The sequence below is a fragment of the Mytilus galloprovincialis genome, chromosome 6, assembly GCF_965363235.1.
Source record: "Mytilus galloprovincialis chromosome 6, xbMytGall1.hap1.1, whole genome shotgun sequence".
Classification (NCBI taxonomy): Eukaryota; Metazoa; Mollusca; class Bivalvia; order Mytilida; family Mytilidae; genus Mytilus; species Mytilus galloprovincialis.
Window position 1 is genome coordinate 77,590,227 of NC_134843.1, and position 72,089 is coordinate 77,662,315.

General features: G+C 32.4%; 4 protein-coding genes and 1 long non-coding RNA gene across 5 annotated transcripts; 2 read left to right on the forward strand and 3 right to left on the reverse strand.

Annotated features, from left to right (window-relative positions):
• Positions 1–12,149: 12,149 nt before the first annotated feature.
• LOC143078332 (uncharacterized) lies at positions 12,150–13,426 on the reverse strand. Its single transcript, XR_012979176.1, has 3 exons — positions 13,145–13,426; positions 12,801–12,905; positions 12,150–12,612 (listed from the first exon to the last, which is right to left on the reverse strand). It is a non-coding gene; the product is annotated as an uncharacterized LOC143078332 (long non-coding RNA).
• A 243-nt stretch (positions 13,427–13,669) lies between these two features.
• Positions 13,670–15,691, forward strand: LOC143078333 (uncharacterized). The gene is made up of 4 exons (XM_076253224.1): positions 13,670–13,845; positions 14,301–14,452; positions 14,690–14,794; positions 14,990–15,691. The coding sequence occupies exons 1-4, from the start codon at positions 13,806–13,808 to the stop codon at positions 15,212–15,214; spliced, it is 522 nt and encodes a 173-aa protein (XP_076109339.1). The 5' UTR covers positions 13,670–13,805; the 3' UTR covers positions 15,215–15,691.
• Positions 15,692–25,092: 9,401 nt separating this feature from the next.
• Positions 25,093–32,533, reverse strand: LOC143080388 (uncharacterized). Its single transcript, XM_076256215.1, has 2 exons — positions 32,404–32,533; positions 25,093–28,152 (listed from the first exon to the last, which is right to left on the reverse strand). The coding sequence occupies exons 1-2, from the start codon at positions 32,492–32,494 to the stop codon at positions 26,888–26,890; spliced, it is 1,356 nt and encodes a 451-aa protein (XP_076112330.1). The 5' UTR covers positions 32,495–32,533; the 3' UTR covers positions 25,093–26,887.
• A 15,457-nt stretch (positions 32,534–47,990) lies between these two features.
• On the reverse strand, positions 47,991–48,915 carry LOC143078335 (serpin I2-like). Its single transcript, XM_076253226.1, has one exon. It carries the CDS (start codon positions 48,796–48,798, stop codon positions 48,112–48,114), a length of 687 nt encoding a protein of 228 aa, XP_076109341.1. The 5' UTR covers positions 48,799–48,915; the 3' UTR covers positions 47,991–48,111.
• A 1,925-nt stretch (positions 48,916–50,840) lies between these two features.
• On the forward strand, positions 50,841–51,986 carry LOC143078334 (neuroserpin-like). The gene has a single exon (XM_076253225.1). It carries the CDS (start codon positions 50,972–50,974, stop codon positions 51,815–51,817), a length of 846 nt encoding a protein of 281 aa, XP_076109340.1. The 5' UTR covers positions 50,841–50,971; the 3' UTR covers positions 51,818–51,986.
• The last annotated feature ends 20,103 nt before the right edge of the window (positions 51,987–72,089 follow it).

Below are 72,089 nucleotides of genomic sequence, written 5' to 3' on the forward strand. Positions count from 1 at the left end.
CAGATTCAACATTGGAAAATATCAAAATAATATTTGACCATTTCAAATATATTGCTGTTGTATTAATGGATCTGTTGAAACGACTTCCGAGCATATCACATGTGTTAACAGTAAATGCGATAGTTACATTTCGAATTAATTGATATTTCTATATTACTGAGAGACCAAATGTCGATGCATTCAATCTTGCTTACTTAAAACTCCATGCACTCCTTCGGGAAATGTTTTGTTAAGCGATTTTTACAATAAAAAGTCTATTTACGATTTTTGAACATCAATATATCACTTTTGTCTCCTTCTCTGTGTTACGTTTTTGAGAAAATTTAACAAAAAAATCATTAAGGGGTGTAATTCTTGGGAGTGTGCTTTTTAACATATTTTGAAATGAATTTTTAATCTATTTAAGACAGCATATTGTACATTTAAGGTGATGTCAACACTCTATCATGATTAATCAGCAGGCCAATTTTGTTGAGAACCAATTATAGATAGACTTGTCATAGATCACAGGATTAACATTTTGACCAAAGACGGTCGTTTCTTCCAAAAAAAGCTCACCAGTGATGCTCAATCCAAAAAAGTAAAAAGGGCCAAATAAAGTACGATATTTTTATTTCAAACACATGAACGCATCACTAAATAAATTGAACTTTTATTCAATTTATAATATCACAGTTTGCATCATGGTATTTCTTCAGTTTAGATATATATTTAACGTTTGATGACTGAATTCATAACTAAAATCAAAAAAATGCATACACTAAAAGTCTAATTAAAACACTTATGATGTACATAAATTTTGTAGGAAAAAATCCCCTAACACTTACAAGTCAGGTAAAATGATATTCAAAATGATTTGCTTTTAGTTTGTACAAAATGTGTTTCTAGAACAACCCTAGGTACGCGCATTACAAAGGATTTGTAAGACCATTTAACTCTAAATAAAACAACCAAAAACGGTTTAAGATGAACTTTGTATGAAGTTATTTTCACAATAACAAAGCATCATGAATTGGGAAATATAGACAAACGATATCGTATAGATCATAAAACACACCAAAACTGGCTACATAGTATACACATCTTACGGTTTTATCGGATTAATTATTACATATTTGCGACCATGCGAGGCCATCGTCAGACATATCCTAGTAGTAAATGATTAGTTTGTTCTGTTTTAAAAACCTCCTAGTATGAATCCACAATATTATGATATCCGGATATTAATTTATGCAATAGGAGGTGATAAACAAATTTAGATCCCTTAGATATCCTAATGTATTTCAATAGTTGTTTATAAATTAACAGTGACTAGTTCCTTTCTATTGTTACTTTGACTCATACATATTTTAATTTTTTTTGGTATGTTCATATTCCTAGTGAACATTTCTTAGCTTCCAAAGACTACTGCTTTTTTTAATTTTAAATTCTTTATTACAATGAAAATAAGTGTTAAACTTATATTATGCGTGTTTCGTGCATGGCCCCGCCCACATTATTTATGTATGTCCCTGTCCCAAGTCGGGAGCCTGTAATTGAGTGGTTGTCGTTTGTTTATGTGTTACATATTTGTTTTACGTTCTTTTTTTTTACATAAATAAGGCCGTTAGTTTTCTCGTTTGAATTGTTTTACATTGTCTTATCGAGACCTATTATTGCTGACTATGCGGTATGGGCTTTGCTCATTGTTGAAGGCCGTACGGTGACCTATAGTTGTTAATGTCTGTGTCATTTTGGTCTTTTGTGGATAGTTGTCTCATTGGCAATCATACCACATCTTCTTTTTTATATGGCAGTCATTTTGTTTTATATGTTCTATTGTATTTATCGCTTAGAAGACTTCTTTTTGATTTCTTACAAGGACTATAAATAAAGCGTATTAAATTGTCAATATACTTTTTTCTTCGTAACACAGATATTTCATAAGGATTCATTTTGAATGACAGATGCAATAACGTAGCGATTAAAATATACCAAATAACCACAGAAGTAACCACAAGGGTAACCACAAAGGTAACTACATTAAAAATCTTAAGCAATGCTTAGAAGTGCATAAAGCAACCATACGAATAACTTGATTTTATTTTTACTTTCCTATTTTTAGCATTACGATTCTTTGGTTTGCGCTTTTTGACACAATTTAAAATTAAAATTTAATATATTTTATTGTCACGAATGTGACCTACCGAATTAGACCGTTTACCGGGTTTGTTATAAGATGAGCAACACGACGGATGCCTCGTGTGTAACAGGATCTGCCTACCCTTCTGGAGTACCTGAGATCACCCCCACTTTTTAATTGGGGTTCGTGTTGCTAAGTCTTTAGATTCTATGTTGTGTCTTGTGAACTGTTATTTGTCTGTTTGTCTTTTCTATTTTGTAGCCATGACGTTGTTAGTTCATTTTTGATCTATGAGTGTGACTATTCCTCTGGTATCTTTCGACCTTCTTTTTTCGTACAAATAAGTTGATGCTAAGACTTTGGCCTGATTTATATGCACGTAAATTTCATTCAGAACAAACAGTAGATCGACTCATTGTAGAGTACCAGGATTTAAATGTTAACTAAAGACGCCAGTTTCGTCTGCAAAAGACTCAACGTTGATGCTCGAACCAAAATATGCAAAGGGCCAAATAAAGTATATTGTGTATCATGCATGGTTTTTAGTCAGCACAAACGACTAAATGAATACTATAAAAAGATGTGCATTTAATTTTCCATGACCTCATGTACTTCATGCAACAATACATTGCCTAAATTTAAAACTGTATTCACTGAAAGTCTAATAAAAAAGACTTATGGTTTCAAAATAAAAAAAATCCCCTATCACTTATAGGACAGGTTGAATGATATCAGAAATTATTTGCCTTTTCGTTCGTACAAAACGTGTTTCTAAACTAATCCTAGATACACGCTTTATAGCAGGTTTGTGGTTTGTGAGACCTTTTACCCCAAAACAGATCAACTAGAACGGTTTACTATAAACTTTGTATGAGGTTATTTTCCACAATAACAAAGCATAATGAATTGCCAAATTTAGACAAAATATATCATATAGATCACGAAAAACATCGCAAACGCTACATTGTATACGCATTTTATGGTTTTGTCTGTTTAATTGATAAATATTGCCGACCATGCGAGTCCATCATGGCCAACACAGGTCGTCGGACATATCCTAGCAGTAAATGATTAGTGCTTTTCTTATAAAAAGCTGCCTAGTATGACCCCATTATATTATAATTTCCGAATATCAACTTATTTATATACTATGAGCTAATAAACACATTTGGATCCCTTAGACATCCTAATGCATTTCAATAGTTGTTTATAAATACACAGTGACTCGTTTCTTTTTATTGTTAGTGTGACGCATGTCAACGTATATTTATTCCACCTAATAGAAGTTCCAACGGAAACTTTGTTATAAAGATTGTCATAATATCTATTCCTGTAGTAACAAATATTCTATACCCTTTATTCCGTTAGGGATATATACTGTAATATTTATTCCTGTGGAAATAGTATTCCAGAAGATTTTTTTTTTCTTTTTGGAACATTGCTTATGCAGGAACTTTTATTCCGTGACACGCATTCATATTTTAATCTGTTTTGGTATGTTCATATTCCTAGTGAACATTTCCTTAGCTTCAAAATATTACTGCTGTTGGTTTTTTGAAGTGTTGAACTTATATTATGCGTGTTTTACTGCATGACTGTCATTTTGTTTTATATGTTCTACTGTATTTATCGCATAGAAGACTAGTATTTGATTTCACACAAGGTATATTAATAAAGCATATTAAATTGTATATTAATTTTTTTCTTCATTACACAGATGTTTCTTAAGGATTCATTTTGATTGACAGATTCAATCACGTAGCGATTATAATGTATCAAATAACCCCAGTAGTAACCACAAAGGTAACCTCAAAGGTTACTACATTAAAAATCTTCAGCAATGCTTAGAAGTGAATCCAAGCAACCATACGAAACACTTGATTTTATTTTTACTTTCCTAGTTTTAGCATTACGGTTCTTTGGTGTGTGCTTTTTGACATAATTTGAAATTAACATTTGATATATTTAAGACAGTATATTGTCACGAATGTGACCTACGGAATTAGACTATTTACCGGATTTTTTAGCAACATAAGCAACACGACGAGTGCCTCATGTGAAGCAGGATCTGCTTAACCTTCCGGAGCACCTGAGATCACCCCTATTTTTGATGTGGTTCGTGTTGCTTAGTCTTTAGATTCTATGTTGTGTCTTGTGTACTATTATTTGTTTGTTTGTCTTTTTATTTTTAGCCATGGCGTTGTCAGTTTATTTTCTATCTATGAGTGTGACTGTCCCTGTGGTATCTTTCGACCCTCTTTTTTGTACAATTACGTTGATGCTTAACCATTAGCCTGATTTATTATACCAGGATTACATTTTAAAATGTTGACTAAATACGCTCTGTTTGCCTGCAAAAGACTCAACGTTGATGCTCGAATCAAAATAAGTTAAAGGGCCAAATAAAGTACATTGTGTATCATTCGTGGTATTTAGTCCGCACAAACGACTAAATTAATACAATAAAAAGATCTATATTTAATTTTCCATGACCTCATGTAGTTCATATAACAATACAATACTTAAATTTAAAACTGCATACACTAAAAGTCTAATGAAAAGACTCATGATTTTCTTAATAAAAAAATCCCCTAACACTTACAGGACAGGTAAAATGATATCTGGAATGATTTGCTAATCGTTCGCACAAAACGTGTTTCCAAATTAATCCTTGATACACGCTTTATAGCAGGTTTGTGGTTTGTGAGACTATTTACCCCAAAACAGATCAACCAAAACGGTTTACAAAACATTTTGTACGAGGTTATTTTCCACAATGACAAAACATCAAGAATTGCCAAATTTAGACAAAACATATCATATAGATCATGAAACACATCAGAACTTACTACATAGTATACACATGTAACGGTTTTATCGGATTATTTGACAAGTATTGCCGACCACGCGAGGCCATAATGGCCAATACAGGTCGTCAGACATATCATAGCAGTAAATTATAAATTCGTTCTTTGTGAAAAAAAAACCTCCTAGTATGACGCAACAAGATTATAATATACGGATATTAATGTAAATATTAAGAGGTGATAAACAAATTTAGATTCTTTAGACATCCTAATGTATTTCAATAGTTTATAAATCAACAGTGACTTGTTCATTTCTATTGTTACTGTGAAGCATATATATTATTATCTGTTTTGATATTTATATTCTAAGTAAATATATCCTTAGCATCCAAAGACTACTGCATTTGGTTTTATGTTCTATTGTATTTATCGCTATGAAGACCTATTTGATTTCATACAAGGACTATCAATAAAGCGTATTAAATTGCATATAATTTTTTCTTCGTAACACAGATGTTTCATAAGGTTTCATTTTGAATGACAGAATCAATCACGAATTTACCAAATAACCACAATGGAAACCACAAGGGTAACTACATTACAAATATTCAGCAATGCTTAGAAGTACGTACAAGCACACATACGAACAACTTGATTTTACTTTTTACCTTCCGAGTTTGAGCATTAAGATTCTTGGGTGCAGTTTTTTGGCATAATTTGAAATTAAAATTTAATATATTTAAGACAGAATATTGTACAGTAAAGTTGGTGCTTAAACTTTTTCCGGATTCATCCGCACGTAAACTTTGTTGATAACAAACAGTAGATCGACTCATCATAGTTATCAGGATTAAAATAGTGACTCAAAACGTTCGTTTTCTTTGCAAAAAGACTTACCGTTGAAACTCGAACCAAAAAAGTTAAAAGGGCCAAATAAAGTACGATACTTTTATTTCAAACACATGAACGCTTCGAAAAAGTGAACTCATCTTAAAAAGAATTGAGCATTAACTAATTTAATCTATTGTATTACAGTTTGCCTCATGGTATTTCTTCATTTCTAATGTATTAATAAACAACTAACGGAATAAATCATAAAAAATATGCATTTAATTTTTTGCATACACTGGACGTCTAATAAAAACACTGATAATGTACATAAATGTTGTAAGAAATAATCCCCTAATACTTACAAGACAGGTAAAATGATACCTGAAATGATTTGCTTTTCTTTCGTTAAAAACGTGTTTCTTAATTAACCCTAGGTACACGCCTTACGGTAGGTTTGTGAGACCATTTAACCCAAAACAGAACAACCAAACACGGTTTGAATTAAACTTTCTATGAAGTTATTTCAACAATAACAAATTTAAAGTATCATGAACTGGCAAATTTAGACAAAACATATCATATAGATCATGAAACACATCAAAACTTACTACATAGTATACACATGCAATGGTTTTATCGGATTAATTGACAAGTATTCCCGACCATGCGAGGCCATCATGGCCAATACAGGTCGTCGGACATATCCTAGCTGTAAATGATAAAGTTCGTTCTGTTTTAAAAACCTCCTAGTATGACTCAACAATATTAAAATATACGGATATTAGTTTTAATAATATGAGGTGATAAATACATTTAGATCACTTAGACATCTTAACGTATTTTAATAGTTTATAAATTAGCAATGACTTGTTTCTTTCTATTGTTACTGTGAAGCATAAATATTTTAATTTGTATTGGTATGTTCTTATTCCTATTGAGCATTTTCTTAGCTTCCAAATACCACTGCTATTTTAATTGTTTATTCTTTATTACATTGACAATAAGTGTTGAACTTATAAAATGCGTGGTTTAATGCATGACAGTCATTTTGTTTTATATGTTGTATTGTATTTATCGCTTAGAAGGATTCTATTCGATTTCATACACGGACTGTAAACAAAGTGTATTAAATTGCATATCATTTTTTTTTCTTTACACAGTTGTTTCATAAGGATTTATTTTGTATGACAGATGCAATCAAATAGTGATTATAATGCACCAAATAACCACAGTAGTAAACACAAGGGTAACCACAAAGGTTAATAAATAAAAAATGTTCAGCAATGCTTGGAATTGCTTAAAAGAAACAATACGAAAAACTTGTTTTTACTTTTTACTTTCCTGGTTTGAGCATTACGTCTCTTAGGTGTGTGTTTTTTTACATAATTTGAAATTTGAATTTAATGTATTTAAGAAAGCATATTGTCACGAATGTGACCTACTGAATTAGACTATTTGCCTGGATTGTTATAATATGAGCAACACGACGGATGCCACATGTTGAGCAGGATCTGCTTACCCTTTCGGAGCTGATAAAATTATCCCCCTTTTATGTTGGGGTTCGTGTTGCTTGTCTTTAATTCACTATGTTGTGTCTTGTGTACTATTATTTTTCTATTTGTCTTTTCATATGGCGTTGTCAGTTTATTTTCATCTATGCTTGTGACTGTCCCTCTGGTATCTTTCGCCACTCTTTTTGTACAATTAAGTTGGTGCTAAAACTATATCCTGATTTTTCCTCACAAAAATTTTGATGAGAACAAACATTAGATCGACTCATCATAGATACAAGGTAAAATGTTGACTCAAGACGCCCGTTTCTGTAAAAGACTCACCGTTAATGCCCGAACCAAAATAATTTTAAGGGCCAAATAAATTACATTGTGTATCATGGTATTTCTTCAGCACAAACGACTGAATAAATAAAATAAAAAGATGTGCATTTAATTTTTGATGACCTCATTACATGTAGTTCATATAACAGTTCGTTACTAGAATTTAAAAAAGCATACACTAAAAGTCTAATAAAAACACTATTGCATGTTATGATGTACATAAATTTTGATAAATAATAATCCCCTAACACTTACAGGACAGGTAAAACTATATCTGAAATGATTTTCTTTTCGTTCGTACAAAACATGTTTCTTAAAATAGGTACACGTAGTACAGTAGGTTTGTGAGACCATTTAACCAAAAACAGAACAACTAAAACGGTTTAAGATCAACTTTGTATGCATGGCAGTTATTTTATTTTAATCATTCTAGTGAATTTATTGCTGAGGAGAATTCTATTTGATTTCATACAAGGACTATAAGCGAATCGTATTAAATTGTACATCATTTTTTTTTTCTTTAGACAGTTGTTTCATAAGGATTTATTTTGAATGACAAATGCAATCACGTAGTGATTATAATGCACCAAATAACCACAGTAGTAAACACAAGGATAACCACAAAGGTTACTGCATTAAAAATGTTCAGCAACGCTCAGGAGTGCGTACAGGCAACCGTACGAAAAAAAAACACTTTTACTTTCCTAGTTTGAACATTTTGATTCTTGGGTGTGTGCCTTTTGACATAGTTTGACTTTAAAATATATTTAAGACAGCATATTGTACAATGAAGTTGGTGCTTTAACTGTATCTTGATTCATCCGCACGTAAACTTTGTTCAGAATAAAAGGTAGATCGACTCATCATAGCTACCAGGATTAAAATGTTGACAAAAGATGCTCGTTTAGTCTGCAAAACACTCACCGATGATGCTAGAACCAAATAAAGTTTAAAGGGTCAAATAAAGTACAGTGTGTATCATGGTATTTATTCAGTACAAACGACTAAATAAATGCAATAAAAAGATGTGCATTTCATTTTTCATGATCTCATGTAGTTCATTAACGATTCATTACTTAAATTTAAAAATGCACACACTGAAAGTCTAATAAAAAGACTTGTGATTGCTTAATAAAAATATGCCCTAACACTGACAGGACAAGTAAAATGATATCTGAAATTATTTGCTTTTCTTTCTTACGAACCGTGTTTCTAATATAACCCTATGTACACGCATTACAGCAGGTTTGTGAGACCATTTAGTCAAAAATAGAACAATTAAAAACGGTTTAAAATCAACTTTGTATGAAATTATTCCACAATATCAAAGCACATAACATATCATGTATAATCATTAAACACACCAGAACCGGCTACAAAGTATACACATCCAACGGTTTTATCGGATTAATTAACAGAAATTGCCGACCACGCAAGGCTATCATGGCCAAATAAGGTCGTCACCCACCCACTAGTTGAAACTGATAAGTGCGTTCATTTATTTAAAACCTAATACTAGTATGACTCCACAAAATTATAATATTCAGATGTTAATTGATATATGAGGTGATAAACAATTTTATATCACTCAGACATCCTAATGTATTTCACTAGTTTATAAATTAACATTGACTCGTTGCATTCTATTGTTACTATAAAGCATATATATTTCGATTTGTTTTGGTTTGTTTATATTTTCTTAGTGAACATTTCCTTACTTCCTAGTATTATTTCATGTTTTTTTTTTATTTTGATAAGATGTAAAATTATTGTTTGGCTTTTATTTTGCATGTAACACTTTTTGTTTCAAATGTTCTGTTGCATTTTTCGCTTATAGCTTTGAAGACTTGTATTTCTATTGTATTTTTTGGCTTTAAGTTTAGAAGACTTGTGTTTGTATTGTATTTTTAGCTTTAAGTTTTGAAGATTTGTGTTTCTATTGTATTTTTGGCTTTGAGTTTTGAAGACTTATGCCCTAATTTAATTTTATACGACTACACACAAAGAGTATTACATAGTATCTCATTTTTTTCGCAACCCAGAGGTTTCATTAGGATTCATTTTGACAGATGCAGTCACGAATGTACCAAATAACCACAGTGGAAACCACAAGGATAACCACAAAGGTTACTACATTAAAATGTTTCAGCAATTCTTAGAAGTACATATAAGCAACTATATGGAAAACCTGATTTGATTGTCACTTTTCTGGTTTAAGCATTATGATATAATAATAAAACGTAAATGCTTCTTTTTGCAGTATTCGTTTCGGGGTGTCCAAAAGCGATAATCATACGCACATATTTATTCAATCAATTTAATGATTTAAAAGATGTGCAAATGAGATAACCATCTACCAAATGCCTTTGATGAAAATAACTACAGATCATCGTACTGCTTCCAAATAGTACTAGAAAGAAAAAACATGGCAATACTATGATTATTTTAAAAATTGCAAAAGTTTTTATTCTTCCATAGAGTTGACAGTGACTTTAACATCACACGTGAAATGACTATCTACACCCTCGTTAACATTGATACCAACTACTTTGCTATATCTGAATAATGTCCTAACAGTCACTCCACTGCTTACAGGTTGCTTGAAAATACAAAATTTCTTAATAAATCAAATATGATCATAAGTGATGAAAACACTATACTTGAACTGCAGGTAATTTTTTCTACACTTTTTCCATCAAAGTCATTATAAATAACATTTGTGTAAGCTTTTATAGATTTATAATGCCAACTTTTCTCTTGAGATTGTTCGGAATACCGTTCTAGTAGATATTACCTGTAGAAATATAGGCAGGTCCCTGATCTTGTTTTGGAGATAATTGAGAATCATATGAGACTAGATGTGTCAAAGCAACACGAATGGCCCCGTCTCAAAAAGTTTAAAATCTGCAATTTCAATAACACATGTGGACACAAACACACATACCAAAACTCAGCCCAATATCTGAAAGCATTTAGAAAAAAGGTTAATATAACTGTGATTTTCAAAAATTGATCAGAACCCAAGTCTGAAATTACAGCAAAAATTAGCCTAGAGGAACAAAACTTAAACTTGATCTGTAACCAATCTTGGTTAACTCACACCCCAAAAACCATCCCAATATCTGAAAGTCCAAAGCCCGTTATTTCGGCAAAAATTAGCGGAGCGGAACGAAACTTAAACTTCATCTGTAACTCATCATGGTTAACTTACATATTAAAAATCAGCCTAATATCTGAAGGCGTTTAGAAAAAAAAACTCCGTATAATGGTTTGTTGCGGAATGACGGAATTACGGCATTATGGACAAGGGTGAAACTATATGGCACCGACAACTTCGTTGCGGGACCATAATAAAATATCTATTCTCAAATAACAGTGTTTGCATGCTTTAGATATCATTTAGTCTCGTATTCAATGTTCATACCAACAGAAACACTGTGAAGTAAACGTCTGTACCATGAGGAAAATATTCACTGATACAGTTTTTTTTAAACCGAGTTATCATATATATGTAAACTTCAGATTTATGTACGACCTCAAATCTGTGTCCGTTTCTCAAATATATGCCCAATCGTGACGTCAATTGCTAATTTATGTCCATGAAAAATTATTCGACCTCAAATCTGTGGCCGAATTTTAATCATGACGTCATTCGCAAATCTATGTCCTTAAAAATATAATTCGACCTCAAATATGTGGCCGATTTTTATTGTGACGTTTTTCTCAAATTTATGTCCGTTATAAAAGAAAAGTCTTTAAAACTGTGTAATGTTTAATTTTTTTTTTAGCCATGCGCAAATTTATGCCCGTCTAATAATTTCGGCCTTATAGTTTTTTTTTTATTATGTCATTTTCCATAGGTCAATATTAATTTGTTGGTATGTGTTTTACATGTGTGTACAAGAGCTCAAGTATCAGTAAATCTTTCGTTCTTATGTTGTACTGCTATACCACTGTCCCAGATTAGGGTGAGGGTTTGAATCCCGCTAACATGTTTAACCCCGTCACATTATTTATGTATGTGCATGTCCCAAGTCAGGAGCCTGTAATTCAGTGGTTGTCATTTGTTCATGTGTTACATTTTTGTTCATTTTTTTTACATAAATGAGGCCGTTAGTTTTCTCGTTTGAATTGTTTTACATTGTCTTATTGGGGGCCTTTTATAGCTGACTATGCTGTATGGGCTTTGCTTATTGTTGAAGGCTGTACGGTTACCTATAGTTGTTAATGTTTGTGTCATTTTGGTCTTTTGTGGATAGTTGTCTCATTGGCAATAATACCACATCTTCTTTTTTATACTAGCTAGATTATTTCGCTTGTATTTAAACAGAGACTAAGAAAGTCCCTGATTTAAAATATTTTTTCTTAAGTACGGTCTTGTATGATTTTTGTTTTATACGGTAATTTCTCCATGTTTGTGGTTAAAATCATGTGTGTGTTATTATTGTATGCCGTCTTGGAGAATTAAACTACACATTTATTTTTACTAAAAAGACAGTAAAGAATTACTATTTGTATGCAACTTATGCGTTCTTCAATTGTCTCTTAATTCTCTCATATTGCTGTTAAATTGACATTCATACCACATTATCTATTATATGTTACTTTAAATATCAATAAAATCATTCTGAATTGATAAAAATAAAAGTTACGTGCTCTATATTTTTAATTACAATATTTGTGAATCACAATAGAGCATATATCAATTGTTTGGTCTTAGCTGATATCTATTTAGTTCAAATGTAAAACTTGTAATTATGTCTTTAATAACAAAAATCTTTCCCCGAGAAGGATCATTTTTTATGTTTTGGCATATTCCTTCTCTCCAGAAACCGGATGTAAACACTGCCGTCCCTTTGTTCATAGCTAGATTTGTTTTGAATTGCAAATACTCCCAAATAGTAGGAGTGAAAATATCCTGATAATTGTCAGAAAACAGTTCAAGAGGATATATCTCTAGTTGACGTTTTTGAAAATAATCCATCAGCCCACTATTCATAACAGATTTTCCTCCAGTCTAAAAAAACAAATCATAAAGCAATTTTAAACCATTTGTATTAATAAATAAAATATTAAAATTACTTCTGTCGTATAAACCACATTGGCACTGATAATGAATAGATACATAAAAAGTAAAAGGATAATATTTTTTTTTATAAATTAACATTTGATATTTTTATTTACATATATGCATGTATGACTTACGGGAATAGCATTTTCTTTATCGTTGACATCATTTACAAAGCGTCTTTTGTAAAGTTCCTTGTAATACGGACTTGCACCTTCCATGGGATCGAGATTCTTTTGCATCTGAAAGAACATAAAGTAAAATATGTCGGAAAAAAATTAATTTAAAAAGAACATCATTAATTTACATGATTTTTTTTCATTTCGATTTGTTTTAATTCATTCAAAGGTGAAAACGTGTAAGACGGATCAACCTATTTTTTTTTAAATTGGCGTATAACTTTTTTTTTCAAAACACACATACACTATGCACACATGTGCAAAGTAGCAGAAATACTCTATCATACTAAAACATTACTTACGACTTCTAAATGTGCAATATCATTTGTTTCCGTAGTGAAGTATGTATCTCCGGTTTCTGTAACTATATGATCATTTTCCAACTGCCTCCCTTTGTTTGTCTCCTGAACTTCTTGGTGTTCTTCATTAGGTTCCGACACAATATCCATGGCTTCTTTAATAAAAATAAGTTTAAACAAATTAAACTGTATAGTCGATGGTTGTGTAACGTCCAGTGGCAAATTTAACGCAAACATATATATTAACATGATAACACAGTAAATTTAAAATATGCATTATTTTTATATAGATAAGACCGTTAAAAAAACACACACAACACAACACAACACAAAGTAACACACACACATACACACATTTTGTGAAACTATATGAAAGTTTTACACTAAATTCATTCTATTTCATTCATAAATTATTCTAAAATATTATAAAATGCCAAAGTGATACATGTACTGTATGTAAATATAACGTATCTATTGTAGCATTGGTGAAAATATTTTGGCAATAAAACCGTTTCTTTTTTTATAGCTTCCATTTGTGCTCCTAACTGAAGATGAAAGAAAGTTCCTAGCACAGGCACACTTAGATGTAGAAAATGAAGAAGAAGAGATTGGTGAAATATTACCTGAACGTAACATAAATGAAGATGAAAATGGAAATTTGGAGATGTTGAGAAACATAAATGACAGAGATGTAACGTTTGAAGGTAAAAATACAAGTCTTTATTTACTCCAATAGTAATCTGAAAGGTTTTACTTTTTAAGGCCCTGATATTAGTTAAACAAAATTATTTTTAAAATACAATTTTATGAGAAAAATAAATGTAAATAGATATAGGAAGATGTGGTGTGAGTGCCAAGGAGACAACTCTCCATTCAAATAACATTTTTTTTTAAAAGTAAACCATTATAGGTCAATGTACGGCCTTCAACACGGAGCCTTGACTCAACAACTAGCTTTAAAGGGCCCCTAAATTACTAGTATAAAACCATTCAAACGGGAAACCCAACCTGCCAACGGTCTTATCTATATAAAAATCATGCATATTTTAAATTTACTGTGTTATCATGTTAATATATATGTTTGCGTTAAATTTGCCACTGGACGTTACACAACCATCGACTATACAGTTTAATTTGTTTAAACTTATTTTTATTAAAGAAGCCATGGATATTGTGTCGGAACCTTATGAAGAACACCAAGAAGTTCAGGAGACAAACAAAGGGAGGCAGTTGGAAAATGATCATATAGTTACAGAAACCGGAGATACATACTTCACTACGGAAACAAATGATATTGCACATTTAGAAGTCGTAAGTAATGTTTTAGTATGATAGAGTATTTCTGCTACTTTGCACATGTGTGCATAGTGTATGTGTGTTTTGAAAAAAAAAATTATACGCTAATTTAAAAAAAAATAGGTTGATCCGTTTTACACGTTTTCACCTTTGAATGAATTAAAACAAATCGAAATGAAAAAATCATGTAAATTAATTATGTTCTTTTTAAATTAAATTTTTTCCGACATATTTTACTTTATGTTCCTTCAGATGCAAAAGAATCTCGATCCCATGGAAGGTGCAAGTCCGTATTACAAGGAACTTTACAAAAGACGCTTTGTAAATGATGTCAACGATAAAGAAAATGCTATTCCCGTAAGTCATACATGCATATATGTAAATAAAAATATTAAATGTTAATTTATAAAAAAAAAAAAAAAATCTTATCCTTTTACTTTTTATGTATCTATTCATTATCAGTGCCAATGTGGTTTATACGACAGAAGTAATTTTAATATTTTATTTATTAATACAAATGGTTTAAAATTGCTTTATGATTTGTTTTTTTAGACTGGAGGAAAATCTGTTATGAATAGTGGGCTGATGGATTATTTTCAAAAACGTCAACTAGAGATATATCCTCTTGAACTGTTTTCTGACAATTATCAGGATATTTTCACTCCTACTATTGGGGAGTATTTGCAATTCAAAACAAATCTAGCTATGAACAAAGGGACGGCAGTGTTTACATCCGGTTTCTGGAGAGAAGGAATATGCCAAAACATAAAAAAATGATCCTTCTCGGGGAAAGATTTTTGTTTTTAAAGACATAATTACAAGTTTTACAATTGAACTAAATAGATATCAGCTAAGACCAAACAATTGATATATGCTCTATTGTGATTCACAAATATTGTAATTAAAAATATAGAGCACGTAACTTTTATTTTTATCAATTCAGAATGATTTTATTGATATTTAAAGTAACATATAATAGATAATGTGGTATGAATGTCAATTTAACAGCAATATGAGAGAATTTAGAGACAATTGAAGAACGCATAAGTTGCATACAAATAGTAATTCTTTACTGTCTTTTTAGTAAAAATAAATGTGTAGTTTAATTCTTCAAGACGGCATACAATAATAACACACACATGATTTTAACCACAAACATGGAGAAATTACTGTATAAAACAAAAATCATACAAGACCGTACTTAAGAAACAATATTTTAAATCAGGGACTTTCTTAGTTTCTGTTTAAATACAAGCGAAATAATCTAGCTAGTATAAAAAAGAAGATGTGGTATTATTGCCAATGAGACAACTATCCACAAAAGACCAAAATGACACAAACATTAACAACTATAGGTAACCGTACAGCCTTCAACAATAAGCAAAGCCCATACAGCATAGTCAGCTATAAAATGCCCCCGATAAGACAATGTAAAACAATTCAAACGAGAAAACTAACGGCCTTATTTATGTAAAAAAAATGAACAAAAATGTAACAAATGAACAAATGACAACCACTGAATTACAGGCTCCTGATTTGGGACATGCACATACATAAATAATGTGGCGGGGTTAAACATGTTAGCGGGATCCAAACCCTCACCCTAATCTGGGACAGTGGTATAGCAGTACAACATAAGAACGAAAGATTTACTGATACTTGAGCTCTTGTACACACATGTAAAACACATACCAACAAATTAATATTGACCTATGGAAAATGACTTAAAAAAAAAACTATAAAGCCGAAATTATTAGACGGGCATAAATTTGCGCATGGCTAAAAAAAAATTAAACATTACACAGTTTTAAAGACTTTTCTTTTATAACGGACATAAATTTGAGAAAAACGTCACAATTAAAATCGGCCACATATTTGAGGTCGAATTATTTTTTTAAGGACATAGATTTGCAAATGACGTTATGATTAAAAATCGGCCACAGATTTGAGGTCGAATAATTTTTTATGGACATAGATTAGCGATTGACGTCACGATTGGGCATATATTTGAGAAACGGACACAGATTTGAGGTCGTACATAAATCTGAGGTTTACATATATGTTAGTTTTTTTCAATAAGATGAAGATAAGAACGTTCCATTTTTACTTGGCCTATTTCTAAAATACAACTTGCCCATTATGAACTGCTTTTATCAATGTCACTTTTCCATATTTCGTTGTTTGAGGGTACGTGTTTCTAACTCGAATGTCAGGTCACTGTCATTATCAGTTAACTGTCTTTTATAGAAGTACGTTTAATTGAATGCAAAAGGTACGTCCTCTGATAAACTTTTGTCTCAGTCATAATAAAAAGTTGTTTTAAACTTAAACCCTTCATTTTCATCTATAATAGGGAAAAAAAACAAATTTTAATAATTAAAGAGATCTAAAGAGCATATCAGAGAAATTCAGCAATGTTTGTTTTTTATGTTTAATATGAATATTTTCTATATAAAATGGTGAGTTTGGCGTCAAAGGAATATGATGTCTATATTTCATCAAAATACACATGTGACATGTATCTTCATTTCAAAAGTGTTAGCCTTCAAACCTTTTCTGTTATGAGTCACGCGCACTGACGATTATTCTGTATGCGAATCATGCGTCTGGCTTACAAAATTTGAACTATAGTATCTATGATGATATTTAATAAGGCAAGTCATGCAGTTATGTCGTTTACATGTACCTTCTGTTACAACAGATCTTTTATTTGTTGAAATGTGGTCATGATAAACTCTTAAACTTTGTTGCTTTCTACTTTCAATTGGAACTTCCCATTGTACTACTTTATTTCTGATGTAAACAATACAGTTAGATTATGTTACATAGCCGTTTCTTATCTGTAAACGATAAATTACAACATATTGATACAAAACTAACATTTTAATTAATTAGACGACCATTGTTTTTTAGCCAAAGCATTTTATCCTTGGACAGTTTGTTAGTAGTTGGTGTGGATATTGTAAATTTGATACAGAAATCCTAAGGGATTGTTGCAATTTACTATCGCATCAGTATGTAATATATTCAGTCAACCGGCTCAAAAGCACCTGCCTGTATGAATCAAAGTCCTAGGTTTTAAGACCACTAATTTAAGATTACCTCAGCTGTATTTGGCAAAACTTTTAGGAATATTTGGTCCTCAATGCTCTTAAACTTTGTACTTTATTTGGCCTTTTATAACATTTTTATTCGAGCATCACTGATGAGTCTTTTGTAGGCGAAACGCGCGTCTGGCGTAATTATTAAGTTTATATCCTGGTATCTATGATGAGTTTATTCGTAGTGTATGTTCTATAGATTGAACCGTTATAATTTTCTTACATCTCATCATATCTATTCAAAACAAAAAGCAACTTATAATTGATATACATTAACTAGTCAAAAGTAATTAAAATGTATTTTTGATGTACGTATATAAACCGTTCAATTCAAAGTCTAGTTAATGATTGATTATGAAAGTGTAAAATCATTCGAAATGTTAATGTTTTTAGCGACATACATATATGGTATTACGGATATTTACTTGTTAGTATTGAAAAACTTCTGGTTGTCTGCTGTAGACAAAATCTTCGCTACTGGTGTACACAACAGTTAAAAAAATTAAGAAGTTTACAAGTCGATGTCATTGTTTGAGGAAGTTTCGTTACTGAGCGTATCAGCCAGTCAAATGGTCAGCTCTTATTAGAGGTTTCTCAACATCTTACGAACGGACGAAACTCTACGAAAGTATCGTTATTGAGCAGTAATTTTGTTATAATAAAATCCATAATAAATGTCTTCCGATACTGCAGTGTATTTAAAAGACAACAGTAAACAACTCAATATCCTTTTTTGCAACCTTGCATTTTATTGTTATCATTAAACATTCGTGTTCCAATTTATTTTCTGTTGTTGACTGATTCGTTTTCTTACGTCGAGTTCCGTTTGTTGACATGTCGTATATATGCGTTCGATTTATCTCCCTTATTTATTCAAAAAGAACATTTTTTTATAACGTCCTTGATTAAAAAAATCAAAACATCTAGTTTGCAATTGGTTGATTTATTGTTTGGTGTTTAACGTTCATTGGCAAATATTCCATTCACTTCATTGCGAATTTAGCGTTTGATAAGTGATTGAGTAACACAACTTTAATATATTTCATATATCCACACGTCCCTGCTATGGGTCCAATTGGTTTGAGTTACTATGAGTTTCATTTTTTCGTGTCGGAGAGTATCTTGGATAGATAGGTCGTAACATAGCTTTTTTATTTCTGATATTTATTGGGAATTAGTTTAAGAAATTTAAAGGTGCACTCTATCTATCGTTAGAAATAAAGTTTTGTGTGTTTTTGTTAAAATTATGAGTGCTACAGACCTAACAAAACTGGTAGTCGCATAGTTATCAAAGTATATATATTTATTTATCATATACCTAGACTAAATAACATATGATTTTTACTGTATGATAATAGCATTAAATTAACGTAAATTCCATATTTTTCGAATTGGTGCTTAGCGGGCTGATATGAAAAGTTTATCACATGCTTCGATTGTTATCACATGCCTATTCGTAACGTTATCACATGGCATTCCGGTGATACTCGGCAAATTCCGGAAAATACACCCAAATGCTACGTTTTCAGTGAAAACCATTACGAAATAGTGTACAAAACAATTATTTACTAAGTCTGATACTGAAAAGCATATTGTGTAAATTAATAACAAAAAAAAATAAAAATAAAAAAACAAACAAATTATTAGATAAATGCATTCTTTATAAGTTTCAAACATAATTTAGATAGAAAGGTTGACTTTTTTCAAACAGTGTTCATTATGTATATTGTTGTTTTTTTTGGTTTGTCGAGTCGTCCATATTAAAAATGTGTTCTGCTCTGCTGAGGCATATGGTAGAAAGATTTGATATCGAATGTACTAAATTTGGGTCCGACGTCCTTGAACTTTTCAATCTTTGAACTTATTTTTGGGAACCACGTAAAAGGATCAATATATGAATCTGTTATTTTTCTCCATTGTTGAAGCATATGATAAAAAGATCATAACATGGCATTTTTCATATCGCATGTATTATCATCCCTCGGTCAATATCAGCCCTCGAGCCATGCGGAAAGGCCATGATAACACAAAAAAAAAAGACACAATATATAAGTTTAAATATGTATTTCAATATTTTCCTTTATTTTTCTTGTTAAGTCTACCAATTTATAACAATATATCAATAAGAAGAGATCTTTTTGATTTTAGTGGTTGGGGCAAAGAAGTTATCCCGGAACTTATTGGGATGTTTTCTTTTCAAATTTAAATCGAAAGGCGTTCACTTCTAGATTTATTTTACCTTATGTCCACGAAAGAAATTTTACCGTTAATCAACTTCTATCTAAGATTCTTCTACCTAGTTCTTAATAGAATGACCCCCAAGGGTGACTGGGGTATAGAAATATGGTCACTTGGTCTTCTCCCGACCGGCAGTAAAACGCTTGCCGAAGTGGGGCGTCCGTTTGGCTTTGCGGGATGTGTCAACTTCGCAGTCACGTCTGGTCAGAAGGGGGACGTTAAATCCGATGCCTCTTGTAAAGAGAGTGCCACGCTCTTTGCACGTTAAGAACCCTTGCAACAACTCTTTGAGGGGTCCGTAGGTGGCCTGTTGCAAGGCAAAATTTCTGTCCCTATCCAATAAACCCTAATTTTCCAGTGGCAGTCCAAATTTCCCCGACCATCCTCCTAGATGGCCTCTATTACAACATCCTACCTATTGTATTTATTGTTAACTTGTTCTCGTCCTGAATATGCATGAAATATTTGCCACTGGACGTTAAGCAACCAACAATCAATCAATCTATCTAAGATTCAAAAAGATTCTTATCCCTTTCCATCCATAGATCTATATTTACCTTTTTCACATATACTAAATAGTGATGTTGTAATCATGTTTATTAAAATTTCTTGTACGATTACTGTCCTTTGATTAAATATTATATATTCTTCGTTTAAATTGATAGATCAGTAAGACTTTCAACTGTGTTGATTGAACAGTAACTTGTATATTATATATTATACACCTATTGACTGGGTGTGAGGGTAATAGCAAGTTTGTTGTCCCTGAGGTACCAACTATTGCTCGAGGCAAAGCCGAGAGCAATAGTTGGTATGCGAAGGGACAACAAACTTGATATTACCCGCACAACCAGTCATTAGGTGTTTTATTATACTGAACAACACAGCCATTAAGTGTTTTTATATACCAAATAACTAATTTTCTAAAAGTGTATATACCTTATCTGAAAGAAAGAAAAAATGTGACATAACTTTACATGCACATGATGAACTTTACTTTTTTTATAATTCGTTTTGTATTTATAAATATTTCATTAATTTCAATCAAGACTACAAATACTTGTGTTAAACTTTCCGTGCTTATTATAAATCCTAGTTAAAGTACACCAAACGCAAATTCACTTTTAATATACGGAGAGCGAACCCATATTATGAATAAGGTACTATATTTTAGATCTTTTAAAAAATTTCCATGAAGATTTCTTTCTCTTTTATAATTGCTTCTTGTAAGTGAAATTACAATCAAAACAAACAGATTCCACCGTTTACAATATAAGAGTGAGTTTGACGTTGCAAAGCATACGTAACCAAGCAGAGTAGTCAATGACATCATTATCGTCCAATGAAAAATAAGCATGGAAAAGTACGGCAAAGATGATTATGAAACTATTAACCGGGGCAATAGTCTTTGAAACTATTAACTGGCAAATTGTCTTTAGAATGAAATAGCACAACTATTTCATTTATTTTATATAGGAAAAAAACTCTTGAAGTATAATAATATATAATATCAAATAAATATAATATGTATTTGATTCAAAATGTTTTTAAAAAATCAAGCATGCATATTTTACATATAAAAGACATTTCAAAGGGAAGAAGAGCACAGCCGATAATCCAATATTTTAAGATAAATTACTGCTCCCTCTTTTCTCGTTACGGCAAGTTACGTCAAGTTAAGGCGATTTTCGTTCGTTCGTAAGATGTTGAGAAACCTCTATTGAAACGTCATTTTCTATTAATTTACTGTTGATAAAAACAAAGGAAATTCAAAAGTTTAAAATAAATCGTAATACCGCTGTTTTGGGTTAGGAGAGTGTTTAGCACCCCTGGGTGTTGCTAACCCATATCCCCGAACGTTGCTAGCCATTATCCCGGGGAAATTCACGCAAGTTTTCATTAGTTGTATGATTGCTCCTTGTGAAATATTGAATTCTGTAGATTATCCATGATGTTTGTAATCAAATATTTAATTCATTAACGATTTTGTCCTATTATGCCGATCATTTGCACTCATTTCATTAAATGCATCACTTGACTGCCCCATTTTTAAGGAATGGTACTACTTACCTATCTATGCAAATGACCCACTTTGATGTCACACCATCTATGACGTAACTTTCACAACATTGAGCGCCAAATTTGAATCAATCCAGTTTCTCTGTTATTGTATAAAAATACGTTTAATATTTGACTACCTGTAGGGTTCTACCAAAGGTAGTACCCTACATCCCGTAAAAAATATGCAAAATTTCCAAATTTCAATAAAACTTTTTTAAATAATGAAAAAAACGTTGTTTTTACGTTACACTTTGTACCCGAATATCCATAAAACTCGCCCGATTGGGACTTCGCCTCATGGTGTACTGGGGGTACTTCAGGGTGTTAAAATGCCCATATCTACGGATATGAACGTAGATAACTTATATTAAACCATTTGGTTCATTTCTATCTTGATACATTTTTTTAACTCTTTCTTGTTTTTCAATATCACACAATTTTGTTTTATTATAATACATTTTATGTCTGTAGGAATATTGGCTATCAATAACATCATGTATACCAAGTTTTCTTGTCCCGTGATCGAGAAGTATGCATACCCCACATATGAACACTGTGTGTAATTCTATAGTCATACGTATATCACACTTTCAAAAATAGACGGTATGTTTCTAAAATTCGGCTGGTTTTGTTGTTGTTTAAAAACCCATATCCCCTAATACCGCTCTATTCGAAGCATTCGATGAACTTCACACAAAGTGTCTACCAGCCTAGTTATGAATTGTTTGAACTTCTCTCCAGTTGTTGTGTCCCCATAATTAAACTCCATGTAATAGCACGGTATCAATAAGAGTTTTATAAAGCTGGTATAAACATCAAATGAAGTCCCTCCACATGATAAAAATTTAGTGTATAATACAGAGAGCGCCCGGCTTGCGGATTTTGCTATCTCTCGGACCGTTTATTTGTGTTCTTGGTCTCATTTAAAGTCATTCTCCATTTCATACACGAAGAATGAATACAGTTTCACATACTTTAAATCAATTACAATACCAATATTAAGAGCACGTATGTCTTCAGCTAGTTCATTCACATAAATAGAAAATAATGAAGGCGACATTTTACACCCTTGTTTTACACCAAAATTAACAGGACAAAAATCAGTCAAAAAATTTCCTAGCTTCACTGCGCTTTAAGTGGCATCATATAAGGAACGTTTAGCCTTTAGACATAACCCATTTATGCCTTTACTCATTAATGAATGCCACAATATATAACGGTTCACATTGTCTAATGCTCAATGTACATCTATGAAACAAACAAAGATGTTTTTCTTTTGAAGTTTTCTGTTCTTTATAATAGATTATAACACATAGAGATGAACTAAACAACTTCTGTTTTTTCAGAAACCGTTTTGATCTTCCGCTATAATGTCATTATGTTCGAGTCAAACATTAAATCTTTTGTTATATATCTGTATATATTTTGCAATTTGTATATGATTGAAATGGCACGGTATTCTAACGGGTTCAACGGATAAATTTTGGGTTTCGGAGTCGGAGTAATTATACTTGTGAGCCATTCTTCCGGCACTTGTCCTTCGGTAGAACAGAATTTCGTCTATACCAATGGCTTTACCTAGCTTCGCTTTATACACTGCGTCCTTAACTTCTTCTCTACTATGTTCACGGTTTAAGTCACTAACATTGATACCGTTTCTGTAGTTTTATTTATTCTGCACTCTGTTTTCTATATCTGCTTGAAACGTATCATCATAATTATTGCACACGTCGACACTATTGAATGACGATTCATACTCTGTTTTCCACCTTTTGAGCACGGTATCAGTGTCTTTCGTAACTTCACTGTTTTCCGTTTAAACCTGATATATACGTTGCGTTTTGCGTTCATTTGCTAGTCCCATCTTCCCCATAGATTTCCAGAAATCTTTCGTATTATGTCCCTCGAGATAATTTAACTGGGTTTGCTGTACTATTTGATACCTACGTGTTTTGATTTCCGGTTAAATGTTTCAAAGTTTTTCCGTCTTTGCACGAAATCAATATACATCGAAGCGTCGATTTATCGTTCGTTTTACAACCCGTCCATTCCTTTTAAGCATTGCGTGCTTTATCCCATAAATCTTGAAGCTCTTTATTCCAGTATGGTTTTCGGTTATTTTTATGTTGAGGTTTATTTGGAATATTTTGCTGCTGTTCTTTACATTGCTTTAAAAGTAAGTTATATTTCTTTAACCAATAAATTTAAGTTCTTTAAAGGCTAAATCAACGTCAAGTCGCCGATCTAAAGCATTTTCTAATCTCAAAATAGTATCTTTTAAAAGTTTTTGCCTAGGCTCATCTGAAAATAGTTCTAAACATAAAATTTTAATCCTGGTATCTATGATTAGTTTATTCGTTACATAAACCATTATATATAAACCTTTTCGGCGCTTTTAACCGTTCATTCTCACTTAATTGTTCAATTGTATCAGTGTTTTCGGCATATGTTGGTATTGTATGAATTTGGAAATATATGATATCTATGATTTGGTCATGTGGGGTAAGAATATAATCTACCACTGATTTTCCTTTAGAGGAACTATTTGTATAATTTTGTTTACCAATACGACCATTCAAAAAACATAAATTACAATCTACTAGAAATTCAAATACCACGATTGTTCCTTCCACGTACTGTCTGAAGATTGTTCGATATATCGTAACTTTCTCGTTTAACTGGCCAAAGGGGAACAATTCTGGTCACATTGAAAAGACTCATGGCCACGTTCACTCTGTGTAGTATTTGTATTTGTAACCATCTGATGAGTTAAGCCTTTTTCAACTGATTTTTATAGTTCTTTCATATGATGTACAATGTACTGTTAAGTCACTGTCCGAGGTTAGGGAGGGTTGGGATCCCGCTAACATTCTGCATGTATGTGCTTGTCCCAATTCAGGATCATGTAATTCAGTGGTTGTTGTTTGTTTATGTTTCATATTTGTTTAACGTCTATTTATTTTACATAACTTAGGCCGTTGGTTTTCTCGTTTGAATTCTTTTACATTGTCATTTCGGGGCCATTTATAGATGACAATGTGGTATGGGTTGGCTGATTGTTATAGGCCGTACGGTGACCTATAGTTGCTAGTTTAATTTCTGGGTCATTTGGTCTCCTGTGGAGATTTGTCTCATTTGCAATCACACCACATCTTCATTTTTATATATTGCATGTACAGAATCTGTGAATGACATGTCAAATATGAGTATGTGAAATGTTAATTCGTAAAAAAAACCATGATACTTTTATATGGACTCTTCGCATTTTTGATAAAAGGATTTTCTAAAAGCAGAGGTTACACTAATATGCCACAGTGAAAAAAAACAAATGATTACTACAACGAGCTTGAGGAACATTAGAAATTGGACAATAGTAAATGAGAACAAATTAATGAATCATTGACGATAACAAAATAATTTATATGTTACGCAAAACTTTTGAGCAGATATAGATAAATCGTACAAATGCATATTTATAAATAAAAACAGACGATCTAAAAGGAAAATATGCAGGTTTGTGTTAAGAATACGAACAAAGATAAGAAGTTGTTGTAGTACGACTACCATTTTACATTCACATCTCTGAAATCGATATTTTTGCAAATTCAAAATTGACAACAGTTGCTAATAATAAATTAAAGGTTATTTTATTATTTAATTATTCCTTGATAAATGTACAGCGTATATTTATTGTTTTGTCGACCAACTGATAACGTCAGGAATGACAAATCAAATCTTTGCTAGCAAATATGGACAACTCATAGCGTAGACTGGTTCTCTGTCCTTTATCTGTTTGGCTCTGAAATACCCGTATGTTGCAAGGGAGAGGACCAGCCTACTCATGGCGTAATGTCATTTGGTATCGGAATACCTTTTATTTTTAAATACATTGTAGAATTTCCTATTGAAAAGTTGACTTACAGCCTTCCGGAATTCTGATAAAGTATGGCATAACTTAGCCTTCTTTTATGAGCTCTATCAGTAGAGAATGCTTTTATCAAATTAATACTAATAGTCATGGTTAGCTCTGCAAGGATTTTTCAAAGCAGAACTTGAAGGAACTTATTTACTTTGAAACATAAAAATCACATTTTTGCTGCTATATTATGTTTACCAAATCCGATGATCAATTCGTAAAAATAACATTGTTACATTTGAAAAGGTTACTGCCCAAAAATAATTTGCCTTTAAAACCTTCCCATGAAAATAACAAAACCGCTTTGTTTGTCGAGTGTGTAATACAAAGGTGGATTTCCAATGAATTTCGAGTAAGAGATATCCAGAGAAACTTTTTTAAGTAATAACGGTTGTCTAATATTGCCTTTTAGTTTCACAACAACGTCGTGAAATGTGTCCGACACATAAATTTGCTGCTATCTTCCTTGATAAGATTTATGAAATCTGCATTGGTCTTGTTAAAAATGTCTGTTATTTGGTAAATAGCCCTTCAAATCCAACTTATTGGAAATAACAAACTTTGGCAGAGTAATGGCTATAGTTTTGTTCACAGGATTTAAGCAGTTTTTCAAACGCTTGTAATTTGTAAATGTCTTCAGGTAATATGATTAACATATCAAACTTGTCAACACTCAATGATAAAACTAAAACTTCTGATTCCCTTCGTTGCCCATATCTTACTTTTTGTATGCTCCTAATCATGTCTACAGCAACTTTTGTTGTTTTTGAATTGTTTGCTTTAACTGAAACGGTGTTAACAAACACTGAAACTGTTCGTTCTGTTGACACTTTCTTTGATATCAAACTTTCAAAGTTCTTCCTCGTATTTTCTATGGCTTCACCTATTCATTATCAGCGATTATCTTTTCGGATTTCTATTCCCTAGAAAAATTCTTTCCCCTTTTCTTTAACAGTCCGGTTTGACTATATATAGCAACTTTAAAATAAGAAAATTATGTAACTGCACATCGAATACTTGTAGTTTTTTTACTTTTGTTTACTGTATCTGACCGTTATTGCTGTTCCATTTTTCATTGATATATCGTTTTCGATGGGCGTCTTAAAATCTTGTTTCTAAAATGTTATCCTATTCTCAAAAAATCAACAATGGAGAAAATCTTCTAAGCACTTCCCTATAATCTCTAATTGTCCGCCTGTCTGTGGAACATATAGAGTATGAATGCGTGATCTTGCCATTGCAGCATGACAGTGTAGAAGAGTCATATGCCTGTGTACCACAACATGATAAACCACTAGGTTCATAAACAATTCCGTTACAACATGTGTGATGCAAAGGACTGTAACTCCTATCTCCACAACACCCTAGACCTCTTTCGGAATACAGTTTACCGGAACAACATGTTTGGTGCAAAGGACTGTAACCCGAGTCTCCACAACACTGCAGTCCACTGTGTGGATACAGTCTACCGGAACAACATGTTTCATATAAAGGGCTATAGCTCTCGCCTCCACAACTGTTACACTCTAACCCTCCTATTGGATACAGTTTACCGGAACAACACGTTTGGTGCAAAGGACTGTAACCCGAGTCTCCACAACACTGTAGTCCACTGTGTGGATACAGTTTACCGGAACAACATGTTTCATATAAAGGGCTATAACTCTCGCCTCCACAACTGTTACACTCTAACCCTCCTATTAAATACAGTTTACCGGAACAACACGTGTGGTGCAAAGGACTGTAACCAGAGTCTCCACAACACTGTAGTCCACCGTGTGGATATAGATTGCCAGAACAACATGTTCCATTCAAAGGATTGTATGTCGTGTCTCCACAACACTGTAGTCCTCTTTGTGAATACAGATTACCGGAACAACATGATTCATGCAAAGGATTGTAAATTTTGTGTCCACAACACTTCATTCCTCTTTGTGAATACAGATTACCGGAACAACATGATTCATGCAAAGGACTGTAAAACTTTTCTCCACAACACTCTAGATCCCTTTCTGAATAAAGTTTACCGGAACAACATGTTTCATGCAAAGGATTGTATGCCTTGTCTGAGCAACACTGGTAAAATGATTCTACTTTATCATTAATTGATCCGTCGCAACATTTCTCTGTCCTTGGGTCATAAATTTTCTCACCACAGCAATTACCGTTCCTTACTGGATATATCTTTTCATCGCAACATGTTTCATATTCCGGATTATATGCCTCGTCCTTGCAGCAGGACGCACCTTTCTTATAATGAATTTTATCTTTACAGCAAATCGCATTTTCTGAGTTATAAACCTCTGTTTTGCAACATGGCCATCCTCCAGGGACAGTTATCACACCATCACAGCAAGTCTGATACCGCGGATTATAAAGCTTGGATTCACAGTACTTCACTACAAAATAGATATAGATATGAGATTATCGAAACTGAATACTCTTTTAACAATGATTTAATACAAAAAAGAATTACATTTGCTCTTCAACAAAAGGAGAACTGCATACGAAATTGCATTATGGGGAGAGTTTATAACTTGAAGTTCGATTTATTAAGGATGTACTTAGGTGAGGTTTTGGAATAAGTGTCAAATGTTCGGACTCCTTGGTGTTTTTCCATACGATACAAGGTAAAAGATTTTGCCTCAAAACACCTATTTATCTTTTAACATAAGACCTAATAGCTCATAAAAGGTCATTTGTCAAAATTTAAGCATATTCTTGATTTTCTTTGTTTTGATTTGAGACCCAAATAATATCAATGCAAATATAAGGTAAAAGTCCGAGTCAGCATTTTCTCCGCCATATTTTATAAATAAAATATCTCAAAAATAAACTCATGATAAATACCAGGATTAAACAATTTATGTTCACGCCAGACGCGCGTTTCGTCCACAAAAGACTCATCAGTGACGCTCGAATCAAAAAATGATAAAAAGGCCAAATAAAGTACGAAGCTGAAGAGCATTTAGAACCCAAAAAAAACCTAAACGTTTTGCAAAATACAGCTAAGGTAATATATTCCTGAGGTAAAAAAGCCTAAGTATTTCAAAAATACAAAGTTTTGTTAATAGTTAACTTATTGTTATAAAAGGAGCCCCATGGCCTATCTATATTTTTAGCTTATTTTTATCCTCGACAAATACTTTTTAAACTTAAAGTATCAATTTTGAATTCTTGATTTATCTAATTTTACCTTAGATCACTTTAGTACATCCTTCATATAACCGATATCCGTTAGTGCATAAAATTCGTTCACAATTAATTGGAGCAAATGCCACTTTTGTGTTGTGAAAAAGTTGAAATTTTCGTTTGCCTCAAATATGATATGAATTCCATAGCTAACATGGCATTCATATCCTAGGTATTTGTTCATTTGATTTGCACAATGTAATTTCGGTGTTTTAGATTTAATCATCTCACTTAGTTGTATACTGAATATTATAAATAATATGAATAAAATGAATATTATAAATAGTATGAATAAAATGAATTTTTATGAATAGTATGAATAGAATGAATATTATAAATAGTATGAATAAAATAAATATTATAAATAGTATGAATAAAATGAATATAATAAATAGTATGAATAGAATGAATATTATAAATAGTATGAATAAAATGAATATAATAAATAGTATGAATAGAATGAATATTATGAATAGTATGAATAAAATGAATATTATAAATAGTATGAATAAAATGAATATAATAAATAGTATGAATAAAATAAATATTATAAATAGTATGAATAAAATAAATATTATAAATAGTATGAATAAAATGAATATTATCAGTTATATCAAATTAGAGATAATCAAGCCTTTATCGTCTTCCATCTAAAACTAACGCGCCCTTTGTAAATATTTACAAAACAGTGGTGTAATGCACAGGGACTCGGTAAGAAGAGAATTAGTAAAATTTTAGTGAATATTTTTCAATTATTATTTTTTTCATGTCATGTCAATTTGTATTACATTACGTATTCATTAAACGATGTCATCGAAATAGTAGCTACCTAAAATGTAAATAGATATAAGAAAAGATTGTATGAGAGCCAATGAGAAAACTCGCCATCCAAGTCACAATTCGTAGAAGTAAACCATTATAGGTCTAAGTAAGGTCTTCAACACGGTGTCTTGGCTCACACCGAACAGCAAGCTATAAAGACACCCCTAAAATGACTATTGTAAAACCATGCAAACAGGAAAACCAACGGTCTTATCTATATATAAACAAGAATGTGTTCATAGTACACGGATGCCCCACTCACACTATGATTGCATCAAACATCAAACGAATGAATACAACTATCATATTCCTGACTTGGTGTAGGCTTTTTGTATAAAAAGACCTGAAAAATCAGAAGTGCCATATTCTTGTGTCAGAAATATTAGATTTTATCAAGACAAACTGGAAATCCGTCTAAAAAAATATTTTCCATTCATTAATATAGATTGTGTGTTATATTTTGTTTTATCTGTCTTCTGATATTCTATACATCAAAGTGTATTCAATTTGTTATGAAGCCATTCGATTTTTTTTAGGGATTACCGTTGTAGTTAACGCAGCAACCGGGAAGTTTCAGAAAGGTAGATGTATATCCAATTTCATCCATGTTGTTGAAACACGGCATTTTTGCCAATTACGTTGCTTTCACCGGGAAAGATGTGGTTTGATTGCCAATGAAACAACTCTTCACAAAAACACAATGACACAGAAATTATAAAGTAAAAGTAATAGAACAGTTATTTAATTGAATATAGAGACAGCTCTCTCACAAACCAAAATCCCTCACTGTAAAAATATAAGGTCATACACTACAGACACGGGGACACATTCTTCTGCATCCGCACAGCACTAGTAACAACCCCTACAGTAAATATAAAAAGAAGATGTGGTATGATTGCCAATGAGACAACTCTCCAGAAGAGACCAAATGACATATTCTTGCTTCAAATAGAAAAATCTTTGAAGAAGGAAATGAGTGGCTATTTAAGATAAACAGTCACAAAAAATATTTTAAATCATATTTTTTTAAATACAAGTATGCTGGGTGCGGGAATTTCTCGCTGCATGAAGACCTATTGGCGAACATCTGCTGTTGTCTGTTATATAGTCAGGTTGTTGCCTCTTTGAAACATTCCCAATTTCAATTCTCGATTTTTTTATAAAATGGCGACTAAGATTCCTTCATGAATTTTCAGTATTTGGAAATAGATGGTGATCAGGACATTGCTAGGGGAAAAAACAAAAATTGATACCAAAGTTGAATGGTCAATAATGTATTACAAATAGACATGAAAAACGGAAAAAAATGAAAAACATTTATTAAAAGTGTTTAATAAATCTAGACGAGTCCCTGTGTTTTTTTCAAGGTAAATAAAATATGTAATAAATGGGAGGGATAAAAATAATCATGTTGCAAAGAATTTTACTGAAAGCAGTTTAGATTAAAGTTATTAAATTCGGGAAAATTCAACCTCTAATACATGTCTATTGTAAAAAATCTTGAACAACCTCGTTTTGTTTCTTTATTCTCATTTTGAATCTGGTTTTTGTTAAGCAATCGACATTTTGGCTTTTTTTATATAGAATTTAACAACGATTACTCTTCTGATTTTCAAACTAAAAAGGCTGAACAAAAACCAAAAAACACATATAAGTGACCGATATACGGACAAACTGTTAAAACAACTAAAAAATTGGCATATTGCAAATTTATTCAAGGGCAGCCGCATGAATAATCCTATAAAAAATTGCTGTCGTTATAACGCAACATGGCCACTATGCCAATTAGCAAAGTACTCACATTTTGCCATGTGTCAACCAGAGACCAAAAGGACAATGAAGAAAACAAATATAAAACTATTAACTTCTAGTTCATTTGGTCTCTGGTGTCGTATTTACAATCATACCACATCTTTTTTTCATATATATAGATATAGATCGAATTATGACCTTTAACAATACGTTTGCTAAAACGTCCAGTGGGAAATAGTTCATGAATGCCCAGGACGATACATTGAATGAATCTGTATTGCATTAGCAACAACATTGCTTTAGCATGATACAAGGTATATACATGATATATGACAAATATGACAGAATACAGAGAACAATTAAATAAATTAAATAATGCAGAGATCACTTAAAATAATACGAAAAACATACTAACTGATAATTTGCAATCTTAGTTTCCATGCAGCTTTAAGATAATTACATAGATTTTTAGTAAAGCTTTTTGACCCAGCTTGTAACAGAAAAATTAGCTTATAATAACGTGGGCTGTCCAATAACCAAACAACTTATTTATTTGTATTATTCATTTTAATAGGTGTTCAGTCATGAAGTCATTAATTATAATACATGTACGTGTATTCATGTAAATGACATCTTGGTAAAATGGCGCAGTTAACATTACCAGACATTGTCGTAATTGGTACATTTTTAAAATAATATTTAGCGCTAATTGATTCCTGATATATATTTATCGTTTTATTATGAAAAAAATATGGTAGAAAAGTTACATAATATTTTATTAAATTCTATGAGAAAAAAAATCCGTATCACATTTGAAAAAAAGGACAAATCAAATTCAATACACGTAAATAAATAATACTATCTAGATAATTTGTGTAACTTACTGTGTGTGTATGCACCTCTACCTCCTGCTCCTGTTATTACATGTAATTGCGATAAGATTATCATCACGATGAAGTAAATTGTCTCTTCCATTATAACATTAATTATGATTATGAAATAAGAATTAACAAACCAAACATGAATCTGATATAATTTATGTGTTTATTTTCATCCGACTGACTGTCATCACATTAATGTAGTGTAACTGTTGTCAAGATATGATTATGTCAACTTAATGTTATTCCTAATGTAAATCAAAAGTACTTTTGATTTTAAAATATGTGTAGTGTGTTCAATGTATTTCAAGAAAACTATTTGTCAAGGATACGATATATCATGTAGTTCTATTTACAAATACCAAATCGAATGAAAATATACTTCGCAGTATCATGTTTACGTATGTCACTTTGAATTTGAATGATTTATGTTAAATAAATAATTTAAACAATTTTATTTTAAGAGAATTTAACAAACAAAAATCAAAACAAAAAACAGGACATTAACATAGTGACATATTGGTAACTTCCTTTACAATATATTTAGTAGTGTTCCTTCCTTTTCGAGAGAGCAAATGCTTCAGTTCAGACATGTTAGATATAACTGCTGTTGATTGTACGCGGGTATATTTACTTTCGAACACTTCTTGTTTTTGAATATAAAAGCATTAATTCAAATATATTTGATAAATTCTGGCGTAAAAAGATGATTTTTAAAATCAGTTCGACATATATAAAAAAGAAAAGAATATGATGCGTACAAACACGCATTCGTCCTCCGTCTCATATTTTTTTCAACCGAAGCAGTTGAAAAATTAAAACTGATCATCTAGCTGTGCGAAAGTGTATTTACAATTTTGTACACTATTTTGCCCTGCATTTTTAGCGGCAGTATATCTTTTTTTTTTTTATTTTATCTAAAGCTTTCTAGTATTTTCTGAATCAATGTAAGTTATGGCAAAATTTAGCCCCCTCCCCTCTCCCCGGGGCCAAAATCGAAATAATGGCCAATAATGGCTTTTAAGTTTGGTTTTGATGTAACTTTGGTTCATTTATATATTTCGGAGTTTAGGGTGACGTCCATCTTCACTTAATCTATAGTATACATTATCGAAAGGGCCTCCGGGTGCGGTATTTTCTCTCTGTGTTGAAGACCTAATGGTGGACTTTTCGGATTTTTGGTCGGGTTGTCATGTCTTTAGTCCCCGCTTTCATTCTTAATTTTATCGTGATTCTTGGTATTATTTAGGAATGATTTACTCTCCCCCCTCCTTCTTTATAAATTAAAAGTGCGTTGCATGATAGATAATGGGAAAACATAATCCAAATGACTTCTAAAAAGTAAGAATAGGTCACAGTACGACCTTCAACAAGGAACCATATAGTCAGCTACAAACCTCTACGACATTGCAAATATGTAATAAATGCAAACGAAAAAACGAACGTCTTGATTTACGACCATACATTTAAAAACGTGGTATAACAGACACCAACCACTGACAACTACTGCTGAGTACATGACAGGCTTCTGTCAGATACAGAATGTGACTGCGTTTAAAATGTCAGCGTTTAACACTCCACCCACCTCGGACCATTGTGTAACAACACAATGCAAAAAAAAACCTTAAAATAATCCGTTTGAAATAGCTTGAATCATTCGATTAGAACGAAGCACAAAAACAACTAGCTTCAAGACTTATCTTATCTTCAAGAAAGAGCAAGATTGTGATATTCTCATGGCAATTTGGCTTCTTTCACCTATAAAAACTGACAGCTACGAAAAAGCACAATAATGCCGAAAGTGGCGTTGAATACGAACTAACCAATCAAACAAGCAATCCAAATAATATAAAGTAAAATACGCCATAAGTACTGTAGTCCGAGAACAGCATGCCTTCTTGCAACGCCAACTTTTAATATCGACATGGTTTGGGACCATTATTTTAAATAGCTACACAGGAAAAGGCTTTACAATAACAAATCAATGAATTTCCTCGTCTTCTGAATCTCTAAAATATTAAAAACTATTTAAATACATATATTACACTGTTTTTGTTTATATTTATAATGAGATGTGGTATGAGTGCCAATGAGACACTAATGATAGTTCAACTGAAGTGGATGAAAGCAATTATAGGCAATCGTATGGCTTCAACAATGAGAAAAACCAATGCCGTAAAGTCGGCTACAAAAGGCCACGACATGAAATATATAAACAATTCAAATGCAGGGTTTATCTAGTTTGAAGTCACCGCCCCTTTTCCATAACATGGGATAGTGGTGTAATAGCACAACACAAGACCAAATATGCAAAACAATAACAAATATGAGAAACAGCAAAAAACGACCACCGCTCAGTTATAGACTCTTCGCTTGGAAGATACGCATAAACAATCTGGTGGAGTTAGACTAGTTTGCTGACGCCAAACAGCATTAAAAATGTAGTTACAACAGTTTTATAAGTATATATACAACTTTTTTTTATTCCTTGGCAATTTATCGCTAACCTGATTCATCAGCATGTGGTTGTCGATGATGTCAGAAGATGATTGGTCAAGTGAAAAGTTCATTTCCTTTCCCAGCCCCCCAGCCTTCTGTATGAGTCGAAATGTATTAGGTATTAGGCAGCAACCATTTGATACTCGGGAGGGGGGCTTTGGCTATGGATTTTTTTGGGGAAAAAAAGTTTGTTTCCAGTTTTTGGAGAAAAAAAAAATGTTTTTGACCCTGAAAAAAAATAATCTTTGTTTCTCCCTCTGCTGCCACTACATGTAATGCTAAAATTGAAAGAAAAAATTGTTTTCGACTTGTCGCCAAACAAATAGATCGTTTTTCGCCGAAGGTGAAAAAAAAGTTCGTCCAGAAAAAAAATCCATAGCCGAAAATCAATGCTTGCTGCCTTAGATATATTTGTATGACGTACTAGGGAATGTGAAAGGTACTCGAAAGGTGTTTTCGCGTATCAAAAACAACAATCCTACTATTACTTATTGATTTTATTGAAGTTGTCAAATTAAAATTGAGCAATTACTTTTGTCAGTATCCGATATCTTGTTGTATTTTGTTTGTCTCAAGTTACAGTTTCCTGTGAGTTCGACCCTTTTTTTTTTTTTTGCCCTGGTTTGTGGTAACTGTTTAATTTTTGGTGAAGTGTTTTTTTGCCTTGTTTTTCGGTTTGGTTTCTTTTCTTTGCAAAAATGTTCCGACCTATTATTTTTTCTGTAACAATAAGGAAACTAATCACATGAAAAAAACATCCTTGTGTACAGGAAGTGATAAAAGTTCTCATAAAAGTCACAGGAAACAAATTACCAACAATCAAACGCAATTCTAGCAATCGATGTACCATGAAAATAAAATTAATTAGCAAACACGTTCATATGTAAATGAATGCATGTTTCCACTCATTTGTAAGGTTTTTAGTGTGGGTTTTTTTTTTTTTTTTTTTTTTTGTGTTATGTGTTTTATACAATGCTGACACATTTTCATGTCAGTTATATTAGCTTCAACAATATTAATGCTGCGAATGTCAACTTAATGTATTTTCGCCAATATATAAAACACGATAAACTTTTTTTACAGATGTGCTCATTTAACCTTTATAGCTACATAATGCATGACTGTTTGTGAGAAATGAACATGCAGAAGTGAATTGTCTTCCTTTTATCATTTTTCATTTATCATTTATTTGTTTAAGATATGAAGGTTGTTAATATAGGTTACAAGAGCGCAATTATTTGTAATGCATTTTCCATAGGCCCCAGTGGTATTCATAAATTTATTTCTTGATGACTAAACAAACTAGATAAAATTGCATGTGTAGCAGATCCTGTTAAGATGTCAGTGTTTTATTACAGAAAACATAAAGTATATGGTCATTCAGCAAAAAATGCCCTAAAATGCAGTTGTTACGGAAGCTTCCATATTCAGCACTAAATTAGAAAGATTAATTTTGAATGAGTCCTCAGTTAATAAAAAAAATATATATTCTACACAATGTCATTGTAAATTGTGTATTTAATTTTCACCTATTTTTAAACTTAATGGATAAGCTGTGAATTGAAAAATAATTCCAACCTGCATCATCCAATCAGAAGCCTCAGTATTTTTATTCTGAGTACCATCTTTGGGGAGGGGAGGTAAAAGAAAATGCCGATTTAATGTAAACATGTAATTGCGCTCTTGTAACTTATACTGATGGGTTGAACCTAAATGTTATCCTTGAGTTCCTACATAAAAAAAAAGAGTTCCATATAGTCCTTAGCATGGTTAGTTCGACTTACCGAATTCCACCTTTTTTTACAACGATATTTTCGAGCATGTCACCATCGGAGAACTTTTTAATATAATAAATCGTGTTTGCACGAGCATAATTATTTAAAAGGAAATGTCTGTTTAGATTTAAAATGTTTTAACAAAGTTTTTGACAGAACCTTTGAACAGTTTGTCATGATTTTTAAACATAATTACCTGATTTTCTCGATGTATTCGCATTATATGTTTATTCGAGTACAAGGTCGGTTTGAATTTGTCATGTAACTAAAATATAATTAATTTGAAGGTATCACAAATACATGTTCCAGTGGAAATTATTACGATCAGTTGAAAAAAAAGGTGGTTTGTACGAAAGTAATTTGTTCACTTGGCAACATTTCAAATCAATTTTATATAAAACTCCTTCATATAAATGCTGTTCTTACAGCGTGCTACATTAAGAAGAAAATGATAACATTAAACGGTAATGAAGGTTTATTTGATTTTATTATCATTATTTCTGTTTCACAAAATATTTTTGTCCCTATCTTTGTCTCTGGTGAAATAGCCATGTACCAATTGCAATTGTATTTAGGAGAGGAAAACCTTACGGGACGCCTACATTGTATGCACACATTTAACAATAGTCGTTGTATCTTTAAAAGTGAACCAGAATATGCATTATAAGATCAGTTACGATTAAGGAGAATTTGTAACCAACCATTTAACACTTCTTTCTGCGATCGATCCGGTTTTTTTTCTTTATTTTTATGCTTGGGCTCAGGATTTATCTGTAATATTTGGTGAACTGTTTTGCGGGCATGTTTTTCTGTCTGTCGTTTTCTGTTCTTTCCAATATTGTTGTCTGTCTTTTTCGATAGATGTATGATATTTCATCGCCCTATTGCAAACTTCCCTTTTTAGCTCACCTGGCCTAAAAGGCCATGTGAGCTTTTCTCATCACTTGGCGTCCGTCGTCGTCGTCGTCGTCGTCGTCGTTAACAATTTTTCAAACATCTTCTCCTCTGAAACTACTGAATGGATTTGAATGAAACTTAGCATGATTGTTCCTTAGAGTATCCTGCACAAAGTGGTGTGCTTCGATTTTTGATCCGTCAAAAAACATGGCCGCCGTTACTTAAAATAGAACATAGGGGTCAAATGCAGTTTTTGGCTTATATCTCAAAAACGAAAGCATTTAGAGCAAATCTGACAGGAGTAAAAATGTTCATTAGGTCAAGATCTATCAGCCCTGAAATTTTCAGATGAATCAAACAAACCATTGTTGGGTTGCTGCCACTTAATTGGTAATTTTAAGGAAATTTTGCAGTTTTTGGTCATTATCTTGAATTTTATTATAGATAAAGATAAACTGTAAACAGTAAAAATGATCAGCAAAGTAAGATCTACAAATAAGGTAATATGACCAAAATTGTCAATTGACCCCTTAAGGGGTTATTGTCCTTTAATGACAATTTTTCACAATTTGTTCATCATATTTGCTAACTTTAAAAAATCTTCTCCTCTGAAACTGCTGAATGGATTTGGATGAAACTTAGCATGATTGTTCCTTAGATTATCCTGCACAAAGTGTGTGCTTCGATTTTTGATCCGTCAAAAAACATGGCCGCCGTTACTTAAAATAGAACATAGGGGTCAAATGCAGTTTTTGGCTTATATCTCAAAAACGAAAGCATTTAGAGCAAATCTGACATGGGGTAAAAATGTTCATTAGGTCAAGATCTATCAGCCCTGAAATTTTCAGATGAATCAAACAAACCATTGTTGGGTTGCTGCCACTTAATTGGTAATTTTAAGGAAATTTTGCAGTTTTTGGTCATTATCTTGAATATTATTATAGATACAGATAAACTGTAAATAGCAAAAATGTTAAGCAAAGTAAGATCTACAAATAACTCAATTTGACCAAAATTGTCAATTGACCTCTTAAGGAGTTATTGCCCTTTAAAGACTTTTTTTCACAATTTGTTCATCATGTTGACTTACTTTAAAAAATCTTCTCCTTTGAAACTGCTGTATCAATTTCAGCCAAACTTAGGCTAAATGAGTTTTAGAGTTTCAGAGTATCTAGTATAAATTTTATATTTCATTTCCTTGTATGTCAAGAAACATAGCTCCTATGGCTAAAATAGAACATAGGAGAAAATGATTTTTTTTTTTGCTTTTGAAGAAAATAGGACGATTCAAAGAACATTTAAATAAATTGAAATGCCAAAATAATCATTGATATGAGATTAAACCAAAAAAAATCAGGTGAGCGATTCAGGCTCTTGAGAGCCTCTTGTTTACTACTTTATCTCAATCCAAACTATAACCATCACCCATGTGTGTTTGAGAAAAATAAACATTTCTGTGAATGCATCTTCCATGGAAAAGGCAAGTGTTAAAAAATATAATAAAAATGATAGTTCTCAGCGCGTTTTCTCAAGCTACAACGTATGGCAAAATGACACGTTTTGTATGGATTATACAGGAAAAAGGCATATTTTTTTTTTATTAGAAGCTAAACTAAATGATAGAATTGTTAAATAAAATACTAAAAGATAGCTTTAAGACAATGCTTTGGGAATATCAAAAGAAAACATAGGATCACTAAATTCTAGTAGAAAAGCCAATAAGAAGAAAAATCACCAAACAGCCAAACGCAAATAAATTGTATACCATATAATAACTTTTAATTAGTAAGCATGTTCTTATGTAAATGAATACATGTTCCACTCATTTGTAAGTTTTTATGGGGGATTTATTTTATTTAGTGTGTCATATGTTTTAAACCTTGTTGACATATTTTCTTGTCATTTATATTCGCTATAACAAAATTGATAATTCGAATGTCAACTTAATGTTATTTTGCCAATATATAAAACATGTTAATCATTTTGTTTTACGGATGTGCTCTTTTTAATAGAACGACTTTTTGTCAGAAATAAACATGCAATTGATTATTGTCTACCTTTTACTATTTATTATTATTATTACACATGCAAAAACTTGATTTCTTTCTGTACATCAATAATTAGTGTGTTCCATATAGATCTTAACAATGTACAATTTTCAGAAATCCATTTTTTTTTTACTTATTTGTTTAGCACGCCCCTTTCACAGGAACTTTTGAAATAAAATATTGTGTTGGTAAGAACATTATGATTTAAAATTGATGCCTGTTACTGTTAAAAACTTGAAGGAATATATTTTGCAAAGTCATTTTAAAGAATTCTAGTAAAGGGTTTTTGTACAATTGATGCGCGGTCTATTTGATGCAGGTGTATTAGCATTATAAGTGTATTATACTAGAACAAGGTTCATTTAAAATTGTTAAAGGGACACTAGCTACGATATATAAAAAATCTAAAGTTTGAATTTTTTTTTGTTCAATCAATAATGAAAGTTTAATAGTGAAATAACAATTCACTTTTTGCAGCCAAAAAGGTTCTATTCTGTCAAATTACGCTAAAAAACATTGATAATTAGTTATTCACTTGCAAGTGAATGAGTCGACCTCTTTAAATCCGTATTCATGTGAACTTCAATTTAACCCCTAGCTAGAGATTGACAACGCATGTATTGTACGTGTACTGGTTATTTAAAGAAAAAGAATGTCAACAAGGAAAGTGAAACTACAGTAAATCATTTGATTACTAATTCGATGCACATAAAATCATTCTTATTCGGTTAAAAACAATGACAAACATCTATTTTTAATCTATAAAATAAAATCAAACAGACCTATAAAAATCCAATTGCACGTGTTGGTTTAATCTATGCATATCTTTATTTATGTTTACATCGCTTACATGGTCATCTGAGGTCAAATCGGTAGTTAATTAGATGGCGTCTGGACTAAAATAAACACGAAACGAACCAATATATTATCTACCCCATGCTCTGTAAGTACATGTTATCTGGGTGTGGATATATATATATAGAAAAATATCAGCCCACGAGCCAGAATATGAAGCTAAATGTCGAGTGAGCGTAGCGAACGAGCCATTTATCTTCATATTCTGTCGAGTGGGCTGATATTTTTCAATATCTATACAATCCACATTTAGATAACATTTTTATCATCTTTCAAAGCAATGTTTTTAATCAAAATTTCCTTTTTTAATAATTTTGCGGGAATTGTTATTACCGGAGTGTCTCTATTGTTACTAGGCAACACCCGTCATCGACATATTAAACCGCGGAACACCTTGCGGCCAAAATACGCAGGGTAAAATATTCCCATTAACTACATGAAGAAAAATGTTTTTTGCACGTGATAATTCATATATGGGTGTATACTATTTGAAGATAATATAAAAAAAAAGAAGAAAAAAGGCTTAATGAAAGATTAAAAAACAAAAGTATTTCATATCACCACAAGAAGAAAAAATCTACTCGCTGACTGCCGAACAACTTTTAAGCATACGCTTCACAAAAAAAAAATCCAGAAATATCGCATCAAAATGTTGTTTGTATGAAGTCTGAGAGTACTTAAATATGTAATAGTCGCAATTCGTTAAGGAGAAGTTAATTTGAGGAAGACGGATATTTGTAAATTGACCTTTTTGTATGCAATACCTCGACATCTCGCACCTTGCAACCGCCATTTGTATATATATGCTTTCAGTGTATTCAACTAGGTAGCTCAGGGGTCAGAGCATCTCTCTAAGAGAAGGTCTTAGGTTCAAATCCTAACTTAGTTACACTGAAGCAGTAAATACTAGGATTGGAATCTTAACATGTTTAATATGTATTAATCATTTAATATTTTGCCTACTTGAGTCTATCTCATGTGAATGATCAATGTACATTATAGACAAGGATTTTTCCTTGATATAGCCAATATAATTATGATTTACACCAGTTTTCACATTGTAACTTGCAACTGATATTTTATATCAACAGTATATGTAGAAAACAATTTATCTGTTGTTCAAAAGCTTTTTTTGGGGTGCTTTTGTGTAAAGCTTGTTACACAGTATGTATTTTGGTCATTGTCAAAGGCCATATACCTTACCGATATATACATGTATATATGTAAATTTGCTTTCATTGTGAGTTCATAATCTTTTTTATTGGTGCTTTAATATTGCATCTTCTTATGTTTTTTTGTTATTTTCAGACTGGTTTCAGGTAACATTAAATAAATTGAAGCTAGTTATAAAAGGTTGATATATATGCAAGATGATTTTATTTTGTTAATTTGCTCTCTTTGTAAATACATTAAATCATTATTAACATTGCTTAAAGCAAAATTATTTTTACACATTTTCAGTATAAGACTTTTTTAAAATTTTTAACACTTGTAATATGATACTGATACAGTGACTGAGTGAGTCTTATAATTTGTAGAGCATCTGGAGAAATTCACATTATAATATTTAAGAAATTGATTTGATACATAAAATACATTTGTTGGTCAGATATTTATTGTGTTTATAGTTTTAAAAAGTTGTTTTTAAGCAAATTAAGCAATGAAAATATTGGATAATTCCGACCCACAACTAATAAATGAATTGAATCATTATAATATTTTAGAAATCACTATCACTGTCACTGTCAATTACGCATAGACGCTTTCTTTTGTTCTGTTTGTTGACCATCTGAGGGTTGTTGATCTGATGACGATGATGGCCCATTGTTAAATGTAAAATTGAAATTTCCACCATGGAATGTTGCGTTGGTGAATAGACCACTCATTGCCGGATGTAAATTCGAAAAATTAAAATTTCCTTTGTAAATTGACTGTTTACTGTTGTTACTTACAGTCGATTGAGTCTGTGTTGATGTTATAGCCTCTAATACTGGTGAGGCATTTTCTTTATTATCTGATTCTGTTGTTGAAGATAACATTAGAGATGTTTTTTTTTTTGTTCCAAGCTTGTTTTGGAATATGACAGCAAACTGTTAACATTTTTGTGTCCTGTTCTTTGCACAATTTCTGTGTCTTGCACTCCATTGTCTTTTTTGTTTTTGGATTGAACCCTTCCTTGCGCTGTGGCCAGTTAGTCTTTTATCATTATTGGGGAGTGCTTCCGTGGCCATATCTTTTATTATTTTAGAAATTGATTTAGTTCCTAGTCTGAGATTTTTGTACCAAAGAATTTTTGATTCATATATAGTTACTATCCTGAAACGTTGAAGCCTGAATATAAAAAGGGGAATCCTCTTTTTTCATGGTATCTGGTCTTTTTTGTCGAAATAGTTTATATTGAAACACAGGACATCTGGTGCGGTCAATTTTGTTTTCCTACTGCGATTGGTCCTGATTTTCTTAGATTTGTTATATTTTCACCCTGTCTTGTTTTTGTCAGCCTTTCCCGACAATACTGGAGGTATTCGTCTCCATTTGTGTCAACTTTTAATGATATATCACCCCAACATAAATTATAATGTTCAGTTACACCTCTCAAACCAAAATGGTAATTGTTATTAATGTATACTGCGTTTGTAAGTGAGCGAGGGCTATTGGACCCCATAACGTTTTTCATGTAAAATTTGTTGAGATCGTCATCTGTCAAAGGGTCTGCAGCATTGGGTTTATTACCAAGACCAAGTGATTTTAAGTTTTTAAATTTTGCACTCAGAGTCTGACAACTTTTGTGGAACTCATCATCAGTTATAATATTACATCCATACTCATTATCCTTTAAATGTCGGCTAATGCTCTGCTGTATTGACTTAAGAGATGATGGTTCATATTCAAAAGTACCATTTGTTTGTTTTTCCTTTGTGGCGCTAAGAAAGAAAAAACTAAGATATCTGTCCAACTCTTGTGGTGGTATTTGTTCAATGTTTCTTTTTTTATCATGTTTTGACTTTAAGAACAATTGGAAAATTTTCAAATCAGACTTTGTTTTCTTTGAAGTATTTTTATTAAGTTGCTATTGAAGGAAGGAGTTTATATCAGCATCTGTTACATCTCTGAAACGGTCACTCTCTGATGCTTTTGCTAAGGATGTTGTGCCAGTTTGATCACTGTCAGTTTTAGTGTTCTTGTCTTCTTTTGCATTTTCCTTTTGTTTTTCATTTGTGGCATTTTGATTTAGAATTAAACGGTCACTCTCTGAAGCTTTTGCTGAAGATGTTATGCCAAAAGATGCAGTTTGATCACTGTCAGTTTTAGTGTTCTTGTCTACTTTTGCATTTTCCTGTTGTTTTTCATTTGTGGCACTTTGTTTTTGAAATTTGTCAACATTTACAGGGAGGTATTTATATCTAGTGCTTGAACTTGGTTTTGAAAAGTCCCAGTAACTGCATGAAGGGCTGTCCATTTCACTTAATAATGTATTCGTGTCTGAATTGTCTCCCGATTCCCATGATTCACTATCACTCTCTGTATCAGTGGCCATTTTGTGTGTTTGTTTTGTTTTGTTTTGTTTCAGCAGACGGAATAAGTGCTTTAGACTTGTCAGGAAAAGGGGGTTTGAGCTCTGATAGAACTTTGCATAATTTAATGTAAAATGTTTTATCTTTGCTGTGATTAAACACAAGTGCATTTAAACAATTAAAGTTAAATTTGTTATTGGTTTTACTGTGAATAATTGGTTTATACTGTAAATATAGTTTTAATGTTAAATTTTCCACCCCCGCATTGTTGACATTTGTTTCGGTAGACTGATCTCAATGTAGGTCATACCAAGAGTTCATGTAAGTACACAGAGTTCAATTTAAAAAAAAGTAGTCCCGGCCGACGTTATTTAGAATCCGGTGGGACAGGTTTTTACTAGATTGCTTATTCAATAATAAAAGGTAAAATGTTATGCAAGGGTAATTTATTTGTGCAAATCATCTTTGTAAGTTACATGCTATCATTACAATGATGGAATAAATGTTGGGAGAATTTGTTGATATTTCTACCTCAAGTTGATAATGTTTCCTCAGAGCACGCGCTATCGTGATACGAGTTTTACGGATACGTTGAGGAAACAGATATAGCCGTAGGGAAGGATGATAAACTGTTAATCTTAGACTTTTGATAGTTTGGATAAATGTTTTACATTGTTATAAATCAAATATGAGAATTTGAGTCAAATCGGTGACCATGAATGTGACAGCTAGTGCCCCTTTAATTAGCTGAAATTCAAAACAGTTAATCGTTACTGAATATCAATGGATTTTGTTGATAATATCTCATTTTGGTCTAGTTGCTAATACATATATATACGTATATAGTAATATACAGTCATTACATAATGAGGTTTGTACGAGAGGAGTATGTTCCCATGGCAACATTTTAAACCAACTTTATCTTAAACTTTTAATGTATGCTGGCCTCGTCGAATGCTGCGTTAAGAGAGAAATTCTTACTTTAAATGTTTAGTAATTTTATTATTTTTCCTTATTAGTTGTTTTGAACGTTTTTTTGGCCTACTGTCTCTTTAGAAGCCGCCACTGATCAATTGAATGTGCCTGTAATTACATAAAAGGTACTAATCTTATTGTGCCAGAAGAATATTTCGACAATTAATGTCTCTTCAGTGATTTTCCATACCAATATGTTTGAAAACCAAAACACCGATACAAATTATGATGAGTACATATTCAGTAACATGCCATTATATTCACTTATAGAATCAAATTCATAACAGTGTAGCTGTGGCTATCGATTGGCGCACTTTAATATCCCATTGACTGGGAATGATTAGGTGAACGTTCGTCTATAACACCCATCGCCCATTGCTCACGACGTCCGTTTTGTAGACATTAAAACTGGGGGGGGGGGGGGGTCACCGAAGGGTCTCAACGCCTAAGTATAATATATTTTTTTACATTTGTTTTTTGATTTATATTGAAAACTTAAAAGTCCTTTACTTGTGTTTTTGTTATTCTTTGACAAATAATTTTCATAATATGATATCGCATGTTCTTTCATAAAAAAACATGACTTAACTTGCTTTAAAAGTTGTGTAATGCATGTTTTGAATGATTATCTTTTTTCGAACTTCAAAGCGATTTAACAATTGCGATTGTCAAATTTTGTCATCTTTAAACTTTTATTTGGTCTAAAATTTTATTTTAGAACGAATGCATAATCCACTTTCAAAAGTTGTGCAAACACAAAACATATAGAAAAAATATACTTCTGCCCTTTCTTTTTCGTACTTGCAATATATTGGATAGCAAGAAAGCTATTTGGATAAAACCTTGTGGAATTTGCATGGATTTACATTATTGTAAAAAATGTATTGGTTAAGTGTATAATTTGGACTATATAGGAAACTTGAACTGTTCTGCTATACTGCTACTGTACTTGGGGGAAATCCGTGGCAACAGAAACGTATTCATCTTACTTTTATTTAAATCATCCAATTTACATAGAAATGGACGACTTCGTGCATTTTATGATCGCAAATAAAAATGTATACATGTTATTCTGTGCATTGTAGTACGTCTATTCATGTTTTTCTTTTATTGATGGATTTGCCGTCTTTATGTGAGTGATTCTTTGTTAACGACTTTAAGCATACTTGCAAATAATTTAAAACCAAGACTTGCATAATAAAGATGTCCAAACAAACCATGATTGTCTTTTTTTTTTAAACATACATCACATCCATCGATAAGGACTAGAATTCGCCAGGTCTTAAATTTCAGCTTAGTGAGTAGATTAAAGTAATATTGCGGACCATTTTCCAGTTTCCATGCGGTATTCGTATTTTTTTTCTCTCGCTCAACTTTCGTGTTTGTCATGCCAAAACCTTTTAAATTGAAGCTTTCATGCTATAAATTGTGTATTTTGCTTATTGTTGAAGGTCATACTGGGACCTATAGTTTGCTTACGTCTGTTGTTCCCTGGAAAGAATTTGTCTGATTGTCTATCACACCACATATTCTTATTTTTATTTGCAGTCATATCAATAATAAAAATGAGAATTGAATTGTCAAAGAGACAACTTTATAGCTTTTTGTTCGGTGTGAGCCAAGGCTTCGTGTTGAAGGCCGTACCTTGACCTATAATGTACCAAGTCAGGAATATGACAGTTATTGTCCATTCGTTTTGGTGTGTTTTGTCATTTGATTTTGCCATGTGATTATGGACTTTCCGATTAGATTTTCCTCTGAGTTCAGTATTTTTGTGATTTTACTTTTTACTTTTATAAATTGTTATTTGGATGGAGAGTTGTCTCATTGACACACATACCACATCTTCCTATATCTATGTAAATATTTCGTATCTAGGGAATTGCTATAAATATAATTATTTCAGGTTATTAGGCCGTACTCAAGTTATAGATATTGTTGTCAACTTTTACAACCAGCTTCTATATAGCTGTCTATAATGCACCGTTCATCTTTTGTTGGCCTCGACTTTTTCCATTGGACAGACATTTTTGTTTTCGACTATTTTAAAAATATCAATTTTTTTTTCAAAATCATTCAGGACGCATGTTTTGCGCCTGTCCAAAGTAAGGAGTTTCTGACCTTTGATAGTCTTGTGTGTTTTTTTTTTTAATAAATTTTAGTTTATTTTACTTGTTTAGGAGATAAGTATGACGTCCATTTTCACTGAACTAGTACCATTTTTATTATAGTTTTTCGCTATCGCTCGGGCAAAAATAATCACGAATATAATGCCTACTAATTTTAAAACTACAAAAACGTATAGCTTGTACCAATTATTTCTTAAACCTACCAATTTTCTTGTCTGGCATTTATTTTTATTATAATTTATTTGGCATCAGACAATAAAAGAATATAAACTACACAGTGCAACTTCAAATAAGAATACAAGAAGAAAACTGTCGTTATTTTTTAAACTGCGACAAAAACGGAAAATTCAACAGTTTAATTTTCAGTTGAAATGAAATAATTGTTATGATTTTCACAACGTTACCTTTTCCAATGAAACTATACGAATTAAATTAGATACCCTCTACCGTAAAGCTAATGGTTATGATTCAATTGATGTCATCATTTATGTGAAGTTATATTTTGTTTACTATAAACTAGAATATATGTAGCTTCAAATGAGACCAAGCTCGGTTGATGAAGAGGGGCGAGAGATACCACAGGGACGTTTATACTATCGAAAATATACTGCCAACGTTATGGTTATAAAGAAAACAAACAGACAACAGTACACAAAACGCAGCATAGAAGACCAAAGACTGAGTAAAACTATTTTTAACCACAACTGCGAGAAATGACAATAAAAGACTTCAGATTGGGCAAAATATTTAATATCGTTTATTTGGTATTATAAATCTCAGTTTCTGAATGTGTACAACTGCGTTTATTGACCAGAGTAAATATTTAGCCATCGTCTATAAGCGAACGCTTTATGAAAACCCTTTAAGCTTTGATTAATAGTGATGTGTTATTTTTGATAATACAACTGCACCCTTTACTGCAACACTACCTTTAAAAAATGCAATAAGTTATTAAGTGAACGAAACTAATTGAACTAGTTAATATATAAACAGTATATGTTATTGAAATTAAACAAGTAAATCATTTGCCTAAAAACCTTCCCATGAATACAAGAACACCGCTCTTTCTGTCTAGTATGTAGTATAAAAATGGTCGATTTCCAATGAATTTAGAGTAAGTCGTATTTACACGGCCTTTTTCAAACGGTGGATGTTGTCTTATATTGCCTGTCAGTTTTACAACAACGTCATGGAATGCATCCGATACATAAACTTTGCTGTCATCTTCCTTGATGAGATTTGTGAAATCTGCATGGGTCTTGTTAAAAATGTCAGTTATTCCTAGTTTTGGTAAATAGCTCTTCAAATTCAGCTTATTAGAAATAACAAACTTTGGGAGTGTAATATCTATAGTTTTGTACACCAGAGATGAGTTTAAGTATCTGATAACATTGATGGAAAGCAGTTTTTCAAACGCTTGTAATTTGTTAATGTCTTCAGGTAAGATAATAACCATATCAAACTTGTCCCCTTTCAATGGTAAAACTAAAACTTCTGATTCCTTTAGTTGCCCATATCTTACTTTTTGTATGCTTCTCATCATGTCTACCTCAATTTTTGTTGTTTTATTGACGTAAAAATCTCGCATTGTAGTATTTAAATTGAATTTATGTTTCCAGTCTGCTTTAAATGAAACGGTGTTTACAAACACTGCAACTGTTTGTTCTTTCAACATTTCCTTTGAAACCAAATTGTCAAAGTTCTTCATCGTATTTTTCGAAATCCACCTATTTAAAATCCGAGAGGATTTTTTCGGTCTTCTACTGAAATTTTTTCTTTTGAAATTCACCCTGAAAAATTCTTTCCCTTTTTCTTTAACTGTATCTTGGATGGTATACCTGTTATTAACGAACACCTCATTGTCCAGTTTAACACGTAGTCCTTTACGTGGAGATGGAAGAATAGACGTAAGAACTGTATAAAAATAATGATCTTGTTCCTTGGTACTGCCTCTGAAAATAGCAGACGATATTTGAGATTTAGTTCGTCCATTCGTACCAAGCATCAACATCATTAACGCTGCTGAAATACTGAAAGGAGATAGCGTGGTGCTTGTATTCTGAATAATTTTGTTTCCAATTGATGAAATTGTAACACTATTATCCAATGATGCATTTAATGGTTGTAGCTCTGTAAAAGTCACCCAAACCTCGGCAATTTCCATGGTGAATGTGTAAGAACAAGTACTTTAAAGTTCTCAAGATCATTTGAAATGAAAACACTTTAAACGTAGGTGATACATAGTGTTACTTAATAAAAGCTGTTAATATAATTGAACGTAGCATTATATTAATTCAATATTAGTTTACAATGTTCAAGTGCGCCTTTTTCATAAAATGTCAGTTTGAAATTTCCATAAATAATACATTTGTTCTTACTAAATTGCAGTTTTTAATCTTTACACCATAATAACTTTTATTATATCCGTAAAAATGGATTTGCCACACCGAATTAACTTAAACAAACAACATTGTACAGTATTACACCTACAATATCTGCTTAAGTAAACAGCAGCTTGTACAAAATTACGCACAAATCGCCGATTTATTTTAGGATTGTCTGAAAGAACAAGTATATGAGGAAACGAGTAAAAACTTTTCGGGTAAGTAGTGATATATAAGTATACATGACATAAAGATAAACGCGAATCTGCGACAAAATGAACTAGATGACCTGGATTAAAACCATGTTGGTTGGACTTTTTTATACAGATAAACCAACATTAAACTTAATAGTGATCATATAAAAACGTGTAAGTGTTGACGGGGAAATCAGAACAAACAACCGCGATGAGATGCATAGTACTTTTTTGGTGTTCAATGGGAATATATGTTATCAACTTATATGTCATTTGGTCCTTGGTGGATAGTGACCACATCGAAAAACCATAACATACCTTATTTTATTTATACAGAAATAAAAGTAATTAGAAACATCATTTTGATTTTCAAAATAACGATATTAAAAAGGAGTACTCAAACAGTTACAGAAGAAATCATTAAGGGAATGTTTTGTTAAAGGAGTCTAATTAAGATATGATCGCATTTGTCAAAGAATTTCTATTTGGATCAAGCCTTATTTTAAAAAAAAATGCTTCGTAGTTTATGCACTTTTATGTACAGTTTATGTGAAGAATATAAACAATATAAAAATCATTTATATTTGTATCCTAATTCTGTTTTTATTAACTTAATCAATTGTCGTTACTCTTCGCTTAAGCTAACAAATAGAAAGTCACAGAATCCGATTACACAAAATGTTTTTACTGGGAACATCGGGGGAAAACTCAATAAATCTTTACTGGGAACATCGGGGCAAAACTCAATAAATCTTTGATTTTTATTCTGTTATCTGACATAACTAAAAGTTGAAATAATGAAACGAAAATCTTTACATGACTCAAGTATTAATGTTACCTAAATAAATTAAGGTACTTTAAAACAAGGATTTTAAGAACATACACATTGCATCTGACACCTTTCGGCACCTCTTATTGATCCAATGGTATTATGTCAAAAACAACTTGTTTATTAACAATAAAATCCTTTTGAGCATGTTTTTCTTCTTTTTTTTTTCTTAGCTGATACATAATGTCTAATAGTACCGGTATACCGTTTGAGAATATTTTTTTGCATTTTTCATCATCGGTGTATGATGTTATTGACAAAACTGAAAGTACCTGTGTCTCACCATATAGTTTAATTTCTGCTCTTCTTTTGTTGGTGGTTGGAGCAAATGGAAAAACGAAATCACAGATTTCTACTGCAATTTGCAATGATAGTAATCTACCAGACAACAACAAGTTTGAAAAGTACAGGGAACTCAATGACCAAATTCTGTCTAATAGAGGAGATAAATTAGAATTTAAAGTGGCGAATAAAATGTTTGTGAACAAACAGTTCACACTGAGAAAAAATGTACAAAGACAAGCTAAAGAATTCTTTCGATCGGATATCGGTTATAAAGACTTTACGAAGTCAAAACAGGCTGCCACCTTTATGAACTCATACATTGCCAAACATACAAATAATAAAATACAGGACTTAATCTCTTGGAAATGGATAAATTCTATGACAGCAATGGTTTTAGTAAATGCTGTATACTTTAAAGGCGAATGGAAGACTAAATTTGATCAATCAAACACAAAAAAGGATGATTTTTTTGTAAGTAAACAGAAAACTGTGAAAGTAAATATGATGAACGTCAAGCAATCTGTTTTATTCGTCTCTGAAGATGATTTTTCTGCTATAGCATTACCTTATAAGGGAGACAAATTTGATATGGTATTCATTTTACCGAAGGAGAATGACGGCCTTCTTCAACTAGAAGAAAAATTGTCATCTGATTTCATTAAAAACGTAAACTCAAATTTAAAGACTGCTATGGTACAAATCAGCATTCCTAAATTCACATTCGAATCGGAGTTTGACCTCAAACTTGTTCTTCCGATACTTGGAATAGAAGACATATTTAATCCAGCAAAAGCAGATTTTTCAACACTTATCCAGGATCAAACAGACAAAATTTATGTGTCTCGGGCAGTTCATAAAGTATTTATAGAAGTAAACGAGGAAGGAACAGAAGCAACTGCTGCTACCGCCATCGTAGCACAAACTCGAAGTGCGCATAAGCAACTCAGTTTTATTGCAGACCACCCTTTCTTATTCTATATTCGTAATATTAAAACTGGTGTGATCTTGTTCATCGGCCGCTACAGTCCGGTTTGAAATAAATATAACAAAGTTTGAGGCAACTTAGAAACAAGTATATTTTGTTATTGTACATCGAATACTTGTAATTTTGATTCAAGAAACGTGTTTCCTGAACCTTTTACTGTATCTGATTGTGAAAACTGTCTTATCTTTCTTTGAAAAAAGTAAAATCACAAAAATACCGAACTCCGTAGAATATCAAAATAGACAGTTCCTCATCAAACTCATCAAACATATTGATAACAACTGTCATATTTCTGACTTGGTAAAGGTATTTTCAGAGTAGAAAATTGTGGATTAAACCTGTGTATATAGCTAGCTAAACCATATATCGTTTTCGATAAACGTCTTTAAACATTTTTATACTTATCAGTTTATCCCATTCCTAGAAACAACCAGACATAAATCAAGTTTTGCATATACAATTTCTAGTTACTAACAGAAAAATAGTTTATACATAAAAAAAATTATTCTAAAGTGGTACCCAGTCAAAGCCAAAACTAAACTGATATACAATCAAAATCATATAGCAGTAGTCACTAACAAACATACAATAGCGAAATTGTCAACAGACAAACTGAATAGCACTACCCACTCACGGGTGAATTATACTGACAAATTGAGATACAACCATTATTAAATGAATGAATGAATGAATATTTTATTTGCAAAAGCATCTAGAACATGCTATAGCAATACATTATATATACATAATGTGACAAAAGACTGGTAAAAGAGAACAATATAATTATAACATACATGTTGTAACTAACCAATAATATCAGATCTAGTTTTCCATGCACTCTTCAAATAGTTACAGAGCTTAATTGTTAGAGATTTAGAATTAGCTTTCAACAAACAAGAAAGTTTAAAAATAGTAGGCCATGAACAATAATAGCGTGGCAAAAACAATATTCTAATTGCCATATATGCTGGACATACCAATACAAAATGGAATACATTCTCAACACATTGCATATTACAACATACACAAAGACGTATTTCTCTTGATATATCAGAGAAGCGACCAACTTCATCATTAAGTTTCAATGTACCACTTCGTAGTTTTGTAAGAATGTTAATATTATTAATGTAGCTAAAATAATTCTCAAGACAAAAATCAAACTTCATACTTCTATACACACTCAATTTCTCACAGTCACATATATCTGCTGACCATTTTTGTGGATATTGGTCTTTAATGCGTGTCTTTATAACACCAAACGATATCAATATTATTCTGATTAATCAAAATATGATTCATCCCAAGACTAAATAAAAAATCACGCTCACTAGATGCCCAATTAATTTTACCATGATTTGCATCGTCATATAAAAGTTTATATACATTATATACAAAAGCTGGTTTATATATAACAATACGTAACCAATATTTTAAGATTAATTATTTTCTCAAAACATACATAGGTAGATGACCAAGCTCGCCACAAAAAAAACTAATAGGAGCACGTTTACCTAATTTTAAAAACAAATTTACAAAAACGGTTATGAATAATCTTTCATGATGTCGTTGGCACGGTGAAACCCCTCATATTTCGGAAGAATAGTTCAGTACCGATCCAACCATACTGTCATAAAGAAGACATTGTTGCTTTGTAGAAATGTAAATATTATCTAAACATTTGAAGAGTGATGAGAGAGCTCTTGGTCCTTGTTTGGATAGTCGTGTGTAAGAACTTCCCGTTAAACTACAGCAACATTCCAAGGTAAACTTATGAATTTACGATTTGAAGTTCTTGATTATTATACATGAAATGATTGTTTACAGGTTGCCATCCATTTCTAAACACAACTATGTTAGTTTTATCAGTGTAAACTTCTATGTTTTCTATTTTCTACACTATTTGGATAGTTTGTCAAGTAGCTGTTGAAGAAGTTTGGTAGATTTGGCAAATGAGACAGAGTCGTATGCAAAAAGTATCAAATAAATTAAAAGACCGGTCAGGTCCACTGCATCTTTATTATCTGTAACAGTTATATCTTCAATAATATCGTTGGTAAAATGGAGGAATAATAAAGGAGATAAAGGTTCGCATTGTTTCACTCCTAACAAATTGTCAAAGGCATCAGAAGAAAGAAGTCCACCAGATCTCACTCGGAGACGCACAGACGCATAAATTGATTAAGTATGGATACAAATTAACTGCTGACTCCATTGCGAAGTAATTTATAAATCAAAATTCTGCTGCTTAATTTATCGAACACTTTTCGAAATTCAACGAAAGTGCAGTATAGTTTAGTAAAATAAAGTCATAACTAAAATCCCTAACAACAGAACCAAAATCGGAAACGCTACGGTATTTCCGTTTCTTTTATTAACATGTTTGAATTAAACAAAATAATTTATACAGACTTCGTCCCCATTAATAGGTAATGCCTGGCTCATATTATTTTCCTCTTTAATTAGGACTGATCGGCCAAATAAAATGACAAACATAGATATGTACCCGTGTTCAGACAATAATTTATGGTCAGTAAATAAAGAAATGTTATTATCATTTGATTTTAACTCTACTTCATCGTTATCCTATCTACTGGAAATATTTTATTTGAATTAAAACAAAAGGTGGTGACAAAATAGTATCGATATATAGAATTGAATTTAACAAAATCGAAATTCTTCAGATATGACACAGATTCACGTGCATATAAGACATACATTCACGTGCATATTAGACATACATTAACGTGCAGATAAGACATACGTTCACGTGCAGATAAGACATACAATCACGTGCAGATAAGACATACAATCACGTACAGATAAGACATACATTCACGTGCAGATAAGACATACAATCACGTGCATATAAGACATACAATCACGTACAGATAAGACATACATTCACGTGCAGATAAGTCATACAATCACGTGCAGATAAGACATACAATCACGTGCAGATAAGACATACAATCACGTGCAACTAGAGGTAACCGGTGAAATCACGAACCGACGAATAATGACGAACGAACGTATTGGGAGCTGTAATTTTCATATCCAGTAAAGCTCATAAAATAGAACAATCGACTAAAATACCCCTTGACACCTCACAAAATTTCTTTTATTAGAAAACAATGATAAAATACGAGCTTTCAAGTATAAGGATGGATATATAAGACTATGTATTTTTAACTTATATTCCGGAAGTTACTTTGCACGAATTAAAACGAAACAGTACGTATGTATACCTGTGGTGATCACCAACTACACTTATAATAGTCACGTGGAATGATAGCATGATTTAATCATGGGGACAATCTTTTAATTATTACGGTGCATGTGTTTGATAGAAAAAAAAACAAATACAAGTATTGAATATATATCAATTCAAAAATAAACATTTAAACTAGTAGGGACCGACCATTTAACTTGAAGTTTTTTTATGCTGCGCGACAAATTATTTTTTTTAAATTTAACATTATTTTTTGTGGTAATTATCCACCATAAGATTTTTTCTTCCTGATCTGGCCAGATCAATTTTTTCTCAAAATTTAGACTCAAATATATATAATTTCCGAAAGAAACATGACCCCGCCCCCTCTTCATGTTAAATGGTCGGTCCGGGACAAATGTTTTTTTTTTAATTATTTGTTGCAAATTTCTTGCAAATGACTGTGAGGGACTGCCCCTTACAAGAAATTTGCAACAAATATTAACAAATATCATTTAACAACACCACCCCCATTCCCCCGTCTTTTTCCTATATATTATTTTATATCGCAGATATAGCGGATATCGATCATCTATCTTTGAGGAGGGTATAAAGAGTCAACCATTTGATTTTGAGGGCGCTGGCATGGCAGATTTGGTCAGTCAGATTATTTATTTTAGAAAAAAACAATGCAACTGCTACACGCAAGATTATTTATTACACATGTATCATTTTACTGTATAATAGAATTTGAAGCATATTTATTGCTATTTTTTTCTGGCCAATAAATTTATTTTCAAAATCTGCAAGCGCCGATCCTAAAAAAAAAACCAGTTAATTCTTTCTTAAGCTTTGCATGTATACACCCAAGGAGGGGTCACTTCCTATATAAAAGTATATACAGACGTCCCGCTAGAATTGGTCATTTTTCAACTTGTTAAATACATGACTGGTTATGAAATTTAAACCTTATTATATGACGAGGCCAGTAATTTCAGGCCTATTTTATGACTAGGCGAGAATTATGCAAATCTATGATTGGGCAGAAATTTTGAACTAAGGGACTAACCATTAAGATTGAAAATGGGGCTGGGGGAAGGCAGTGGCGTAGCTTGCATGTATGCTCAGATGCTCAAGCATCCACATCATTTTGACAGGGAAAAAATATAAAAAGATATGTTCGCAGCAGTTAAATTCGGAGGTATCCGTATGTAACAAGGGTTAGGATATGAGGATATAACATCCAATTATTTTCGATGAAATATGCGTGGTCTTTTATTAAGGATAATTAAGTTCATGTAATAAAACAAGATGGATAAATCGCAGAAAAGTGTTCTCGATTTTTTTTTCGTAAAAAGATTACGTCGTCGGTTACGGCAAGTGCAGAGGAAGATGCACAGATCCTCGGACATCTTTCATCTGAAATTGAGCCTAGCGGAGCGATGGCTTCTATAACTGACTAACAACATAACTGACAACTAAACCACCATATCCTGATATCGTTCCCGGTGACATGAAAGACGACGTGAAAAAAACCTAATCTGTAATATAGTGTGATCATTCCTAGGCTTATCAGTAAATTCCAGTTTCTATCTAGGTCCACAGATTAATTTTATTTTCAATAAAAGAACAAAGTTTATATGTCCCCTGCATTGCACATATTTTATGTAACCAAGGAACAAGGGCAATAACTAATAAAAACTAATGTTTTTCCTTTTCCTTTTATTTTTTAATGGAGAAATAAAAGCTTCAGATAAAATGCAACGGGATTTCCGTTATAATTTATATTGCAAAAGGTCAAAACTTAGGACTTATTTTCGAAATTGTCATTGCTGATGATATAAAAAATCTGGCAAAAATTGTACACATGAGAGTGCAAACAAGACCGGATGGACAGACACCAGGAATTTCGATGATGTCCCCTGCGACGCGTTAATGGGATCACTTCATTTCCTATATTCCGAAGTCCCGCTGTGATGGGGCCATTTTTTTTAGAAATGCTAGGAAAGGGGATCACTTCAGTTCCTTTATACAGAAGTGCCGCTGTGATGGGACCGTTTATGAGATGTCAAATATAAGATTGGTGGGAAAATTTTACATCAAATAAATAAATTATGAATTACTTTCAATTTCGAGAATTTCGAGAAAACATTAAAATTTTGTTTGAAATATAATTATATATATGAATTGGTGGGTATTTTGAAATTAAACAAAAATCCAACCAGTGTCGGATTCTAGGGGAGTACATGTGCTTACAGGAACAATGTCTGAAAAAAAAATATACTTTTCTGCATTAAATATTAAAAAAAAAAAATTTCGCCTCGCTCCGCTCGGTGAAGGCAGGCTACGCCACTGGAAGGGCATGTTTAATTTTCTCGTACGAAATTAATTTTTTCTCTTCCATTTCCAGCCATTTTTTTTTCGTTCAGTTTCTTAAAATTTGGAATCAAATTATGTATTTCCGAAAATACCCCTCCCCCTTTTGTGCAATGTAAGTTAGTGTGTGTACCGTTTGGGAGAGTTTGGTACGCGTATCAATCAATAAAAAATGCACTTATAATCAAAGCGAGATAATCATGAACACTAATGCATCCTAACTTGAAATTAATGATCCCGCTTCGTGTCATACGGCAAATAAGGTGATACGTTCGTGATTCGGACGTGATTCGTGATCTCACCGGTTACCTCTAATAAGACATACAATCACGAATCACCAATGCCAGCTAGGCCAGACAAATAAGTTTTAGAATAAACTATGCCTGAGTGATTTCAACATTAATTTAGATCAATTACATAACTTACATTTGAATATTTACATTATAATATACAGTGTAATATTTAAATCATGTATGTCACGAAACAATGGATGCTAGACACATAAGCTTTATAAATTTATGCTAGACAAAAGATGTCCTTGCTTAATGACAGTTATGAGGGCCCTCATGGGGTTTTTGATTATGTGATTACTTGGCCGTTTTTTTAATGATTATTTGATTATTAAGCCAAATATTTCATGATTATTTGATTACCTAGGACTGTATTTTTAGTTTATGATTATTTGATTACTAAAGATAAGCAAATATTTAATGATTATGTGATTATATTGGCAAAAAAATGGTGATTATGTGATTACTAGGACCCCCCCATGAGGGGCCTCAGTTATACATCACGGAAATTAAATTTTAACCTTACTTTAAAATTCTATCCGCGTTTCCTGAAACTTTCATCTAATGTACACATAGACATTCTTAAAAGGTAAAACAAATACTTTCCTTTCATGCTTAAACCTGTAGATTCTTTTACTTATTAATTCCAAGTGTTAACATCAAGTATATCACGTATCACGATAAAAAGTCAATGAACTCTATTAACAAAAAATGTCTGTTAGATTTATGTCTCTTTAACAGATTTACATTAACGTTGAACTGGAAAATAGGATAATTCCCCCCCTCCCGACTAACATGTACAAACTAAGATGATATACCACTGCGTGTTCTCATAAAATGGATTTCACCTATAAATGTATACATGCTCATCACTAGTTATAACACATTTAGAAGAAAAAACGACTGAATAATATTTCACGATGCCTATGTCCGCCATCATGAATTAGGCATGTGTAAGTGAATATTCTTTCTCCTTGACTAAAATTTGATTTGGAGTGACTTGCAAAATTTGAAAGTAAAATAGTTATGGAAGATAACATTAAGAACGCATAAATCGAAGAGAAACTAACATATCCATGATAAAAAAAAACAATTAATAAAAAAATATGTAGTCCACAAAACTCAGCAATATGAACACCATTAAAAAGCGGAGGTGATCTGAGGTGCTGACGATTATCAGATTCTGCCCTTCATATGACACACGTCGTGTCACTCATGTCTGAAATTTTGATATATCAAATAACGAGATAGGGCATCACACACACTATGTAATTGAATCATATCTAATCATAAGACATCACCAAAATCATACAACATCGGTCATATCATTTTCTAATCCTGAAACTTTCACGAAAGAGAGTTTTGAAATTAAACTATGTTTTTAAGGACAAAACATAAGCTAGTGAAACCAGATCAAGAACAACATAATTCACTCTTAGAACTACTACATGATCATAATTTACATCAAATACGAAAGGAAAGAATTTTAGATTTGGCACTTGTCAATAATCCATCCAACATTAACAAGGTCAGTACACTACCACCAATAGGCCTTAATGGCCACGACATTGTCAATGTAGAATCTGAAATCTGGTTACGCAGGGTGAGAGAAAAACCTAGAAAAATATTAGAATACAACAAAGCCAACTAGTATAACATCTAGTCAGATCTAGAAAAAACATACACTGATCTACAAAACCTAGAGGACAAAACAAATGTAAATGATGTGTGGAACACATTCAAAACAATTTTTACAAAATAAGTGGAAAACAACATCCAACACAGGTTAATAACATACAAAAACAGACTACCTTGCATTCATAACAATCTCAGGAAAATGCTAAATAGAAAAAATAAATTATATTATAATATGAAACAAAACATCATGTATGCTGAAAAGTACAGACATCTGACAAATAAAGTACAATAAGAACAAAGAAAAAAACTGACAACGCCAGGGAAAATATGAAAAACAACCAAAAGATGAACAACAGTATACAAAACACACCGTAAAAATAAGAAGTGATCAACGGAAGTGATAGCAGATCCTAGCATTTTTATGCTTACATGAATAACATAATGTTGCAACGAAAACGAGATTTTCGTTCATTAAATGTTTTATAATATTGTCTATTTATTTTTCCCGAGACGATGTGTATTTGTTTGTCCGAAGTCAGCTCAGAGTTCACGCTGAACATCTACGTATAAATAAAAGTAGATAGTTAGTGTATGCCAATGCAACGGCAAACCAACGACCAAATCGATTGAAAGGAATCTGAATGTCAAACAAAAGACGGATATTAATTAAAAATATCAGAGTTTATATTGATAGTTATGCTTTTTTTGTCGTTCCACGGGATATTGTGTGTTGGTGAAAGAACTTGAAACACTTTCTCTTTAACCCTAGATCTATTTACTTAAAACGTTTTATGGTTTTTATATTGTAAGACAATTTTCTGTTCTAAGAGACTGAGTTTTCTAAATATCGTTTTGCTGTCTGGTTAATAATGTATCTTCTGCGTCGCATTATTAAAATATAATAAAAATCAGTAAATGAAATATGACAATGTGGCAAGCAAGGCAATATCAAGAAATACTTTTTAAATGAATGTCTTACATTACACATAACTATTTCCAAACACTTCACCTGCCACCCATGAATTCATGTCGTTTTGCATTTTGATATCGGTTGTTGAGTTTTTGAGAATATTATATATAGCAACGTCATCAACAAAGAAAATACAAGGTAACATAATTGCATGCAGTTCCCAAAGCAAACGTTTTAAATGATCAAGAATAAAACACATTAGTAACTTGGCATAAAAGGGTGATGTTGCAAAAGGAAAGAAATAAAAGTCTGCTACAATGTATTATTGATATAATCATTAAGACTGTGACCTCAACTATTAGGATGTTAAGGTCAGATATTAAACTTGTAAGCTTTATAAAATATAATTATCTTAGATGCTCATTAAAAAAATAACAAATTAGAGTTGACAGGAAATGGCCACAGCATTTATTAACAAATATGATATATGTACTATTATATGAAATGCAATTTGTGATATGATATGAACTAAAATTCAGTGATAGAAATGCATATGTTTCTTTGAAAATGTTGTATGATGATCGCCGAATATGTTCGAGGTGGCAGACCATATATGAAAAGGGTCAAGTTCAAGATAAGCTATTAACCCTGGAAATCAGAGGCTAATGCTATCAAACGATTTAAATAAGTCAGTAAACTGCAAATATGTTCTTTAAGCGCAGCGAAATCTGCAAAATCGACGGGGCTGCGACAATTTTAGCCCTCAGATAAAAGTTTCGTAGAACCGTCAACCGCCAATAAAATTTGGGGGAGCTGCGCGTAGTTGTGCATGTTGTGCCATTTCAAGCAAATTTGAATGAAATTATTTCTAATAAATGAACAGAGGAACAAGGAAGAAATTATTTACATTATACATAAAACAGCATCAGTAACGCTGATGTTTCATCTAAACTAATTACAAAGTTCATAATATGAGCAGATATAATATTTACATCGAGTCAACTATCAAATTAAAATTCAAAGTGTATAATTAATAGTCGTCTGGAAAAGTAATGCCACCCGTCTTTCTAGAAAAAATTGTTTCTAGTGCTCCCTGGATTATATTCAGAAAAAAATCATTTCCTATCTTAGTTAAATGCACCCCATCTTCTGCCAGGATCTTATGTGTAGCTTTTATGTCAGGATACCGAATGTAACAGCCTCCATGCTTTGTCATGTGGACACCAATGGAGCCGTTTAACCGACGTCTGCACTTCTCCATACAATTCCCATTGGTTGAATATCTCCACTGCAATATTGGTAATACTTGCGACCAAATTAATGTCGTTTCAGGCAATTTATTTGATAACCATGACATAAATTTAACAAGCTGGAAATGTAAGTAACCTAGTTTGATATTACCTATATCATTTCCCCCAATGTGCACTATAATATAGCTAGGAGGATCTTCAAATCTCAGCATTAATCTAATGCGATTTTTCATCTTAGAGAGAGTTAGTCCACTGGTTCCTTGCCACCAGATATTTACTCCTAACCTATTCAAAGCCAAATTAGCTCCTCCCGGGCGTTGCCTTGATTCCATAAACGCATTCTTAATAATTGACGACCCAACAATCTAAACCCTTATAGGAGAATCTGAAACTAACAGCAATATATACATAAACAATTAAACGGGAATTCGTATGTAACGCAAATATGCACCTGATTTCCAACGACCTAAACTTTTAATCTTTATGTCGGATAACCCTTCAATGGCACAGGCTGTAGCCATACCTATTCTGAAAGAGTGAGACGACCAACGAGCATTACCAATACCTAAAGCATGTAGTGACTTTTTGAGTATTGCAGAAAACTAGTATTTAGTCAATGGTTTACCGTCAAAATGACAAAATAGCGGTCCCTCTACTACAGGTCTGTCTCGCAAATAGCAAGGTAATAAAACCACCGGACACATACATTTGTCTAATTGCTCCGGAATGTGTATGGTTACGCCCCTACCAAACTGATCGGTCTTAGATGAAACCAAATGAATTTCTAAATATTTTTTGTAAATTTGAACATCATTCATGTTTAAAGCATGATTTGAATAACATGTATTACTCATAGTTTGAACTGTCAACTCCCCAACCCTAAAAAGACCATGAAAGGCCAAGGAAAAAACCGCCTTGAATAGCCTTACCTCGTATACAGAACTGCAGATACAAGATAATATTGACAAAATACGACCCAATAACTCTCTTGAAGTAGGCAGTCTAGTGTCCATCTGAGGCGACCTTGTACGCTTTACACCATCGATCATTTTCCTTACGATAAATTTTTGTGTATAGTCTTCATAATCATTTAGCTTGTTGTAGAAACTTAGGCCTGATGTGTACGAATTAATTGTTGAATGAACGAATCCAGATGTATACATATATACAATAAAAGCAACAGTGTCTTGCAGTGACACAGGCCATACATTAGCAAGACCGGTATCTTTCCTGAAACTGTTGAAAAAATTTAAAGCCTGGTGTACAACTTTGCTGTACTAGAGGCTACCGAATTGTTTATAAAAAATCTACTTCAGTTCCGAAATGACCATGTGAAACTCCACAGGAATGTCTGATGGAGTATGATCTGCTTCCGGGGCCAATGTACGGAAACGGATCACCTGAAAATGAGACAGAGAATCTGCAATTGCATTACTTTAGCCTGGAATATGCAACGCTCGTACCTGAATATTTTTTCTCATTAATAATAAAACTAGAGGACGAATTAACTTCATTACGTACTTCGATTTCGATGTTCGCTTGTTAATTATCAAAACTAGTGCTTGGTTATCTATTCTTAATCAAATTTTTTTGTTGCTAAATTGAGGGAACCAAATTAACATGGCCAATAATATAGGCACCAGCTCTAAAAAGATATATCGGACATGAACTCTTTATCCCTCCACTCGACAGGCCATCGAAACTGAGTCCATTGCTTGTCAAAATAAGCCCCACAACCAAGAGCAGCATTTCCAGAACTATCAGTAAACAGCTCAAGCGTATCACTTGATAACCAGAGACAGAGACTTTCCGAAATGAACCATTCGCCATTAAAAAAAATTAAAAACTCTAACCAAACTAAAGCATCATATCTCAGCTCTTGATTAATTTTTACATAATAATACGACTTTCCGTGTTTAAGGTTTGAAATTACATCATAAAACCTTCTAGTAAAAGCCCTTGATGACGGAATTGCACGTGAGCAAAATGCCATTAGCCCAATAATTTACTCTAGTTCCTTCAATTTTATCTTTTTCCGACCAACCATGTATTGAATACCAGACCTTAACTTAATGACCTTGTTTTCCGGAATTTTTACCAACATAAGTAAAGTATCAATTTCAAGACCAAGAAATGTCAAGGTTGTTGTAGGACCAACTGTTTTGTTGTCTGTCAATGGCACGCATAAATCCTTACAAACTTTCATAAAAGTGTCCATTAACAACTCACAATTATTATTTGACTCGTGTCCAGCAAATATAAAATCATCCAAATAATGATCCAAAGTGTCCAGACCCGACTTTGACTGAACATAGTAGTGTAAAAAGGTCGAAAATCGTTCAAAAAGCTGACATGAGCTACTTAATCCTAAGGATAGAAATTTATTGATGTAAAACTTATCATGAAATTTGATACCCATAAGATCAAAATCTGCAGGATTTATGATTAAAAGCCTAAATGCTTGGCGAATATCGATTTTTCCGAATTTCGCACGCTCTCCGAGAGCTGCAATCATATTTAAAACATTGTCAAATGTTGAGTATTTCACACTACAATAATCTTCTGGTATAAAATCATTAATACTACCTCCACTTGGATAAGACAAATGAGATATGAGACGCCAACCATCATTTGGTTTCTGAACAAGTCCAATTGGAGAAATTCGCAGTGTCGATATAGGTTTTTTAGAAAATGGACCCAAAATCCTACCAAGTTTGACCTCGTCGTGCACTAATGTTTCGGACTTGTGTATTTCTGCAGACACCAAATTTTTAGCGGTAGTAGAAATACGTGGACCTTCATATTGTATCCTGTATCCAAAAGTAAATCCCTCAAGCAGGAGCTGAGCATCCACCCTATTTGAATAAACACCAAGATACGTTTTTAATTCAATTATGTTTATTGGAGTCCACCCTTTATCCCATAGGTGGCGCAATAGTTTTGACTCTGAAAGTAATACAATCTTAATTCTAAACAAACTTAACAATATGAACAATGTCATAAATTCTTACACATCTCTTTTAAATAGAAACATAAAATATATTGTGCCACAACTTTTTTGCATTCTGCTAAAGAATCACTTCATATATTGACCAGAATACGATTTCGTATTGGTGGGATACTGCACTGGGTTGACACCACGTGCCTGAAATCGCGGTCTAAATTGAGGCCTAGGTTGCTGAAATCTTGCATTTCCACCTACCCTATAAGGAAAGATGTTTTGTCTTGGGCACTGTGTAAGTAAGTGCTGATCAGAACATCTTAAACAAGAATGAGTATAAGGACATGATTGATTCACGCATTTGCCCTGGTAATTGAATGCGTAACATTTAAAGCGCCCCGTGCTTTATACCGGTGCATTACTATTAGAAGACGGAGGATACATATAAAGCAGCCATATAGCTCAGGGTCAACAACAGCCCAAGAACCAGCTAGATCCTGTGACATTCTGAGGCGGAATTGTTCGTCATACGATTTCCACCCTAGTGTGCACCGCTTAGCGCCTAACCGAATACTATGCATGTACTTTAGTAGTTTTTGAAATACATGCGGGTGAGCAGTACAATATATATTTATATACACTAAATATGCGTTTGTCCAGGTATCTATGGAGTCAATTTTTTGTTGTTGCTGCCGTGGTTGTATCAAAATTTCTCCCTACGAAATAACTACTTTTTGTTTATCCCCTGCAGAGGCTTGTGAATTGATTAACAGTAAGGCCAGGTCAATATACTCTCCAGTAATATTTTTTTGTCTCAAGCATATAGGGATATTTCTAGCAAGGTCATCACTGGCCTTAATGCAAGGAGAAGGGGTTTGAAATACTGGACAATTACCTGAATGTGTAATGGGTTCAGTAGCGGTTGTTGGGACCGAAGCCATAGTCATCACTTCTGTCTTTAGTGTATTGTTGCCACTGGACTCTCTGTTGATCTGATATCATGAACATCTCCAACTTTTCGACGCAAGACACTTCTCTTAGCGGCCGGAGCCACGCTATCTTCTTTTCCCTAAGGCGCCACCCTTTTTCTTTTAGAAGCTCCAAGCATTTTGAACTGAAAAGGACACACTATGATAACTTATGTAAATATTTGATTATGTATGTCAGATAATATATGATTTAAAACAATGTAAAAGAAACACAATAATTTGCCCGATTCTGCTGTGGCCGATCGAGTCTCAGCACGATAGAAAAAAAATAGATTTGCATCATCCTTAAACAAACGATATTAGAATTCTGCTATCTCCAATATTTGATGCGTTTACTGTAATTATCTAATATAATGTAAAAAATTAAAAGAAATAAACTTCTGCTAGATATAAACTAATTCAAAATGTCAAAAAATTCAAAACAAATTTAGAAATTAACTATTTCTCTCAGAACGCAGACAAAGCCCGACCATGCCATGCCGTCTGCTGCATGGACAATTTTAGTTTCGCCCTGGCGCTTCGGCAATTGTAATAATCGAGTCAAAATAAACGATAATCAAACTCTGAACAATATTGTTTGAAATACTTTAAAATGATTAAAGGGGTATTGTCTATCAAAATCGTATTTTTTTAAACATTGAAAACTGATGGGTATTGACTTAGATTAGTATAATAATGTTTCCTAATCGAAAAAAGGAATTATATTGTGTAAAATCGGCGTTTTTGTCCGAAAAGATGGTGTTGTTATGCCAGTGTTATCTGATTAATTATGCACTGACCCAGATTCCGATGACGCTTCCGATAACTGCCGAATCTATACTATTAAACGAGAAGACCTCATTTTGGGTGTCGCTTCTCTTCCTTCCACAATAAATCAATCATCATGCCTCTGTGTCCTATAGGTAACATGCATAGTCGCATTTGTCATCCATTCTTATGATTATTCAGATTGAGTTATTTTGGGAGAAAAACGACAAAAAAGGTGTCACACCACCAATTACTCCCTCAAATTTTTATATAAAAAAATGTCCTAAATAATGTTATAAATGCACAGAAAGTTATTCTGTGCAGTTAAACATTGAAACATAGGTTGTTTACTACCCCCAAACAAATTTTGTCATGCAGATTTAATGAAATTATTTGATTTTTACCCCTTATATCATAGCGTCATAATATGTACTTGGCAGATAGCATAGCCTAATGTAAACACTGCAGAAACTCACAAAAGCACCATTTATTATTCCAAATGAAATTTTTATATCTTAAATTTTATCAACTGATGTAAATAAACACAGTTAAATGACCATGACTGCACTTTTGATCAATTTGTAGTACTTTACTGACACCAGATGAAAAAAAGGGGGGTCAATATTCCTTGACACTTCAATACCTTGGATTTTTTACTAAATTCATTGCAAAAATTGTGGAAAGTCTTTAAAGAAGTAGAAAAAACAAGGAAAAATTAGCAAAAACTGATCTTGATATTGAAAGTTTATGTTCCTGTAGCCCAAAATGAAATTTTCAAGTATTTTCTATCAAAGTCATACATTACAGTCAGTTTAAATTGAGCTGTGAAATTTTTAATATAAGTCGCATAATGCTCAGATAGGCTGTTTTTAACTACAAATTGACTAAGGATTAAGAATAAAGCAAAATAAAAGATTTCTAATCAATATTTTGTTTCTTTAAGCAAAATGCGGTGAAACATCAAAATCAGAAAACAATTGTTTTTTTTTTTTTTTTTTGTCTTAACTGATCATTTGAGATAATAGTAGCCACATTTCAATCTTTTTGGGGGCAAAATGTCACATATTGCAAATTTAGAGCCTAAAACTTGAGTTTGTGCTATTTTTAGCTTTTCCCACCCTGACAATATGCTTTTATATAAAAAAAAAATGTCCTAAATAATGTTATAAATGCACAGCAAGTTATTCTGTGGAGTTAAACATTGAAACATAGGTTGTTTACTACCCCCAAACAAATTTTGTCATGCAGATTTAATGAAATTATTTGATTTTTACCCCTTATATCATTGCGTCATAATATGTACTTGGCAGATAGCATAGCCTAATGTAAACACTGCAGAAACTCACAAAAGTACCATTTATTATTCCAAATGAAATTTTTATATCTTAAATTTTATTAACTGATGTAAATAAACACAGTTAAATGACCATGGCTGCACTTTTGATCAATTTGTAGTACTTTACTGACACCAGATGAAAAAAAGGGGGGTCAATATTCCTTGACACTTCAATACCTTGGATTTTTTACTAAATTCATTGCAAAAATTGTGGAAAGTCTTTAAAGAAGTAGAACAAACAAGGAAAAATCAGCAAAAACTGATCTTGATATTGAAAGTTTATGTTCCTGTAGCCCAAAATGAAATTTTCAAGTATTTTCTATCAAAGTCATACATTACAGTCAGTTTAAATTGAGCTGTGAAATTTTTAATGTAAGTCGCATAATGCTCAGATAGGCTGTTTTTAACTACAAATTGACTAAGGATTAAGAATAAAGCAAAATAAAAGATTTCTAATCAACTTTTTTGTCTCTTTAGGTGTCACACCACCAATTACTCCCTCAAATTTAGAACGTGAAAGTAGGCCTACTCGGACAAAAGATAGTGCATTTGATGTCATTGTTTACTTAAACTACCAAACAAATTTGCAGAAATGAAACTTTTGGTGAAAGAGAAATATATTAAGACTATTTTGAGCCCAAATTTACTTGTCTATGAGTTGACATTAAAAATTGAGGATTAATGCGCTCCATAGTATACTAATTTAAGATTTCAAGAAAACCAGGGGTTATTTTTAGTGGTACATCCATTCGGAAGGTCTCTTCTTTCTTATATGGCTTTAAAGGTATGCTGAAAATTGGCATGAAGAAAGGTGATATCTGTACAATTCAGGACATACTTGGTTTGTAAGAGGTTAAACTTAAGATAAAAAATTTAGAAAGCTATGAAAATTGCAAAATTTGGTTGAACAGATAGGGACTTTTAATTGGTGGTCTGACACCAAAAGGAGTCCGGATATGATTCCGTCATCGGACTGACTTTTAGTCATAGATAAGACTTCCGGTTTTAAAGATGCACAAATACAACCAATCGTATGATAGATAACAAAAATGAAAAATAAATAAGCCAATCAGAGCGTTCTCCATATCATGGTGTTTAGATCGCAAGAACCACAACTATTATACCTCCTTATAGAGGACAATGATTTTTCGCGTGTATCTACATGTAAACTACGATTAAACTACTTTAATATATAGAGACTCTCTGTATTCTGTCTACTGTTTTTTTTTAAATGTTTTCTATTTAAGGGGTCATACCAGTTGTATATATATTAAAATAAGTAAAACATTTGACACAAGTACAACCAATCGTATGATGGATAACAAAAATGGAAAAAAATAAGCCATTCAGAGCGTTCTCAATATCATGGTGTTTACATCGCAAGAATCACAACTATTATATCTCCTTAGAGAGGACAATTATTTTTAGCGTTTCATATCATGGTGTTTAGATCGCAAGAACCACAACTATTATACCTCCTTAGAGAAGACAATTATTTTTCGGGTTTATCTACATTTAAACTACGATTATACTACTAATATATAGAGACTGTCTGTATTCTGTCAGGGACTTTCTATGTTAGTATGTTAGTATAGAAAGTCGGCCCCGATTCTGTCTACTGTTTTCTTTGAAATTTTTACTATTTAAGGGGTCATACCACTTGCATATATATTAAAATAAGTAAAACATGCTCAACTTCATCTAAAACTACCTCGACCAAAAACTTTAACCTGAAGCGGGACAGGACAGACACGGACGGACGAACGAACGAACGAACGAATGTACAGACTAGAAAACATAATGCCCATAAATGGGGCATAACAATTTATTGTTGAAAGGGAAAATAGTAATTTGGTGAGGTAGAGATTAGAAGTAGGCAGGACCTTTTTCGGGGCGTCAGGATCGGGTGTTTTTAAGCTCGGGATTTGGGGATTGGATCTTTTACAAAAAATCATATCCTACCATTGGCATGTTAATAAGGCTCTCAAAAGAAAAAGAAAACACTGATGGATTGTCCGAGAAGCATATTTTATTAGACTAATAATGGTCTATATATAAGCAGTTACATTTATTTCATGTTTGAAACGGGGCAAATTGTTAATTTGATTTGACTTTTACCAAAAGAAGCATTGTAGCAAATGAGAAGAATAATTGTGGACAGACACACGAAAATAATTGAATTTAACAGAAAGGAAACACATATCGGACTTTGGAAAAAGGGAGAGGGCTTTTGATACCTTTTATGAAATTCTCCATACATAATATCTTTTACAAAAAATCATCCTACAACAGTCTACAAGCTGTATATGCCCGTGATTTCGCGGGTGTGTTCTAGTGTATTTTAAGACGCTGACCCCGATTCTAATCATGAACGCTGAGGTAGGTACTATATGAATATCGATTAAGATATCTTGATTCCTATTGCTAAAATTGATTCCATGAATTGAATTGCATTATTTATAATTTGAACTCCTTCATTCATATTTATTGGTAAAGTCTGATTCATCTTCATTTACTGTGATATTTAGCATGTTACGATACGTTTTCAGGAATCGTGTGCGAAGGGGGCCACCAGTGGGGACAACAACAAAAAATCTTGTACATGTTCTGATTACATTTTCTAGTAACATTTTGAGACTTTTACGTTTTGTGTTAATATTTATTTATTGAACAATAGATGTTACACTGTGGATATTGTAGGCATGCAGCTTTTAATTATTTCAAAACATATTTCAACATCGTACAACAATGCAGGACTGAGTATAGTCTATATATTTCAAATAAAATTTCTTTTTTCCACATAGCTATTTTGATGTAATTTCTTGTTTTATTTTAATCAACTTGTTGACTAAGAAGCAGAATTTTCACGGGCTTGTTAGATGTTTGTTTTTTTAGTTTCTGATTCTATTTATACGCACCAGTTCAGGACTAGCATAGCTCAGTCAAGCTATAGGTCTAGGTCTAGGTCTCCACATGAGCCTGATGAGAGCGACAGTGATGAATGTACACCAAGGGCGAGGGGTAGAGGAAGGGGACGTGACAAGACCAGGAGTGCCAGGGGAAGGGCACCTAGAAGAGGAAGAGGTGCTAACGGAGGAAGACTTGAGGGGTCTAGTGAGTGCTATTGCCACACAACACCCTGGCTTTGTTTTCGATGTCTTGAACAAAGACAACAACCAAGAAGGTGGGCATCATCCTTCCCCCAGCAGTTCAGCCCCTAACTGATGTACCTGCACCTACTGTAGGGAGATGCCAACTGAAGCAGAGAGACGGTGTTGTGGCAGAACACGTCAGAACTGCTACTCCCGCATACCAGTATGTACCCAATTCATGACGAGTTAGTTGTGGATAGTTGTCTAAATGGTAATCATACATTGGTGGATAGTTGTCTAAATGGCAATCATACATTGGTGGATAGTTGTCTAAATGGCAATCATACATTGGTGGATAGTTGTCTAAATGGCAATCATACATTGGTGGATAGTTGTCTAAATGGCAATCATACATTGGTGGATAGTTGTATAAATGGCAATCATACATTGATGGATAGTTGTATAAATGGCAATCATACATTGGTGGATAGTTGTATAAATGGCAATCATACATTGGTGGATAGTTGTATAAATGGCAATCATACATTGGTGGATAGTTGTCTAAATGGCAATCATACATTGGTGGATAGTTGTCTAAATGGCAATCATACAACATCTTCATCTTGTTTAAAGCTCAATTTTTTTAATAAACACTATAAAGTCTATTCAAATATAAAAAAAAAATTGCTAAAAGATATTTCAAAGTTATAATATTTTATTGGCCTCAGCAGTCCAGTAGTTGCCACAATGAATGTCTCTTCTTGTTGGATAGTACCAGTCCCAAATATGCAGATAACTGCTACCTACAAATATAAACATGAGTGCGTCAATTCTAGAACATTGTTAATTCAGATATAAATACATTTATTATTGAGATTTCAACATGACCAAAATGTGAAAATAATTATTGCTATTTATACAGAAAAAGTTGATTTCAAAAGGAGAGATAATTTTTTTTTGAATTTACAGTATTTTAATTTTATTTTTAAAAATAATAAACTCAATTATTGCTATTTGTACAGGAATAGCAGCACACACATGACTTCAGAAGGAGAGTTGTTATTATTGCAATACTCACCCAGTCACATCATTTGCAATAATAATAACCCAAAAACGAAATTCTAAATTTACAAAATTTAAAGTTAAAAAACATTAATGCCCCTCGCCAGTCCAGTAGTCTATTGTCTTATCTAGATTTTCAAATCTAGATATCTGGGTAGCCACAATATCTCTTGTTGGTGGGGGTGGTACAGGTGCCAAATGTGCAGATATCCGCCGTGGATCATCTTCCTCCAACTCAAGAGGTCGGTTCATTCCTATGCCATCTTCTATTCTGGTGCAAGGAATTTGTCGAATGAGGTCTTCAATATAGTCATAATTTTTTCCCTCCTTCACGGGGTGAACAGACCATCTGGAAGTTTTCTTGTTGTAACTTCTCTGCCACCTACAAATACATAAATTCAACTTTTGATACTACTGAGATATCACTTGAATACAATAGTAACATTCATGGCTGACTTCAGTTTACAAAGATATGCCTACAAT

What these genes read in the sequence shown, in the direction of transcription:
- LOC143078333 (XM_076253224.1), top strand. Translation starts at nt 13,806, where the DNA reads ATGTTGAGAAACATAAATGACAGAGATGTAACGTTTGAAG. An exon ending in CAGAGATGTAACGTTTGAAG is followed by an intron (nt 13,846 to 14,300) that starts GTAAAAATACAA and finishes TTTTTATTAAAG; the next exon opens with AAGCCATGGATATTGTGTCG. An exon ending in ATAAAGAAAATGCTATTCCC is followed by an intron (nt 14,795 to 14,989) that starts GTAAGTCATACA and finishes TTGTTTTTTTAG; the next exon opens with ACTGGAGGAAAATCTGTTAT.
- LOC143080388 (XM_076256215.1), bottom strand. Translation starts at nt 32,494, where the DNA reads ATGGAAGAGACAATTTACTTCATCGTGATGATAATCTTATCGCAATTA. An exon ending in TAGAGGTGCATACACACACA is followed by an intron (nt 28,153 to 32,403) that starts GTAAGTTACACA and finishes TCTATTTTGTAG; the next exon opens with TGAAGTACTGTGAATCCAAG.
- LOC143078335 (XM_076253226.1), bottom strand. Translation starts at nt 48,798, where the DNA reads ATGAAGAACTTTGACAATTTGGTTTCAAAGGAAATGTTGAAAGAACAA.
- LOC143078334 (XM_076253225.1), top strand. Translation starts at nt 50,972, where the DNA reads ATGTTTGTGAACAAACAGTTCACACTGAGAAAAAATGTACAAAGACAA.